Below are 64,089 nucleotides of genomic sequence, written 5' to 3' on the forward strand. Positions count from 1 at the left end.
AGGAACTCTTCGGGGTCTGAATGCTTCAAGTTCTAGCAGTGATATATTTCAAGAGACATTTTTGAGTTTCTGCTCTGTTTCAGCATCAGTAAATGTATTTGGATTTATTTTTTCCTTAAAGGGGTCAAAATGTCACCTTCCCATGCTTTTCGGTATAACCCTAAGGTCCGGGTTTAAAGAAAAATACATTTTTTTAAAAACCTTTATATTATTACACAGCACGATGATTTAGGTAAGTCAGAGAAGGATTAAGCTTTTTATAAAAATACCAAGAAGCAATTAGCAAAACAAGTGCTCGGGGGGTCAAAATGAGCCCTTCCGTAGTTCTAGTGTTAAAATCTTCCAAATATTTCAATTGATTTGATGACTTATTTTCTGAAATGTTCATACGTCGAAACAAAGCTAAAGGCTTTGTTTTTTCATGCAAAAAGGGTACTGTGAAGAGCGAAAACACTAAACAACTTTCAAGCATTTAGATTTAAGTGAAAATTTGGTTATCAGAGGTGTCTGAAACTTTGAAATAGACTTTCAAACGTTTTTTTCTTCGTCCATCGTTGGCAAAAGGATCCTGGTATCCACCAAGACCACAAATCCCCTCGCAATGTCTGCACATCAGAAACGTTTTCATGCAATCGGCTGCACAGATCACACATCCAGGGGTGTAAATGAACCCTGTAGTGTTTCTTCCACTCAAGATAACTATTATACAGTGTAGAGTTACTTGCGATATGTTCCAAATAACTCGCCAAATCCTTAGGATCCGGAAATTCTGTAGCATCGATGAAAGAATGAGGTGGTGCAATTTGAGTGTAGTTGGCTCCTCCGAAAACGACTGGCACTATATCATACTGCAAAATGTTAAAAAATTTCTCCGTCACATAGTCCTTACATATTGAATTTTCAAAAGAAAGATAAAACTTGTACTTATGAAGAAGCCTGTAGCACGTTTCAGACTGTGGTGGGTAGCACTTCCGACGGCGACTGCATTTCCCGTATACGTCAACAGGAAAGTATTTTTTCAGTTCTCTGACGTAAGACTCTCTCCTACTCTCTGTCCTGCAGTTGCTTACCATCCAAATAGCTCGTTCTTGCTTCCTGATGGCATTGACATTCGAAATATGGGTTGTGCAAGAATCGTTATAGGGCAAAACCTCTCCGTATTTCACTTGTATGTCAGAATCAGAACGGTACGTCATAGTCCAATTGAACAAAGATCGAATTATGTTCCACCTTAAAAGAACATATCTTGGTGGTTCCATGCAGTAAAGAATCCAGATTTGGTCTTTCCTACCACGATGAGGTATGTTCGTGAAATTAATGTCTCTTGCATGGAACAGAACAGCATCAGCTTGGGGGAGGACTGATTTGTCGGACGTCACGTAGCAATCTTTAATCTGGCAGTCGAAATTGTGGAATGTCTTCTTCCCTTTCTGGAAAAAGTAATAATCAGCGGAAAATTCCTCACTGAAATACGTAGTCCACAATAAAACAGTTTTAACTCGTCGTTTTTTCGTTACTTGTTCTTTGTCGACTTTTACTCGTACGGTTCGGATCTGTCCCGGAACATTTAAGTACCTCCATCTTTGACGTGCAGAATCGATACATATTTTGTGAGAAGAATGAATTACGTCTGTAAAAATATCTGATGTTAATGTAAGCAGGCAAAGAGTTGAAAGAAGAGCTAACCCTAACTTTATGACTCTGTTTCCAAGAACTAAAATGAAAATTCGCTTATTTTGGCGACACAAGGAAATCCCACAAAATAATTTCTTATGTGACATGTTCTGAATTACAGGTGCTTTTCTTTCCTAAAAAAATGAAAAAGAGAAGTTTCTATTACATCTTAGAAAACAAAAATAATTGCACTATAGAAAGCTCAGTTAATTACAAAAAAAAAAAAAAAAATGCGTTGTAAAGACACGCTAGAAGTGAAACTTTTATCTTTTCCATTTTTAACATTCTGAACTGTCACTTCACTCGCATGTTTTCCCTCACAACACGGTTTTATTCTTTCTGCGCCTGACTTAGGCTTATTTACAACAAAATTGTATATTTTAATGAAGGCAATTGACTATAAACAACGACAAAACTAACCAATACTCGAAATCCACTTTTTAATTGTTGCCAAAAGCAATGAAAATCTTTCGTAATTGAAAAGCTAATTTTGTTGATAATAGTTAAACTAATTTCAAGGTTGAACTTGAGCAACGTGAATTACGCTTTCAAACTGATGACTTGGATTGAATCAAAGATATCTTATAAGACCTGCATTATTTGAAAAGTTTAAAATGCTAAAAATCCACAAAAATATTCCTGCCAAAGTTCAGCCTTCAAATTAATTTGTTAAATTTAATAGCAACACTACTTCATAATTACTATTATTTTTCATTGTTTTGGGCAACAATTAAAAAAACAACTTCGTCACTTCTATCACATAAAAAGGTTGTGCATCAGAATTTCAAAGTCCTCACATAAAAATTTTCTCTTCAAAAATACTTTTAAAGCCGCTTATTTTCTATAGAATGAATTTCTAAAAGCTGTATACTTGTAACACACAAACAGGGTGACCATAATTGAGCTGTATGAAATAAAAATTAAAAGTTTCGAAAATTGGAGTTCAAAAATTTTATATAAATATTAAAAGTTTAGTTTTTGCTTTGTTCGATATCTTGCTGTCAATAGCTGTGATATGATGCGAAAAATTGCGCCAGCCGGCATTTCACGGAATGACCAATGACTACAGAAAAATCTCATAAGCGTTCATGCATCTTTTAAATATTTGAACTAAATTGGGACTACTTCATACATGGACACCGAATTAAATGTGGGAATGAAAGCTTACACTTTTTCAGAAAATGACCAATGGCTACAGAAAAGTCTCATAAGCGTTCATGCATCTTTTAAATATTTGAACTAAATTGGGACTACTTCATACATGGACACCGAATTAAATGTGGGAATGAAAGCTTACACTTTTTCAGAAAATGACCAATGGCTACAGAAAAGTCTCATAAGCGTTCATGCATCTTTTAAATATTTGAACTAAATTGGGACTACTTCATACATGGACACCGAATTAAATGTGGGAATGAAAGCTTACACTTTTTCAGAGAATGACCAATGGCTACAGAAAAGTCTCATAAGCGTTCATGCATCTTTCAAATATTTGAACTAAATTGGGACTATTTCATACATGGACACCGAATTAAATGTGGAAATGAAAGCTTACACTTTTTCAGAAAATGACCAATGGCTACAGAAAAGTCTCATAAGCGTTCATGCATCTTTTAAATATTTGAACTAAATTGGGACTACTTCATACATAGACACCGAATTAAATGTGGGAATGAAAGCTTACACTTTTTCAGAGAATGACCAATGGCTACAGAAAAGTCTCATAAGCGTTCATGCATCTTTCAAATATTTGAACTAAATTGGGACTATTTCATACATGGACACCGAATTAAATGTGGAAATGAAAGCTTACACTTTTTCAGAGAATGACCAATGGCTACAGAAAAGTCTCATAAGCGTTCATGCATCTTTTAAATATTTGAACTAAATTGGGACTACTTCATACATGGACACCGGATTAAATGTGGGAATGAAAGCTTACACTTTTTCAGAGAATGACCAATGGCTACAGAAAAGTCTCATAAGCGTTCATACATCTTTTATAAATATTTGAACTAAATTGGGTCTACTTCATACATGGATACCGAATTAAATGTGGGAATGAAAGCTTACACTTTTTCAGAGAATGACCAATGGCTACAGAAAAGTCTCATAAGCGTTCATGCATCTTTTAAATATTTGAACTAAATTGGGACTACTTCATACATGGACACCGAATTAAATGTGGGAATGAAAGCTTACACTTTTTCAGAGAATGACCAATGGCTACAGAAAAGTCTCATAAGCGTTCATGCATCTTTCAAATATTTGAACTAATTTGGGACTATTTCATACATGGACACCGAATTAAATGTGGAAATGAAAGCTTACACTTTTTCAGAGAATGACCAATGGCTACAGAAAAGTCTCATAAGCGTTCATGCATCTTTTAAATATTTGAATTGAATTGGGACTACTTCATACATGGATACCGAATTTAATATAGAAATGAAAGCTGGTACACTGTTTCAGAGAATGACCAATGACCACAGAAAAGTCTCATAAGAGTTGCATTGCAAACTACAAAGACTTATTTCATTGAAATATTCCATTATGTGTCACATTCCAATCGCGTATATCTCAAAAACGGGAAAGTTACAAAAAATTGGACTCCAGCCATCGGATTCAGCGCTTTTGATTAATATATAATAAGTTTAAAGTTTCTTTTTCTAGCAAAAGCAAGTTCATACCGTCCACTCGTCCGCGATGGTTTTGGAAGTGATTTTCAATTAACGTATTTCTTTAATATGCCTCACAAAAGCTAGCCGAATAATTTGAGATTAGGAGAATACGGCACGCAAGCGATTCCCATTCCAGTGGTCTCTGGGTGCTTCCAGAGTCGCCGAAAGTCAAACCAGAACGTTTGCTATTTGGTCGCCGGAATCCCCTCCCGAATGAAATTTGTCCAACTTATATTACTCAGACTCCCAGCCGCACCCCCTTAAGTAACGCGCCTTAAGTGTTACCCCATAGCGATCATGGACACTCCAAAGTGTTGTTTTAGATTTTAAAAATTTCTGTCGATCTTATGGGTTTGTGACCTCCCCTGCATGAACCACACCTTTTTGAATTTAGGGTCACTTTGGATGATAGAGATGGGATTCTTTTTTTCCCCCCTCAATTCTAGCAAACTTTTTATTGTGTAGTGTTTCTTGAGTCAGTTGTCTTCATCTTGTCTTCGGACAAAATATTTTCTATGACTCACAATCAGTGGCGTAGCTAGGGAGAGGCGGAGGGGGCGGTCCGTCTCGGGCGGCACTTTTGGAGGGCGGCAATTTCACACTTTGATGCGAAAAAAATTAACGTGTTTTCCCAATAAGGAAATCATGCTTTTGATCTATTACTGGAGGGGAAAAAAAAAGTCTTTGAATTGTAAGGTACGACTATGATAATGAAATTTCTCTCATACAAAACATGTGTTTTTCTTGTTTACATCTCAACACTATTGTTTGTTTTTTCTCTTCCTTCGCCTGAAGCTACAGACTGAGGGAGGTGGTAGTGAAAAGTCAAGGGACCATGTTTTTTTTTTTTTTTTTTGCTGTTAAGGTTAACTGCTATTACGGAAGAAATAATAAATTTCATAACTTTTCGTTATATGATGAAACTACCACTTGGTTTCATGATTTTAAATAAGTTCCAAGGAAACTATAGTGCCTAGAAAGAGTAGTGTGCCGATCGACGGGGAAAAAGTGAGGTCAGATCTGAGGAAAAACCAGATGGCGCTGCGCTCGAGTAGTACGTTATGCTCCTCAATCAGACTCGTTTTAAATCAGCGATTGCAAGCTCATTTCGCAGTTTAAAAGCCCCGTTTTTCGGATTGAACTTATTTCTGCGCAAAAGACAAATTCTGTAATAAGTGCTATTTGTTACATGGGTGTTCATTTATTTTTTGAAGAATATAAAATTACCTTATGCTAATTTATCTTCAATGAAAATAGTAGACTATAAGGGGCCATTCATTAAATATGTAAGGGTCCCGTGGGGGAGGCGGATTGGAAAAGCCTCTACGTACCTTTGGGGGGGGGGGGGGTCAAACTCATTCTTACGTAATATTTTCCAAGTCGATATTTCACATTAGAAATAGCGCGGTCAACAAGTGATTTGGCAGAGATTATGTTCCATTTGCGTATGGAAGGTAAGAAACGTGTTAGGCTAAGACGTTTTTTTATTTGTTTTACAAAGAATGAATAGTGTAAAATATAATAAAAGAGTCGCATTATGTATGGCATGTTTTATTTTTAATTAATATTACATCAAAAAAAAAATGTCGAAAAAACATTCAGTTTAGATTCTAACTTTTCAGTAACTATTTCTTTACGCAAAAAGTTAAATTTAATAATGTGAATTTAATAACGATTCCAGTGATGTAACGATTCCAAGATTTATTATTTTATCATTTTGAAAAACGAAATGGAATCTTACGTAAGAATAGGGGGGGGGGGGGGGGTGAAAAATCTTACGTACCCTTACATGGGGGAGGGGGATCAAAAATTGCTAAAATCATCCTTACGTAATTAATGAATGGCCCCTAAGTATTCAATAACTGCGCGTCTCTTATTTCTCTTTCCTAATCTTGGGGTTTTTCGAAAAATCCCATACGGCAGCCCGAAGGAAATTGTAAACAAAGGCGAAAAAGCGGATAACTCGCAGTTTTTAGAGAATGGTACAATGGTACAACCTCGTTTATCTGTCCCCTGTTTATCCGGATCTCCGGATCAAACATCAAGAGTTGAAAAAAAAAATCATATTTATTTAAATAAATAATTAAAAATTATGATTGCAAGAATGGAACTGCAAAAACGCCAAATATTCGGATTTCGTTTCGAATGAAACGTACAACTAGAACGTACAATAAAGTACACTTACTAGTTTATCTATGGTACTATGGTGCACTTCGAGCGTCATTCCAACAGCACTGCAGTTGAACCTTTTATCATCAAGTACTATTTGTGAGAAACCGTACTACAGTGAAACCCGTGTCTTACAATACTGTAACGGATTCGGTGCGACTTCCACTTTCTTGAAATGAAGACACAGTTCTTGATAAAAACACAGGAAATTTATTTACACTATGTACAGGAAAGATCTTCAACAACTGCTAAATTATTCATCAGCAATTAAGCAATTATCACACAACACCGTAAACTCAACGTTTACACACGTATTTACTTCCAAATACGAAAACAACACAGCGAAATGCCTCGCTATAAACAGATCAAAAATCTTCTCAGTTCGAAATATCAATCGAAACTCACTCTTTATCCAGCGTAACCGTTTATATAAACACCGAAAAGAAATCTCTCAAATATTCCACACGCTTCTAGAAAAAAAAGTAGACCGTTATCAAATTTTATCAATGAACAAAAAGGAAATAAGGGGGTCATATACTTTAGCCATATGAAAAGGGGGTTGTATATTCATTACGGGAAACTATTTACAGGTTACGTTACTACAATAATTACTATTTACAGGATTTGTAACATTGCCCCCTTCCTAAGGACTGCACGTCCCGGGCAGTACAATCCCCAGAAAGGGTGCCAAACTTCTATCACATGTTCACAAATACACACATTAAATAATAACCAATAATGCATAGGAAACACAATAATAACAAGAAATATTACTAAACATTAAAAGCAAAAATTATCTACAACTTTTATGTTATCAACCATGGTTGTTTACGTAATACTCATGAACTATGGCCATAGTATGGGGCTAACCGATCATAATGTACAACCCTAGGTTTTGCATTAGGTGATTTTTGGATCCTCACTACGACGTCATTTAGTCGGTTAAGGACTTTGTAGGGTCCATCCCAATGCGACTGCAATTTGGGTGACAGACCTTTCCGTCGGATGGGATTCCATAACCAAACCTTGTCGCCTTCGTTGAATTCATGTCCAGTAGACCTTGTGTCGTATCGGGTCTTCATCTTCTCCGCCGCGATGTTGATTCGCTCTCGTGCGAAGTTATGAACGTCTTCCAACCGGGCCTGGAGATCCTGGATGTACTCCTCAGGCGATGCAGGCGCATCCGGAGGACGACCGAAGACGAGATCACAAGGTAGCCGAAGCTCTCGTCCGAAGAGCATCTGAGATGGGGCATATCCGGTAGTCTCGTGGACAGCACTGCGGTAGGCCAGCAGGAACAAAGGCAGCTTCTTGTCCCAATCCTGTTGATTTCTGGAGACCATAAGCGAGAGATTATTTAGGATTGTGCGGTTAAATCTCTCCACCATGCCGTCCGATTGTGGGTGTAGTGGTGTTGTCCTAGTTTTCTCAATTCCGAGAATTTGACATAGGCCCTTAAAAACAGCAGAGATGAAATTCCTCCCTTGGTCGGAATGAATCTGCAAAGGTGTTCCATATCTCGAGATCCAATGTTGAACTAGAGTCTCTGCTACGGTGGTAGCCTCTTGATCTGGAATGGGATATGCTTCCGGCCATTTGGTGAAATAGTCGATGGAAACAAGAATGTATTTGTTCCCATCAGCAGTTCTTGGTAGAGGACCCAGGATGTCGATCCCAATGCGTTCGAAAGGAGCTCCAACGTTGTACAGATGTAGCTTCCCTCTGCTTCTCTTCTTCGGTCCTTTACGAGCAGCTCAGGCGTCACAAGAATGGCACCACTTCTCCACGTCATCCTTCGCCTTGCTCCAGAAGAAGCGCTCCCGAACTTTATTGAGGGTTTTCAAGACACCAAAATGTCCTCCAGTCGCAGTACTATGTATTTCTTTCAGAACATCTGAAATCCTTGATCGGAGAAGTAGTAACTGCCACCTAGATGTTTTGCCGTCGTCAGATTCCCATTTTCGGTGTAGCACGCCGTTCCGTAAATGGAGCGAGTTCCATAAAGCCCAGTATCTTTTTGTTGCAGGACTGAAGATGGAAACGTCCTGCCAGCTAGGTCGCCGACTGTCACTTTCCATGAACTCCAAAATTGGTTTTATGTCGGGGTCTTCAAGTTGATCTTTTCGAACTTGGTCGTCACTCCATGGATCAGGTTCTGATGATATTGGAGTCACCTAATAGGCGGTAGGGCTAGTCGTTCCATACTGTTTCTCGATTCGGGAACAATAGTGGCAGTTCTCAGGACAGGGTCTCCTTGATAAAGCGTCAGCATTACCGTGAGATAACCCTTTTCGATGCTTGATCTCCATGTCATATTCCTGGAGCCGCTGTATCCATCTGGCTATCTGGCCTTCCGGATTTTTGAAGTTCAAAAGCCAAGTTAATGAGGCATGATCTGTCCGAAGCAGAAATTTTCGGCCGTAGAGGTAATGATGGAAGTGTTCTACAGCTTTCACTATGGCCAGTAACTCCTTTCTGGTGACGCAGTAATTTCGCTCCGACTTTGATAAGCATTTGCTCCAGTAAGCGATGACATGTTCATTTCCGTCAATTTCTTGGGATAAAACAGCTCCGATGCCCTCGTTGCTCGCATCAGTGTCCAGGATGAAGGATTTTTCAGGCTGAGGATAGGCGAGGATAGGCGTTGATGTTAAAGCCTCCTTCAGTCGTAGAAATGCATCTTCGCATTCTTTGGACCATTCAAACGTTTGCTTGCTCTCCGTCAGCTTATGCAAAGGGCGTGCAATGTTGGAAAAACCCTTTACAAACTTCCTGTAGTACGTGCAGAGCCCCAGGAAACTTCGCAGCTGATGGATGTTTTCGGGACGACTCCAACTCTTGACCGCAGATACCTTTTCTGGATCGGTTTGTACACCTTCAGAAGAGATGATGTGACCAAGGTAGTTCACTTCCCGGCGGAACAAATTACATTTGGACGGGCTTAACTTCAGATTGGCTTCCTTAAGCTTTTGCAGCACCTTCCTAAGATTTGCCAGATGTTCTTCGAAACTGCGTCCCACGATGATGATATCGTCTAAGTAGACCAGACAGGATTCGTAAGAGAGTCCTCTTAACACTGTCTCCATAAGACGCTCGAACGTAGCTGGTGCATTGCAGAGGCCGAAGGGCATCACTTTAAACTGCCATAAGCCTTGTCCAGTTGTAAACGCTGTTTTTTCTCGGTCATCAGGGTGTATCTCAACCTGCCAGTAGCCGCTCTTCAAGTCCAGGGTCGAAAACCACTTGTGTCCGGAAAGAGTGTCCAAGGTGTCGTCTATCCGTGGAAGAGGGTAACTGTCTTTCTTGGTGATTTCATTCAGCCGTCGGTAATCGACACAAAATCTGGTGGAGCCATCTTTCTTTCGGACCAAGACGATGGGAGAGGCCCAAGGACTGGATGACGGTTCGATTACATCATTCTCCTTCATCTCTTTCAGGAGGGTTTCAACCTCTTCCTTCTTAGCGAACGGTAGTCGTCTTGGATGCTGTTTAATAGGGGGGTGTTCTCCAGTGTAGATCCTATGCTGCGTTAAATTCGTCCGGCCCACATCCTCCGATGTAGATGAAAACAGATGCTTGAAGTCATCCACCAATTGTTCCGCAGCAGTTCTTTGATCCTTCGATAAGGGTGCACTCCCAATTAACTTCGATGTCAAGGACTCGGAAGACACAGTCTCGGGGGAATTGATTCTTCTAATGATGCAGTTTACTGGAGTACAAGTTGCCAACACTTCACCTTTTCGGATATTCCTTGGCCTTTCACTCACGTTGGCGACTCTCACAGGAATTACATCCTTAGAAAGGTCCACAAGCGTAGATGCTACCAGCACTCCTTTTAGGTTATTGCTTAGGTTAGGGTATTCAATGAGTCCAAATCGAAAACTATTGCTTTCTTCAAGGGAGCCAGGTATTAATGATTCTGACCTTGAGGGAATCGATAAATCTGTTTGGGCTACTATTTGATGAGCGGATTTTACATCACTTTCTGCAGGGAAAACGGCTATGTCTTCTCTCATCGAGTGCAGCTCATTAGTCTTGAAGTCGAGAGTGAAGTCATATTTCTTCAAAAAGTCCAATCCGAGAATGAAGGGGTCCGTGATATTAGCGACGAATGCCGTATGATGGTAGGTGGCATTCCCAAACACTATTTCCAAGTCCACTTTACCGTCAATCTCGATCTTGTCACCTGTCACAGTCTGGAGACTTACGCGCGGCGATGTCCACAGCAGTTTCAATCCAAATTCACGAGCCACATCTGTCCTAATGATTGTCACATTGGCTCCAGTGTCGACAATCAGTCTGCAGGGGTTCCCATTTACATGTGCGTAAATGAAAAGTCCATCACTGCCACTACTAGAAGAGGAAATCTGCAGAGCTCTAGTGGTGGTGATTTCCTTCCCTCGCGTAGCTTGGCGAGCCGGACAACTCCTTCGCAGGTGTCCTTCACTACCGCATTTCCAGCACTTCTGCTCTTATTTCTTTTGGGCTGTTATGCTGCTCAGATGTCTTGTCAAGTCACCGAGTTGTCTCTCAAGTTCAGCGAGGTGGGACGACCTGGAATCAGACTCATCAGCTTCCTGAGTCCGGATTAGATGGCGATCCACACGGGTTGCTTCTTGGGCGGCCTCGTATCTCATCGCATACACAACAGCAGGTCTTTGACATCCGCCATCCGTAGAGCTTTCTGGATTTCCGGATCTCGAACCCCGTCGATGTAGTAGTTGAGTGCCAGGTTGTCCCGAACATCCGCAGGACAGTCTCAAAAAGCAAGATGAGACAGTCTCTCGACGTCCGCCGCTAGCTCTTGCAGGGTTTCCCCGGTTTTCTGGAAACGGGACTTCAACTGGAGTCGGCTGAAATCTTTCTGGCACTTCTCACCGAAGCGAAGCTCCAACGCAGCTGTGAGGGCGGCGAAATCCAGGCGCTGGCTGTCCGGAAGGGTCTGAAGAATGTCCGCTGCGTCACCTCTCAGGGATGCTGCAAGATGGCAGGCCTTGGTAGCAGAGTCCCATCCGTTCGCTTCCGCCACTATCATGAATTGAGTTTTGTAAACCTGCCACGAAGTTTTCCCATCAAATGTGGCAAGTTTAATGGACGGTCGAGCAACCGATGAGGGAGCGCCAAACTGTACAGAACTGCTTTCCGCGGTCGCCAATCTCCTTTCCATGTTTTTAATTTTCTCATCCACATGATTTTCAACTGTTGCGATACGGTTTTCTACTGTTTCAAGTTTTTCATCAAAAGCATCAACTCGATGCTCTATCTCATTAAATTTATTTTCCATCACAGTCTTTACCGAAGTAAGGTCGTTTTTAATTTTCTCTTGGTTAGAAGCTAAATCATTTTTCAGTACCATTAAATCACTTTTCAATTGTTCTTGATTAGCCGCAATGTCATTTTTTAATTGTTCTTGATTTGCAGTAAAACTTGCAGTCAAATCACTTTTTAATTGTTCTTGATTAGCCGCCATATTTTCAGTCAAGTCGCTTTTCACAGCATTAATTGCTTCCAGAAGTTGTTTTAATTGGTCATCCATTGCGCGAGTAATCACCATAAAAACAAAGTCTATAAATTCAAACAGTCTTTATGAAAAAATGTCCAAAGTCACACTTACTCCAAGAAAGTCCAGAAGAAGCCCCACGTTGGGCGCCAAATTGTACCGGATTCGGTGCGACTTCCACTTTCTTGAAATGAAGACACAGTTCTTGATAAAAACACAGGAAATTTATTTACACTATGTACAGGAAAGATCTTCAACAACTGCTAAATTATTCATCAGCAATTAAGCAATTATCACACAACACCGTAAACTCAACGTTTACACACGTATTTACTTCCAAATACGAAAACAACACAGCGAAATGCCTCGCTATAAACAGATCAAAAATCTTCTCAGTTCGAAATATCAATCGAAACTCACTCTTTATCCAGCGTAACCGTTTATATAAACACCGAAAAGAAATCTCTCAAATATTCCACACGCTTCTAGAAAAAAAAGTAGACCGTTATCAAATTTTATCAATGAACAAAAAGGAAATAAGGGGGTCATATACTTTAGCCATATGAAAAGGGGGTTGTATATTCATTACGGGAAACTATTTACAGGTTACGTTACTACAATAATTACTATTTACAGGATTTGTAACAATACTTATCAACGTCAAACTGCTAGTTTGCTTATTTTTATAACGTTCTTTAGAACCTGTCAGCAAACGGTTTTGTTGTCGATAATTATCGAAATAGAAGTGTTTTTGAATCTGACGTTATCATTGTCAAAAAAAAGTATCTATGTATTTTTATCTTTTATCTCATATGTAAAATAGCGAAAGAAATGTATCCTTAAAAACTAAAAACAAATGGGGAACCTCCTCGTCCCTCTCCTTTGTCTAACATTGCTTATGATAGCTTTAAAATGTTCTTTTAAAAGGAAGCGCAGCTTCTGAATCTCCCTACTCTTAATCAGGAAACAACATGACAGTGCTACAATTAAAAAATCTAAATAAGTAGCGATCAAAAGAACATTGTGATACATGTTTTTGGAGGCAAAAAATATTTTCCCGTTGTCAATATATAAGATTTTAAAGCCTATGGGAATTTTAAGAAAAGCGAGTCTCGTTGTTACAAATTTAGCGAGTTTCGATGGGGACAGACATCTTTCTCACGCTCTGTAGATATGGATGTCCTGCCACATGCAGACGAGGCAATCGTCTGTGAGAAATTGGTACCTTCAATCCCTCGCCAAGTGTTTATATTTGCCACTTTTCTTAAAATTTCGGGAGACTTTAATACCTTTTATCTCGATAACGGGGGACGATAACAAAAATAATTATCAATTTCGTACAAGATTCTAAAAGGCTAAAATTATTATTATTTTTTTTTTTAAATATAACTTACGTGCTCGTTGATTCCGTTTGTCCGAAAGTCGAATGGTCGGTCGCTAACAGTTACCAGGCGTAGCGTTGCTGGAGATTTCCAACCTAATCTCCAGACCTATAAACTGTAGAGGTGGTGCTACCATATACCGTGCCCAAGTCGGGCTCCTTCTCATTTAGGGACCTCATTGACTCAGGAGTCGCTCCATTCTGCTTTAAACTCATGCTGGCTACATGAATGGGGCTTGAGTCTCCCAAGTGGCATTAAAAACAACAACAAACTGCGCCCTAAGCCATCTCGATTGATAATACATTTGCCTTAAAATATAAATATCAAATTTTCAGTCGATTGTGTAAAATTTTGTTTGGAAAACATCCTTGTCTTTGTGTCTACTTCAATAACGATCTTTTTATCGTCAATATTATTTTCCACATAATTTTCATTTTTACAAAAACTACAATATTTGGAGATTTTTTAAATTTCATACAAACCCAATATTCGTTAGGCAAATTAATATGAACAATTTCATTTATAATAGATTTCTACGCGGTTATTTCAGTTTCATCTGCCGAAAGATCAAGTTTTATTTTTTTCAAACAAGGAACACTTTTCTTAACTGCATAATTTCTGATGGACCTTTTCTTTGGTAATTTTTTAGTAAAGTATGTTGGCAGACTTGGGAAAATTGTCGGAATTGCCTCATCTTTCAAAAAAGTTTTTCCCCGACGAATCAAAACTTCCTCACCATTTATAATATGCTTAAAATGCGTTTCAATAAAATGTTTTTCGAAATGCAGAGCATAAATTAAGCAATATTTATCAAAAACTTTATCTAACCTGGGAATTAACGTTCCACTTTAGTTTTTCTTCATCTGCTGGAGCTTTAAAAAGCGTAACTTTTTCCTTGCATGTTTTGTTTTGTACCCACTTTTGCACCCTGGTACGAAACAAGATGAAGCTTTATTTCTTCCAATGTTCAACTTTGATGCCTCTATTAAAAGCCTTAAACGCTGTTTCATGAAATATTCACGAAATAAAGGTAAAAAAGAGAAACACGGAACTAAATTGTAACAAAATCCCGCGTCTACTAATGTAAACACCGCGAAATTGAACGTACATCTCGACCGCACTGCCATCTAGCGGTTTTCATACAATTTGTCTTCAAGAATCGTGGGGAAAAAAGCGCCGGTCGGCACACTACTCTTTCTAGGCACTATAAAGGAAACCACCGTATTTAAAAAAGAAAACACTTTTTTTTAAAAAAGGAAAGTGACAACAAGAGTAAAAGGGGAGGGGTCTCAAATGGTTGGCGATTTCTTGCTCATTTTCAGGATAGCATTATCTGTTTCAACAATTGCTTTTATTGGTTATTGATTACAAAATTTTCAAAAGACAAAATGAATTTTATGTTCATTTTATAAAAAAAATATTACTACTCGAATAATAATTGCTTGTACTACTGCTGTTTTACAAAACATCGGTAGAGGACGCTGAAGTCAACTAGCGCGCGTAAGAGAGACTATAAACTTTTAGTCATGTGTTTTCTCTTATGTCTGTGTAAGCACGTTGAGACCGCTTGGTCTTGATTTAAATCGAATCATGTAGCCTTAAATCTTCATTAAACTCGAAAAGAAACTAAATTCGTGTAATCATTCTCGAAGTCAATTCTATGTGCCAAATGCTTCCTTTCCAGGCCGGTACAGAATGTCTCAAACGGGAATAAATTCAGGTAAGCGCAAATCTTGATTCAATCTCATTTCAATCAGTTTCTTTGATCTGAATAATTGTTTAATTCGAATCTTACATAATTATAATACAACTGCATTATATCAACTAATTCCTTTATACAATGAGTTTCACATTTAGTCATTCATTTTAAGGAAATGTTCTTAATTAATAAAATAAATCTCTGGGCAAAGCCTTTCACATTTCGACCTCTATTGGTGAAAAAGAGAATTATCCAAATTTGGTCTCGAAACATTTCCACGGGATAACACCCAACCCATCCCTTTACATCTCATTTTTTAGCCCAATATTGGTTATGAGTTTTTATAACTTCAATACCAACAAATTGCTTAGGACGGTGAAACCCTGACCCTTCCTGTATAATGATCAAAGACAATCTAAAGTGTGTATTTAGGACATCAACTTCGAACTGTAGACTTACCATCTCATCCAGTGTCTCCAAAAATATCTTAAAGTTGGGTTTTTGAAACTTAAACTTCAGGAAAATTCTAAGGTAGGGCCCAGCTGTGCACGAAATCCCCGAAAGTCATCACAGTTGGCTCCGAATTTCGTTTTTAGACATTTCTGAGGGAAGACCGCAAATTCTTTTTTTCTTAGTAGTGAAGAGCTTAAAATGAGCAACGCTTTCAAAAAAGATTTCGGGGGATTCGGGTGAGAACCTCCCCCCCCCCCTCCGAACTCTTTCTCATAACGTTGTCCGTGAAACAGCGGCTGAAGTAGTGTTTTTAGGACGTCATTTTCAAAAAGTTTTAAGGGGACATGTAAAAACCATCTGACTTACCAACATTTTTGGAAACTTATGCTTTCCCTCTTCTCTTTAACGTCATCAAAGACAGACTAAAATTGATTTCAAGTTTGAAAATATTTCGGGAGGAAAATCCGGTCTTTGTTGGAGCTAAGTGAGACCCTTACACCACAAGATACAGCCTACAATTACGAGTTTTTCAATTTTGTTGAAAAGCTTTCCTTACAGTGCCCCCGAACCTTTCCCAGTATCTTCACGTGTCCAAAGATAACCTAAAATTGCTTTTTTAACACTTTAGTTTCGAAAAATTTCCTTGAAGTCTCGACCCCCTAACGTCATCAAGGAAAGCAGAAAACTTGTTTTAATTTTGAAGGGAAAAAAATGGAGGGGGAGCTCTAATCATCTTTTCTACAAGGGTCATTCTACAAAAAACGCGCATTTTTAGGTCCAGGATGGTTAGTTTCAAAAATATTTATTTTTAAGCACTTTTTATGAGATTTAGAAAGGTATAACAAATTTTGAAAATGATCAATACACATTAATGATGTTATAAAAATTTTTAATGTTTTTTTCACTGAACGGAGGGATACTATGTCTCTGTTATATGTCCTAACACATTTCTTCTCATGTACTTTTTCATTTATTTACTCAATACAAAAAAGACAACAGATTTAATAATGAAATTTAAATCATTTGATATTTTTTAATAGGTTAAAAGAATTATGTTGTAAAATAAAAAAAATATACAGCATTCATAATCTTTTGAATCACTGTCACAGTATTTCTTGTATCCTCCGTTCAGAATTTAATTAAGTAATACAATTTCCTATAGACGGCAGTACCGGCAGCTCATTACAGAGGTTTAAAATCACAAAATAGCCCTTTTCAACTCTGGGTCTTCATAGTGAAGCTAAAGAACTTAGTGTGAAAGAATTGCAGCATTATTCTCTTTGAAGTCAATTAGTTCCTTAAATTCGTGTATTCTCCGTTCTTGAGTTAAAAAGGAAAGAATTGTTTGCGTAAAAAAATTTTTTTTATAGTTAAAATTGAATCGCTTTTTTTAAGTAAATTCTAAATAACATGTTGCGTTAACCCTAAATCAACCCAATGATCATAGCAAAACATAAGTATTTGTATCCTCCGGTTTCTATAGCCTCCGTTACAGTATAGATGTAATGGAGGATATACAATCAGAAATGGAGCATACTACTTTCTATAAAAATCCATTTTAAGAAAGAGGTGTACATTTTAATCAGTTCAAATAGTGTTCCTCATACAAGATGCAATGTTTATTTAAATAAAAAGTTTAAAGATAACATTTAAAATATACATTTACTATCCGTTACCCTCCGTTCACATCCAAAATTCGAACTACAAAAGAAAGTTACGAAATAACCAATAAAGAATGTGAATATCTATGTGAGATTAAAAAGGTTCCTAAAAGGAACAATATAAAGTAACTTAAAAAAAAAGATTTTTTTCCCATGAATTTCAACTTCAAAAACCTACGTTTCTAGTATAATGACCCACAAGCGTTTCTAAAAGTTGCTTAAAATTCCGAATTTTGACTTAACTTTTGGAATAATTCGGTGGGGCTCTGAATTACTTTTTCTTCTGAAGGAATAATAAGATGAAAAAAAAAAGTTTATTTTCTTGTTTATTAAATATTATTAAAATACTTTTGACTCTTAAATGTGTCAATTATTTCCCGTCAAAAAGGGCGGCAAATTGAGGAACCGCCCCGGGCGGCAGAAAGTGTAGCTACGCCACTAACTCACAATCAGGCGGCAATTGCCCGAATAGCAAAGCTTGACGAACGATATGAGTGTAGAACCGGAAGAAAGATTAAAATTAAAACTATAACCTATAGATATTAAAAAAAAGGAAAGAAAGGAAATCTCATCGTGCCACGAGTTAAATTGTCAAATTTTAATTGAAACTCCCTTATCGTTCAAAAGTAATCAAGTTTTTTTTTTTTCACATAGCTCAATAAATGACACTCTGTATTAACATGCTTTCAGCCTCAGAATACGACATTAAAATTCTAGTACAGTCAGGCGCGGATCTGAGGGGGGGGGGGGGCAATGGGGGCAATTGCCCCCCCTGAACAAATCAAGGGGCCGCCAGTAGGAAGGGGGTGCCGAAGGCGCCCTCTTCCTACTGGCGCCTAAGCAACATACTACTGGCGCCTAAGCAACATACATTCATATTTAAGCAACATACATCCATATTTAAGCAACATACATCTTAAACACTCAGAAATAATTCTTCTAAAAAATTATCTAGATGACAACCATTTTTCACAACATAGTCTAAACTCTGTGATAAGTCTCCTCCCCACCTGCGCGTGGGGCGTATACCTAAGGGGCGCAACATGTGCCAATTATGAGCTTTCCTTTTAAGTTTTAGGGAAGTTTTGGAATTCGGTGCAAATGAAAGAAAGATATTTGGAAAATTTATTTGTTTCATTCCCCAGTTCTCAACCTAGGTGGAGTGGGGCGCGTCTGCGTCCGCCTAGGGGCGCAATATCCGCAACATAAGAGTTTTCTTTCTAAAATTTAGTGGGAAAGTTTTTGAATTGGGTAAAAAAGAAAGATAGATATTTAGAAAATGGACTTGTCGTATTCAGCAGTTCTCAACTTGTGTGGAGTGGGGCGCGTCCACATCCCCTTAGGGGGGCGCAATATCCGTAACATAGTTGTCTCTCTAAAATTTAGAGAATTTTTGAATTTGGGTTAAAATAAAAAAGAAATATATTTTGAAGATTTATTTCTCTCATCCACCAGTTCTCAACCTGTGTGGAGAGGGGCGCATCAATTGCTTTTGCTAATTGCTTAAATTGCTTTACCTAATGAATAAAACGGTAATTTTTGACTACAGTGGGTCCTGAAAAAGGGTTTGGCCAAGAGCCCCTCGACAGCTTAATCGGGCCCTGCGCACCCGCGTCCGCCTGGTATTGGGGGGGGGGAGGGGGCGCAATACCCGCAACATAAGAGTCTTCTCTCTAAAATTTAAGAGGGAAAGTTTTTGAGTTGGGTAAAAAAGAAAGATATATATTTAGAAAATGTACTTGTCTTATTCAGCAGTTCTCAACGTGTGTGGAGTTGGGCGCGTCCATCTCCCCCTAGGGGGCGCAATATCCGTAATTTATGAGTCCTCTCTCTAAAATTTAGCGGGAAGTTTTTGAATTTGGGTTTAAAAAAAAAGAAACATATTTGGAAAATTTATTTCTCTCATCCACCAGTTCTCAACCTGTGTGGAGTGGGGCGCATCCGCGTCCACCTGGGATGGGAGGGAGGGGGGAGGGCGCAATATTCGCAACATATGAGTTTTTTCCCTAATATTTAGAGAGAAAGGGTTTTGAATTGAGCATTAAAGAAAGGTAGATATTTTGAAAATATATTTGTCTCATTCAGCAGCTCTCAACGTGTGTAGAGTGGGGCGAGTCCACGTCTCCCTCCGGGGGTGCAATATCCGCAACTTATGAGTCTTCTCTCAAAAATTTATAGGGAAAGTTTTTGAATTGGGTAAAAAAGAAAGAAACATAATTGGAAAATTTATTTCTCTCATCCTGCAGTTCTCAACCTGTGTGGAGTGGGGCGCATCCGCGTCCGCCTTGGGGGCGCAATTTCAGCGACTTATGAACTTTTTGGACTTACTTCAGCTGATGTATTTTGAATTCGATAAGGGAAAACATCGATGAGTGTTGCATAAATTCTGTTTCGTGTGAAACGTAAGATAATAATTGCAAATATTATTTTCTTGCACTATATTTTATAAAGTCATCAATATCTTTTCGAGTTACTTTGTTGTTAGGGAACTATGCACTCCCTGGGGGCGCAAAACCTGCAATTTATGAGTTTTCCTTCTTCATTTACGGGGAATGTTATGGAATTTAGTATAAAAGAAAGAGAGCTAGTCGGAAACTTAATTTGTCTCATATGCCGGTTTTATACTTGTCGGGAGTCGGACACGTCCGCGCTTCTTAGGGGTGCAATACTTACAAAATTAGTGCGTTTCCCCGAAATTTAGGGGGAAGTTTTGGAATCGGGTGCATTGCACACCATCAAGGTTCAATTCCATAATCTGCAGAGAATAATGTTTTACTTCCTTTTGCAAAAAAGGAAGAATTGTATTCGCGAAAAATTTTCACTCAAAATTCGGCCTTAATTTCCATTTTGCTCACCCCCGAATTAATGTTGAGTTTTTTTTTTCAACCCGACCACACGCGGATAAGTGCGTAAGAACGTATAGACACCCGAAATATCTATTTTGGCATTCCCCGAGTTAATTACAACGACTTTTCTCGTGACGTCCGTATGTACGTATGAACGTATGTGCGTATGTATGCCGAATAACTCAAGAACGGTATGTCCTAGAAAGTTGAAATTTGGTGCGTAGACTCCTAGTGGGGTCTAGTTGTGCACCTCCCTTTTTGGTTGCATTTGGATCTTCCAAAGAGTATCTTTTACACCTTTTTGGGGGGAAATCAATGTTAATTTCAATGCAAACTCAAGTGGTGTAATAATTTATGCAAACACTTGGCATTATATCGCCAAGTTTTGTCGCCAACTTGGCGATAAATTTGGCGATTTTTTTTTTTTAAATCTGGTTTTAATTTGGCCATTCATGGTGATATTAGAGAGTTAACTATTGAATCAAATTAAAATTGCCAATAATGGGGAAATAACTTTAAATTGGAGTAAAAGGAAGTCATGTGATGCACACAACAGCTCGTTTTTAAATAACTTTATACTTCAACCACTTTAGCTCTGAACCTAAAGCTGCATATATCTAAATTAGATAGTTTTCCCAAATTGCACCATGTTCAAATCAACATTGCATCAGTGTGGCCCCTTTTAGTGACACATTAGGGCATTTTGGCAGAACTTTTGCTTTATTTTTTTATCTTGTGAAACCATATTAGTATGTTGGTGAAATAGTTGTGAGATGAATCTTAGTTTTTACAGAAGTAATTTAATATCGAAATAACAACATTATCGAATTTTGCTTTGCAACAAAATTTCAAAGGATTGTTTCACATAAACACTTTATTATTTGTAGTTCTGCTGCAGTGGTATCGGACTGAAGCTCCGAAGTGCACCGTGATGTTTGTTATATTACCATACTTCATTCTACAATCTATGCAGAAATTGTACATTTACACACAATAAAAAGGGACTGTTTGCCGTATTAACAGTTCAGCCATCATACTTTAAAATTATTATGTATGTGAATGGAAAACGCTTCAAAAACTAGAAATTTGATCCAGATTAATCAGAGTTTCGAATAAACGGGGGACGGATAAGCAAGGTTCTACTGCATTTGTTTCGACTTCGTAAGGCTTGTACTGCTCGAATTCGACAGCATTGAGAAAAGTACTTAAAACAAAGAAAAAAATATTAATACCCAAAAACCATTACACTAGTTATGCGTAAATTAATGCATACATTGAGTTATAAAATATCCGAGTATAATTAGATAAGTATTTTTACTTCAACTAAAAAGCGCTCAAGGATAGATTAAGGACATTAAAAATGAAACGTTGAATGTCGAAAAACCACTGCTTAAATTAAATATAACTTTTTCAAGCAGAAGACGATTAAATATGTTACTCCAAAGATAAAAATAGAAACATTTAGAATTTATAAAACTAATTAACGAAAATATATCACGTACTCTGCAGTTAAGTAATTACATTATTAAAATAAGTAGTATAACTAAAAAATAGATGAACTTTTAAAAGCATAAACACATGGCTCAGGTAACTTACCATACATACTGCAGCAAATTGATTCAGATTATGTTATGCCATACAACAAAATAGTTCATTTGGGCGTGTTTTCAATTTTTACGAAGCTGTGGGAATGGGTGTGTCCACAGGAAAAATGAGAAAGGGAAACACTTCTTTCGTTAGTTTCATTATACGTTTTGAGCATGCGCAATGCACAAATTTCAGTTACGGAAGGTATGCAGACTACAATAGAGAAATAGCCATTATTTATCCACATTTATTTTATTTATTTATTTTTCAGAATAAAAAAGAAAAGATTTTTTTGTTCAATGACATGAAAAGAAATTTAACCTTTTGATATATTTTCCGGTTTTGGTTATTCAATTTGAAAGTCGAGAGATGTTTGTTTGGAAAATGCAATCCTATTGTAACGTCCAAACTTTAGATCAACGCTAAAACGATACAGCCCTGCGTAAAGTTCACTATGTAAAAAAAAAAAAAAGTTTTTCGCAATCACGAGCGTGTGTGTGTTTGTGTAGGCGCATGTGTGTGTGTTTGTGTAAGCGCATGTGTGTGTGTGCATGTGTATGTGTGTATGTATGCATGTGTATGCGCGTTGTGTATGCAGTGCTGTGTGCGTACGGGCGCGTGTGTAGGCGTTTGTGTGTGTGTGTGTATGTAGGCATATGTGTTTGTGTCTGTGTGCAGGCATGAATGTGTGTATGTGTGTGTGTGTAGGAGTGTGTGTTTGTGTGTGTAGGCGTGTGTGTGTATGGCGTGTGTGTAGGATATGGACGCAACCTGGAGACTGTTTTCGCTATAGAAGCAGCATCGTGAGGAGCCGGTCGACGGTGCTACTGCAAAGGGTGGAGGGGGGAAAATAAAATCATAGGAACGCCAAAAACAGTCAAATAAAAGCAATAAGCAATCGTGATTGCTTAAAAAAAAAAAAAAAATGGAAATTTGTTCTTGTCTTATTAGTGCTAATTTCTGTATTTAGTCTTTTTTTTATTGCCAACTTAGTGTGAGCATTAGGGGTGACCGTGTGTAGTACATACACATTTTCCCCCGAATTTTTGCTTTTAATGTTACGTACCAATATAAAATTTTATGTAATACTATTCCTATTTTCGTGTCAAATAATGATTTCAATACTCTTGTTAACATACTTTGTTTTCATGTAAATGTTTCAAAACTTTTTCCGAAGTGTATAAACTATACCCAACCTGGATCGAGTTGATACACCGATGAATAAAATATTATTCTGACGTAATACGTGACGAAATGAAATTTTGAATAGCTGTTTTTGAACATGACTCTCTCAAAATATTTGAAGACTTAATTCAAGTTAGATAATAAACGTAGAGTTAATTTAAAGTTAATACAAACATAAATGTGGCTATCTTCTCCAAAATACTTTCTTTCAAATATTTCAGGTGGAATTTCCTTCGTTTGAGTTATTTTGGTCATTTTAAAACGTTTCTGAAAAAAAAAAAAAAAACACACGCATTTGAAATTTGTGAGCTGAATTATTCTATCGTACCAACACCCACACGTGATGTATCAACTAGACCCAAACAACGCCACTGCGCTTACTCAAAAACAGTGAAAAAAAAAAAAAAACTGCTTCGAATATACGCAACTTCTCTTAGGTAAAATCATACCTCCTAATCATGGGACACATTAGTATCTTTTACTTAATTTATACTGTGTATAATTACTTAAACACCTTTTTGACCGTTGAAAGCAAACTATAAGAAGTTACTTTCGGGCACAAAAAACAATTTTTTAGGAATACCTCTCTCTCTTACAGGAACTAGTATGTTGTGGCCATCACGAAACTTTCTTCTATATCTTTCTTGTGAATTCTGATCAATCCCTATGCTTGAAAAGAATGCAATATTCCCAGCAAAAAAAAAAAAAAAAAAAAAAAAAAAACTTGACGACCGTCCGAATTCCTGAATTCCCGCAAAAGCAAAGCAAAGAACGACTTGAAAGTTATTTTAAAAGCCTTGCTTGAATTAATTAGATGTTTTATTTGTTAACAAACATAAAATGGCAACAGTTATTAATTTTAAATCATTGCGATAACATTTCCGATTATCTCCCGAAAATTGAAATCACGTGAAATAAGCAGACGAGAATATTGTAATTTATCTTTCTTATTGTTGCATTTATAAAGCTATTTTTATTAACACAAAAAAAAAAAAAAAAAAAAAAAATCAGACCCCCATGGAGCGATTGGCGCCAAAATTGAAACAACGCCTATTTACAAATAGATTCACATTTATTCCAAATTTCATCCAGAACGTAGCATTACTTCTTGAGAAATGGCACTCACAATGAAAAAAAAAGAACATTCGATTGCGCCACCCCCTTTTCAGTTTTTGACACCAAAATAAAATCAGCTCTTATACCCACTAAGGTCTACTTGCCGATAAATTTTTCTTTCATTCCGTTCATTATTTCTTGAGATACAGCAGTCACAATTGACGACAAAAAACGTTCTATAGCTCAACCCCCGTTTGAGTTATTGCCACCAAAATTGAATCAGCACCTGTTCCTGTTAATGGCAACATATGGTCCAAATTTTGTTTGATTCCGCCAGTTACTTCCTGAGGAATAGCAAGCACGCGTAACTCAAAAAACGTCCCATTGCTCCACCCCCCTTGGAGGAATTCGCGCCAAAAACCAATGGGCACAAGTTCACATAGGGGCACATATGTGTACCAAATTTCGTTCGATTTCGTGCGGTAGTTTTTGCTGTAGAGCGGCCACAAAAAACTGGTCACACACAGACGTGACACACACACATACACACATACATACACACACACATACATACACACACACACAGACAGACAGACATTTTCCAAAAATAGTCGAAATGGACTCAGCACACCTCAAAACGTTCGAATCCGTCAAAATTCGAAATTCGAAAATTTGCACGAATCCAATACTTTCTTCTATATATTAGATATAGAAGAAAGTAAAAAACGAGCTGATGTCTGCATCACATGACTTTCTTTCTCTAAATATCACCAACAATGACCAAATTAAAACCAGATTAACAAAAAAAAAATTAACTTGAACTCTGAAATTTTGAATTCGAATTATGTTTTTCGCAATCACGAGTGGCGACAGGGCCCTACTCATTGAGGGCTATTTGTTTCTAGAAACAGCTCCTGTCCCCCCAAGCCTCCCCCTCCCCCTGGGTGGTTACGTGTGTATAGTTGTGTGTGCGGGCGTGTGTGTATGTGTAGGCGTGCGTGCGTGTATGTGTAGGCGTGCGTGCGTGCATGTGTAGGCTTGTGTCTGTGCGTAGACCTATGTGTATGCACGTAGGCGTGTGTGTATGTGTGTAAAGGCTTGTGTGTAAGAGCGTGTGTGTGTGTATGAGCGCGTGTGTGTAGGACATGGACGCCATCGACCAGGAGAAACGGATTCCAGGAGGCAGTGTTCGATGCCGCGCCTGCAGAGGCCGGTGGTACTGGTGACCCTGGTTCAAGCTGAAAAAGGAATCACAACATCAAGGACGGTCAAATGAAAGCAATAAGCAATCGTGGTTGCTCAAAAAAAAAAAAAAAAAAAAAAACTTTTTAAATTTATCGCCAAGTTGGCGACAAAACTTGGCGACCAATATACCTACTGTCAAAAATGATACGCTCAATTTTAACGATTCGGCTATCCTCGAGCACTATTTCGTTATTTTCGGCGATGCTTTCGTCACCGAATTACGTGATATTTGACGAAACCAGAAATCTCAAATTTTTCACGAAATTATTTCGTCCCGATTTCGTCACATTGCAGTGCATTCTGGGAGTTTTCGTTTCAGTCTTGTACTTGCTCATTAAATTATCTTACGACAATTATCATAAAGGATTCATAAAAAAGGTTATTATTTATTGAAATTTGTATGTGCAATGTGCCTTCTATTATGTATTTTTACATTTTTGTTTAGTGTTGTGTTTATTGTTGTATTTAAAACACATTAAAATTGAAAACGAACGGTTCGATTAGGTTTAGAATTCTGTGTGTTGACTTTTGAGTCACTTCCACGTTAGGCTTAGCTAGCGTTATTTTTTTATTTGCAAAAGAAAATGTTGGTTTGTTAACATTTGTTTTCAAAAGCGTACTTTCTTTATTTCGTTAAAAAATTACAGCAATGACTAAAGAATTTGTACGAGTTTAAACTTACAAAAACAAAAAAAAAAAAAAAAAAACTCCACCGTAGCTAAACTAACACAGATGATAAATACAGCGCTTTTATAAAAGGCATAGAACTTTGAAGCTTTTAATTTCAACGCGGAATATATGGTTATTAGTACAGTCAACGAACACATTGTAGCATGCATGGAATATGCGATAATTTTTGACTTCAGAATATTGTTAGGGGTAGTTAGTAAGTAAGCATACTAAAAGTCCCCGACCCTGGGGGGTGAGCTAAAGGTGGGAGGGAGGGGGGAAGAAAATTTTGGGTTTTTCGAGAAAATGTCGGAAACGGTGGAAAAAAAAAATTAAATAAAAATTCAAGCTAAATAAACTTACTATGAAACTGTTTCTACACATATTTGTCAAATTTCCAATTATTTTCTGGGTATATGTTAAAAAAAGTCGATGATTTTCGGAAAAGTCTTTTCTTTTTGTCAAACATTTGCTCCTAGTGCCTCCCAGGATCAGTATTCATGAAAATTGTCAAAGACAAAGTTTAAGAGCTTTAAATTTCTTTCAATTTGATATGCTACTTTGTTATATTTTATTCAACCAATCAAAAGTTACAGAAGTTCAAACACGCACTTTCATGGCAAAAAATGGAACATTTGCCATTTACAAATTTCAAACAGACTCGAAAGGATCGCGCTCTTCCTCCTTCTTCAATGAATTCGACAATCCTGATGGACAATAAAGAAGTATTTGTGGGTTACTACAACACATATTATGTTTAAGGTGGGGGAGGGGCGTGAAATTGCGACATTGTGACAAGGGGGAAGGAAAAAGTAAGAAGTGTGACATCAAGAATTTTTTAATACGAATATATAACAAGAAGTTCCGTCTAGAACCATACGAGCCTACTTTCCCGTATACCCATACTACTTTCTAGTACCTGATCAATATTCTCAAAAATAGCTAAAATCGCAAATTGTTTCAAACATATTTTTGCTAATTTCTAAGAATAAAGTATTCCTCACACGTCTAAAAAAATTAGATGCGTAAAAAAAAAAAAAAAAAAAAAAAAAAAAAAAACAGCACCTTTTAAACAAAGCAGCTAATACACTTTTCTCCCTTAAAAAAATTCTTTAACAGCTTTCAAAACGAAAAAATACTAATTAAAATTAATAAACTTATTAAAATAAATGCATCATATCAAAAAAAAAAATCGTTTCTTTTTCCCCTGTTGCCAAAAATAATTTTTTAAATGAATTAATGCACTTACCAAAATAAATAAAAAAAATTAAAAAATAATAAAAACAATAAAATGTCATTTTAAAGAATAACTTTCCATTGTCAAAAAAAAAAAAAAAAAAAAAATCGTCTGCGCAAATCGTTATGTAGAAACATAAATGACTTCGAGTTTATTCGCCGAAAACTGAATACCTAAATTAAAACTTTAGCGTGAAAATAAAAACAAATCATATCAACAATAATTATTTCACAGTTAAAACCATAGCTGCGGAGTCGGAGTCGATCTCATTTCTGGATAAAGGAGTCGGAGACGAATATCCAAGAATCGGAGTCGGTCAATTGTCCTCCGTGTATAAATTTTTGCCAAAGCTACGAAGTCGGAGTCGAAGTCGGGGAGTCGGAGTCAGGTGCCTCTAAATTCTCGGAGTCGGAGTCTGGAGTTTGTGTGTGTGTGGCGTCAAGAGCTATTTCCAACAAAATTTGTTTGAAACAAATCCGCCTTCAAGTACGGAATCTACATTGACTTTCAGTTTCCCCGTAGGCGCTAATGTTGTTTTTTTGAACTGTTCAAAATTGAACAAAAAATAGTTCAAATCAAAAAGTGAAATATGGGAATGAAATTCTCGCCGAGATCTTTCGAACAAAAAAAAGTTTGTTCGAATCGGACTATTCATTCAAAAGTTATTGGGGGGGGGGGGGGGACAGACAGACAGACCGACAGACCGACCGACAGACATTTTTCCCCATCTCAATACCCTACTTTCCAATTTTTAATTTTTCGATATTTATTTAATTATTTTATTTATTTTTGATTTTTGTTTTTGTTTTTCGCGACATTTTTAAGATGCATTAAGCCTTCTTTCTTGCTTTTTTCTCCTTTTTCTGACTTTTACTGGGAAAGTAGGCTAAAAAGTAGCTTGTAAAACGAATTTTGTGACAAAGGAGAGGAGGGGGGAGGTAAAGGGTTAAAAATGTTGAAAAAAAGTTTGACATTATTTATGGACAGCCCTTTACCAAGGAATAGGGCGAAGATTTGCAAAATAAACGTATATGCAGAATGAATTGGTGGATTGAGGACGTGCAGAAAGTCATTACTATACATACTGTTTAAGGAAATTGATAACGACATTGATTTAATTAAATTTGAATTTGTTGTTACTGAGTATACCTATAGTCTACAAAACTGTTAGGTAAAAAGAGACGACTGCATAAACTATATGGACATCAACGTCAGTTAGAAAATTGAAACGACGGTCAAACAAGAAGGTTTCTGTCCAACTTTCATAATAACAGTCAGCTGAAAAATCCACTAATGATGAAGCTTTTGAAAAACGAGACACATACGCTTCGAGTTTTAGGTAATGTTGACGCTGATATTGCGAAGACGGATTCAGATGGCAAAATTCTTCGGTAGCAATCATTCGAGAGGAAGTACTCGTGGTTGTTCTCTTGATAGCCAAATCCCCAACTGATCACAACATTCTGCCAGAAATCTAAAATCTTACAACATGTATCTAAGGTAAATCAACAGTTCTTCTTTCCCTGAATCCATTGAGGCAGCTGGGGTCATATGTATCTCTCATGGTATGGTGTTCTAGCGACAGAAAAGTCCCTCAATGAATTCCGTTATAGATTATTTATCAAAGTAGCTGCTAACATCAAGACTGATCTCTAACTCTGCTGTACCACCAAGTTAACCTGTAGCTAGGAACTTAGTGGTGAAGTACCGGATTGGGGGTTTGAGAAAGGAGAAATGACCAACTCGTGCTGAAACTCTCGGAATCGGATGTTGCTCCTGACGGAATCTTGAAGATGATTTTGACAGTTTGCTTTTCTACAAGTGACCCGGAGGTTACTTGTAGTAAAATCATCGTTAGACTACTCTGTCGCAAGCTTGCATTGCAAGGGCAGTTGCAACAACGGAATCAATATATTTATCCAGGACGAAGGGGAAGACGATGACATCAACACATTACCAATTTCTAAGAACAACTTTTTGTCTGCTGGGGACATGACCCTTCCGCCTCAGAATAGAACCAAGATGTCACCTTAAAGATGAAATTTTCATTTTCTAATTACTTGTCAGTCCTTATTCCATATAAACACTTTCAAAATATGATTAGCGATAATGTAGTAAGAACTATAATTACAAAAAGGTGCTGCCGGTCAGCTACATTTACCTTATTTCTATTATTAAAATTTTCATTATACTGCTATAGCTTAACATATTCATTTCAATAAGAGTAACGAAATTGAGTACATGCTAGAACTTCATAGTTTTTGATTGCTTGTCAGCTGGGTGTTGCTGTGATTGGGCATAGGCTTCGTATTTCTTTGGTATCAGGTTTGAATCTGCAGTTTAAGTGTTCCGTCGGTGGATTTTCAAGACACATAAAGTTGTCAGGGTCCTTGTCACATGTTTGCTGCACAAGATCCCTTGAGCGCCTGCTTGGCACAGACACTCTGCGACAAAAGAAGGAGATAATTTTTTCCCCGAAAAGTATTGGTTTACAAGAACGTGTACTGAAAATAACACTGTAAATGTGACATATATGTATGAAAACGATTTCACAATAAATTTAGTTAACTTTTACTTTTATTCGGAACACATTTTTCCTGCCGTTTCTGAGATATAATCGAAAACCACAAAATTTGGGTCCCCCTTCCCACCTTTAACTCCCCTCCCCACCCCCAGGGTCGAGGACTTTCATTATATTTACTTATTAATTACTTCTAACAAATTTCTTAATGAGGAAGTGCTGGCTTTCTCCACTTCCTCAGTTCATTTTCGTTAAATAATGCAATGGGTATGGAGCTAATTCATACTGCATATACGTAGTTCTGCATATCTTGGTAAGGGGCTGTCCATAAATTATGTTACACTTTTTCTCAACATTTTTGACCCCCTCCCCAATTGTCACAAAGTACTTTTCATAAACTAATTTTCATAAACATATTCGCATTAAAAAATGCTTAATGTCACACTTTTTTACTCTTTCCCTCCCCCTTATCACAAAGTCACAATTTTACGACCCCCCCCCAACCCTTAAATATCATTTGTGTTGTAGTAATCCACAAATACTTTTTTATTGTCAATCAGGATTGTCTAATTCATTGAAGAAAGAGGAAGTGCGCGATCCTTTCAAGTCAGTTTGAACTTTGTGAATGGCAATTGTTTCATTTTTGCCATGAAAGTGCGTGTTTGAAATTCTGTAACTTTTGATTGGTTAAATAAAATATAGCAAAGTAGCATATCAAATTGAAGGAAATTTAAAGTTCTAAAACTTTGTCTTTGACAATTTTCATGAATACTGATCCTGGGAGGCACTAGGAGCAAATGTTTGACAAAAAGAAAAGATTTTTCCGAAAATCATCAACTTTTTTTAACATATACCCAGAAAATAATTGGAAATTTGACAAATATGTGTAGAAACAGTTTCATAGTAAGTTTATTTAGCTTCAATTTTTATTTAATTTTTTTTCCCCACCGTTTCCGACATTTTCTCGAAAACCCCAAAATTTTCTTCCCCCCTCCCTCCCACCTTTAGCTCACCCCCCAGGGTGGGGGACTTTTAGTATGCTTACTTACTAACTATCCCTAACAATATTCTGAAGTCAAAAATTATCGCATATTCCATGCACGCTACACCCCTGTTTTGAGCACTCATTGACTGGATTAGTAAGGCTTGGTAAGTAAATGTTGGATTATTGAGCCCATAAATGACGGGACTGTAGGAGTGACTATACGCATTAAAGTGGGAAACTACGATAGTAAGATTCTGAAGTTAGGATTTGATCACACACACACAAATCTTATAAAATACAGTCGAACCTCGTTACAACGAACTTAAAGGGACCATTAAAATCGATTGTTCTAAAACGTGCTTCGCTTTCCGAAAAACAATAAAAAATAAGACATGGATTGCAAAAAATTTCATTTCGGCAGTTATTCTTTTTAAACGTGTTCGAATTAACGAGGTTCGACTGTATTCGCAAAAATAAAAAACTAATGTGCTCAAAAGGGAAAAAAAAGGAAATAAATTCCTCAAGATTTACGAAATTAACTTCGTCAAATATGACGAAATTAAAAATATTTCGTTACATTTGACGAAATTCGCATCCTCAAACGAGTGACCATATCCTTGGAAGCGGTTTCGTCAAAAACGAAGAAATTTTCTTCAAATTTGAAAGTCCATTTCTGAGAGTGCTGGCGATATATCGCCTAGTGTCCGCCAAATGATAACACCACTTGAGTTTACATCGAAATTAACAATGATTTCCCCCCAAAAAGGGACAAAAGACCCTTTTAGAAACACCCGAATGCAACCAAAAGAGGAGGTGCACAACTAGACCCCACTAGGAGTCTACGTACAAAATTTCAACTTTCTAGGACATACCGTTCTTGAGTTATGCGACATACATACGCACATTCACACATACGCACATACGTACATATAGACATCACGAGATAACTCGTTGTAATTAAATTTGGAATCGTCAAAATGGATATTTTGCGTGTCTACATGTTCTTAGGCACTTTTCCACGTGTGGTCGAGTCGAAACAAAAAATTCAACATTCATTCGGGGGTGAGTAAAATGGAAATTAAGGTCGATTTTTGAGTGAAATTTTTTTCGCGAATACAATACTTCCTTTTTTGTAAAAGGAAGTAAAAAGCTATTACTATAAGTCAGTGGTTCCCAGGGGTGCCCACAGGGGGGGATTATCGCGCAAGTTGCGCCATCAAAATTTTTGGGGGGGATTTTTTTTTTCCAGATTTTTTTTTTTTTTTTTAGAACACGGAATTTTTGATTTTTAGAAGGAAAAAAATGTTTAAACTTATTCAACAAGAGATAGGGGAGGGAGGGCCCAAAGTGGGTAGGCCTTCGTTTGCCCCCCCCCCCCTCCCATGGTGTGTTAGCGGCGACGAATACGTATGTCGTGTTTACCCGAACACCGCCGAGTTATCAGTTCGCAAGCGGCATGGCACAACCAGGCTTAAAATTAAAAAAAAAAAATGATACATTGGAAAAAAAATGAAGTTTTGTAACTTGTGATTAGTCGAAGACCAGCTTATTTTTTATTGTCAATATTCTGACACTATCCACCTACAAAAACTACGATGGTCATTCCGTTTTTTTAGTTATTAAAACTACGTAGTTATTAAACTACGATGGTCATTCCGTTCTTTTTAATTATTAATTTAAGGTTATAATTATTGAAATAAAAACGTGCCTTTGGGCAAAGCGGGTATAGGATTTAATCATATATTTATTTAAAATTTCTTGACTCGTGTGCTGACTTAGATTTTCTCTTTCAATAGGATAAGTATAACTTTAAAAAGTTATTCTTTAGGTTAGCAATTAATTAGTCTATTAATTAACTCAGTTATTTCTTTATGTTTTATAAACAAATGTACTGACTTTAAATTGGATAAGTACCACTATTTTATATATTTTTTTATATAATGGCAGGTAGCTTAACTATTTTAATCATTTATAACTTCATATTGATCATTTCACATTCATCTGATTGGAAAATGTACCAAACCACAATTAGTTAAGCTTACCTACTTTGGGCTCAACGGTAGGTTCAAAGCGGGTTTTTCACATATTTGTTAAGTTTGATAATAAATAAGTATTGGGTTTTAAATAATACAAAAATAACTTTTTTTTTAAAGTTCAAGAACCCTGCTAGGAAATAAAACCGAAATTGTTGCAATTAAAATTCAAAAACTACAATTTTTGAGCGTTATTCGAAAACCTGCCCGCTTTGGGTCACCCTCCCCTACGTGCATAAATATTACATTTGTGACGTACTCATTCCAAAATTTATTAGCCGTGTCTCTTTTTCAATAAAGGGATCATCAAAGACGGGATGGAGTGTCAGTTGCAAATCAGGATCAGACGATTTGATTTCTTTTTAATATATTATAAACTAGCTGCATCACATGGCTTTGCAAGATTTACCTCGAAAATAAAAAGTAAGTCAAGTGATGTGTGTTTAATAATCAGGCTTGAAAAAAAAATATATATATATATATATATATCTGAAAAATTTCCCGACAGATTGTGGAAAAATAACCAAAAAGGAAAAATTTTAAATCCCCCGATTACAGGAAAAGCCTCAAAACAAAAGCAAGAATTTTATTTATTCACAGTCGAGAAAAAAATGGCAATAGATCTTTCTTTTCAGTGATTTTATTGACGATAATTAAAACTGAGCTCGCAGTAGACAATAAGTTTCCGATTTTATTTTGGTGTTCCTTTACCTAAAAATGTGTACAACTTTTCTCCTGTTGACTTTACAGCCTTATTGATGGTTTTGAAATCCAAGAGAAGTAGATCTACTTCAGAGGTATTTTTGCGGGCTTTCAAATGAGACTAAAATTAGAACCGATCGGATAATTATTTCGGGTAGAAGAGTCTTTTAATGCCATTTAAGGTCCTAAAACTAAAATTGGAACTGTTCGGTACTTCTTTACATCCATGCTTCTTTGCCGCTTGAAAATCCCTCTACGTTCCTTCTCGGGTGCCCAAGTATGTCCCTGACAAATTTGGTCGAGATCCGACATAAACTCGATTTGTATGGGGAACATGCATAGATATATGCACATATATTCTTTGTTTTATTTATATAGATTTTCTGGAAGTAACACAGTTTTGTATGAGAAATACGTGTAACAATGATGAGAAAGAGGTCAAAAATGGCTAAAATAAAGTTTTTAAATTGTTTTCCCCCCTGTTATTTATTTATTGTTTGTAAGAATTTTGACCAGTATGCTCTAGCCTTTCATGGATTCATTTGCACCAAAACAATCGTTTAAAACTAATTTTGAAGTTTTCGAATACGGTAAAACCTGTTAAGTTGACCACCAGTCTAAGTTGACCGCTATTTTCAGGCACAGAATCAGATCTACATCATATAATTCAACCTTTATAAGTTGACCACTGTTTAAGTTGACCACTAAAGTAGTGCACCGCAAGTAGTCAACTTATACAGGTTTCACTGTAAAATATTTTTTAGGCCATCACTTGAAAATTAATGCACTTTCTTCATAAATTAGCTTAAGTTTATGTAGAATTTTTCATTTCACTTTACTCTCGTTTTTTCTACCATTTTCAAATTGACTGTTCTTTCAATTTATCATTAGATGATTTTTATAAAACTTTCAACTTTGACGTTAGGTTCCACTGTTGGAAGTAGATCGTTTTGTTCTTCAGGTATTTTAATTATTTTTCTAAAATCATTTTTATTTTCTTCTGTATCTGATATGTTACAGAAGGAAGTATTAGATTCGGGAAAATTTTCGAGTTCTGAATTTCGATATGTGCTGAATAGCTGAATCAATTATGAGGATTTCCGAAAAATATCTGTTATAGTGAATTTGTGTGTGACCCATCTTTTTTGGATATGCGACTGCAATTTCGGTAAACTTCCATTTGAGCTCCTCCACTCTTACGCTCAAAAAACGCCCTCTTTGCCATTATTTTAATCTAAAACTGAGTTTCCAGAACTGCAATTTTGAAAAATTTATGGGAAGAGCCCCTGAACCTTTCCTCTTCTTAACAGGATCAAAGACTATCTGCAATTGCCTTTTTGGAGTTTCAATTTCGAAAAATTGCCGGGGGAGTGCCACCGAACTTCTCCTTCCACTAACATTACCAAAGATCTATCAAAATTGCGTTTCTTAATCAACAGCATTTAAGTGGAACATTTAAGTGGAGCGCCCCTCTCCCTTCCCCCACTCTCATCAAAATCATTAAAGATTGTCTTAAATTTGGTTTTCAGACTGCAATCTCGAAAAAAAATTCTGGGGAGTGCTTCCGAAAACTCCTTTCCTTAACGTCACGAAGGGCGGCTACAAGTTGCATTTTAGAGCTTCAAATTCCGAAAAATGCCTGTCCCCTAACCATAGATAGCCTGAAATCGCCGTTTTTATGAACTACTATTTTGAAAACGTTTCGGGGGAGAGTCCCCGAACCAACCTCTTTTACATAACAGAAGAGTATCTACAAGTACTTTTTTGATATTTCAATTTCGAAAAAAAATACCGGGGAGGGACCACTGAATCGTTCCAATCGATGCCACCAAACCTTCCCAATTAATGTCTAAAACTGTGTTTTTATAACTACAATTTCAAAAATTTTCCGGGGGAGAACCCCCCGGACCCCCCTATCTGACTGAATATTATACTTCCGACAAGGTTCAACTTGCTTACATCCAGTAATGACTTTATCCCAAACCAGAAGGGTGAATCCACTCTCTATAATTTTTTTTTTTTTATTTACGTTTCAAAAAAAAAAAAAAAATCTAAACTTTTTTACTCAAGGGTCATATTGTAAGTTTTATGAGGTGAGACGTGTCAACAATCCAACGGTATTTCGGTTCAGATGGCAGTAGTTAGCGTTACCCCCCTCCTCCCCGCGTTAGTTTTCCTGGGAATTAGAAACGCGAAAGAGTGTTAACTTTCTTTAAAATTATTCGAAAGTGAGAAAAGTTTTTTTTTTTTTTTGGGGGGGGGGGGATTTTGCGCCATTGAGCTTGGGGGGGATGGGCACCCCTGGTGGTTCCCAACTTTTTTCTGTCCAAAGGCTGTACCTCATATTAAAAATCATTCCCGCGGTCCAGAGCACAGATAAAATTTCAAAATATTTCATTCTCTTCTAAATAACATCGGAAAATATGGAATAGAAAAGAAAATCACAAATCAATAATTCTTTTTATCATTACTTGATTTTTCAGCATTTAATAAAAAAAAATAAAATATTTTGTGAAAATGATTGAAAAATTTGTGTTACAAAATATCAAAATGCATTATCCATAAATACTTTCTGACAACGTGTAGCATAACGTTACATTCAAAGCCCGCTAAAAAAGATAGCGAAAAGGCAAATAATGATATGATGTCACATAATCCAAGATCTTATCTCACTAACAAAAATTTGCATTCGAAATATTGTAGCGAAAGGAAGCGAAAAAGATTAGAAACATGAAACAGATGTGTTGTATTTAAATGCAAATGATTAAGGTGTGAGTGCAAACACCTGATAGTCTGCTTGGCAGAAGGAGGATCACTAAGCGAAGAACGTTTTTTCAGTGCGGTCACAATGTTCTTTCTCCTGGTATTATCTTGTTTGCTCGTGAGCGATTTAGCATGTAAGAGTGGAGTGAATGTCTTATATTAATGTGTACTTGTTTTAGAGACGCCTTGAACATAAAATTTTGGGAAGGCAGTAATTCTCAATTTGCCGAATGGAGTTCCAAATTTTTTCGCCAAATGATGTTAATTTTGCCGAATGATGATAATTTTGCCGAATGGCGATGACTTTTGCCGAATCATCAGACAAAAATTTCCGAATAAGGACATTTTTGGAGGTCACAGTGACCTCCCGTGACCTCCCATCGGGGCTTTCCTGTTTTGCTTATGTTTTCATGCAAACATAAACACACACACCACACCATGTGTATATTTATGTAAGTCAGTGGTGCTCAACCTACGACTCGTGGGCAAGATGTGGCCCGTTGTTATGTTCAGTGGTGTTCCCATAGGGTATACTCCATATACGCCGTATACTCTCAAACTTTTGTTAGACATATAACGTATACCCTCAAGTTTCAAAAGTTTTCATATAATGACGTATTACGTATATGATCGTATGCACATATTGTGCGTAATGGATTACTGGGAGTATACCCTCAGGAAAATTGATGGAAACATGACTGTTATGTTCAATGTTACATCGTTCATTTGAAAATTTTCCTACGAAAAAGTCGTTACTTTTAAGTTAAATAAAACCACCAAAAAAATGAATTTGATTTTGTTTACGATATGGGCAGTAGTATATTTTTTTCCTTTCTTTCCTTTTTAGTTTTCTTCAAAATAGACTAATTTTGTCTTGTAGTTATTGTTTTGATTGTTGAAAAGGTATGATTGAAATAACATGCAACTTAAACGGAACGAGAGAGATGTATCTAGTGTTTAACTTTGACATTTGTGCAAGGCAAAGTACGCTCGTTTAGATCAACGGGGTCGTTTCCAAAATTTTAAAAGCATTTTTTTCTGAAAGAGCAATCTTAAAAACATAGGATATGACCATTTTTTAATGACTTTGTTTGCGTTTAATATTTTTAATAAATTACTTAAATCGGAGCGCTTTATTTCACATTTCTTGCCGATGACATCACAAATGATGAAATGCCATTCAGTGTTGCCATTCACAGTGCAAAATATTTAATTCGCATCTTTACTCACGTGTATTGGCAACGATAGGGTTGATAGCAAGCGCAGAGCGCAATTTTCATTTGCTGCTTGATTATCATAACGTGGAAAAGTAGTAGAAAGATGCGGCAAAATGCATCATTTGTGACGTCATCAAGACCACGCCTTGTTTGAAAAATCGGACATTTAAAAAAAATAATTAAAAAAAACTGTTGGGAAAATGAATGTATGTTCTGGGTCCATGTTATTTTTTTTTGCTAATTCTATCCATTTCAATGACTAAAAGAAGTACTTTTGACTGAAGGAAACCACCCCATTCGAACGTCTTATTCTTTCACTTTAATGAAAATTGTCTTCTCTGTTTCAATTTGTAATTACATTATTTTTAGCTTCTGAGAAGCCGGTGCAATGCGATGACGTACAGGAATTCGATGCATCGCAGAAAGGGGAAATTACTAGCCCTTTTTATGAAAAGGGTAACTACACAGAAAATTTGTCGTGCGAGTACAAGATAAAGGCACCTAAATCTTTTGTAAGTATTGAATCATGAATTCGTAGCAATGTTGAATTCAGAAACAAACCTCTGAAATCCCGATTGTTTGCTTTACTGGAAATTAAATTTGCTGTTCACTACTTTGCTTTTATCCGAAATGTAATATTTTGAAATCTATGTTTCGAATTATAAATTGTATAAATATGTTTTGATCCAACTAAACTTTTGGTCTAAACTAAATTATATTAAAAAAAAAAAATAAAAAAAGAAAGAAGGAAAAGTTTCGTCCAGACATTAACCAAAATTTATTTTGAGGCACTTCATATACTATTTAAACTTTTGGTCTAAACTAAATTATATTTTTAAAAAAATATAAAAAAGAAAGGAAAAGTTTCGTCCAGACATTAACCAGAATTTATTTTAAGGCGCTTCATATACTATTTAAACTTTTGGTGTAAACTAAATTATATTTTTAAAGAAATAAAAAACGAAAGAAGGAAAAGTTTCGTCCAGACATTAACCAGAATTTATTTTAAGGCACTTCATATACTATTTAAACTTTTGGTCTAAACTAAATTATGTTTCCAAAATAAATAAATAAATAAATAAATAAATAAAAATAAAAAAAATAATTAAAAAAAATAATTAAAAAAAATAATTAAATAAATAAAAGTGTCGTCCAGACATTAACCGGAATTTAGTTTAAGGCACTTTGTACATAACTGTTTAATATTACCCCGATTTCTGGTACTTACATATTATTCCCCAAAGTGTAATCACCCAAAGTATAATGAGTTCTAGTTTGTTTTACCTTATTCCAAACTTATGTCAAATTTTGAGGTTATGACAAACTTCTGAAGTATAAAATCAGTAAACAATCAATCATTTTGCTTACGAACAGCTATGCTGTCATAATGTGAGTTAGTACTATTTTTCCCTTCATACAACTACGGTAAAACCTGTAAAGTTGATCCCCCTTGTAAGTTGACCGTTATTCTCAGGTACAGAATTAGTCCTGGATCATGTACATCAACCTCTATGAGTTGACCACTTGTCTTAGTTGAACTTTAAAGTTATGCACCGCATGTGGTCGACTTACACAGGTTTCACTGCATATGGGCTTCGGATTTACAGAATAAATTGCCACTGGAATTTGATGTTTCACCGTAAATAAGATATCGCCGCCTCAGAGCAACAGTAAGATATCTAATCCCAGTAATAACACTAAGATATCCTACTGTTGCTGTGAGGCGACAATATGTGTGAAATTGCCGTCTATGCTAACACACTCAATCTATTAAAATAGTAAGAGAGAGATTATTCAATAAGTGTTAGAAGCTCCAATAAAATATATTATTAAATGAAAAACCTGACTACATGCAATTTTTTCCAATGTAGAGAATAAAAATAACTTTTAAAGATCTGGACATAGACCCTTCTAGCAGTTGCTCCAACGATAACCTTGCCGTCTATGGAAAAGATAAAGAATCCATAATTGGTATCTTCTGTGGTCGTGAGATACCGAGGCCCATCTTATCACACGAAGATGAAAACGAGATTCGACTTATCTTTCAATCTGATCACATGATTGGTGGACGAGGGTTCAAATTAGAATACGAGTCTGGACGTGATATTGGTGAGTTAAAAAACAAACTCAGTTATGTTTTCTTTAATTATTAAATACTTAATGATCTAAAATGACAATCTTTCTGTTTGTGGAAAAGACAAAGAACCCACAATTAGCTGCCTCGCCTACGTGAGATGCTTCGGGCCAATCTTATCATATGACGTCACTAATCATTTTATTATTCCGTTTTTGTTTTCATAATTTAAAATAATTATTTACGTGAATGTATTTTTTTTTTAAACTCTACAAATTTGATTCGGATAAACCGCAGATCCAGATAAACGGGATCCGGATATACGAGATATGTATAACCAAGTATAATTTACAGAATTTAAATACAATATATAGAGCAGAAAATGCACAAATTTGAAATTGTATTTATCTTTTTGAATCACCCTGTATGTGTATATGTAAGAAATGTTATGCCAACTAGTTTCTTTTCCAGATGGTAAATCCTAGCTGCTTTAGTGTATACACACAAAGGCTTAATTTTTTAAAGTCTTTAAGCCCTACCTTTTTTAAGGAGCTCACAAGAGCTCAGATCCTATACTTTTCAATTTTAAGTGAATTATTATACATTAGATAGAATTCAGACTATTATGTTTTTCAAAAGTGAAATACTGAAACTGGAGCTAGAGTAATCGCTTCTAAAAAAGATAATTTGTTTCACCTTTTTCTAAAATCGGAGGAGCCGTTGAACATTTTGCAGTGGTTGACTTACTATTCTTCCAATAAACAAACTACAAATTAGATTCCCTCCCCCTTTTCTTTCCTTTTTTTTTCAGAAATAAAATTTTATTTTAACTACAGACGAAGAAATAGTGATGTGCCAAATGTAATCAGAGTTACCTTGCATTTTCGTATTTGTAAAAACATATTTCATTGGTTTGCTAAAACATATACTTTTAAACACATATATTTTTTTCCCCTGAAATTCTCTTCGTCTAAAGTTTACTTTGAGAAATACAACTAAAATATATTGTTTTTGACTGGGACTCAATGTTTGCTGTACCTTTCATTTTAAAACAGAATACTTTTCAAGATGTTTTTCTTGGTTTTTATTTCAGAACTTTGCGGAGGTGACGAGGGAATTTGTAGGAACAGAAATTGTTTTGTTGCTTCTAAAAGATGTGATGGCGTCGATGATTGCGGAGACGGATCAGATGAAGAAGACTGTGGTAAGGAAAAATATATCAAGTTAATTATTTTCATTTCAAAAACAATACTAAGGATTTTCTACTTACAAATTTTCATTATGCTTTTAAGAGTTGGGTCGCCAGTTTGTTGCACTTTGACAGATGCCGATTTGGGACATTATACTATAAGAACTAATATTTTCAACCACCTAGAACAACCGTTTTGACTCACGGACTATTATTTTGATCGAAATACAAAAATCACGGATATTTCATGGATAAAAAAAGTTTTATTTTTATATGTATTTAAATATATATATATATAAAGATACTGAATATGTTCATCTTTGGATGTACGGCACATATCTACTCAATAGTTATTATCAAAGCATAGAATATCAAGCGACTTTTGTTCCTCAGTCACCATTTTCACAAAAACTGAAATGTTGGTCGAAGAAAGAACGATAGCACCAGGGCTGTGAAGTCGGAGCCAAAAGTCGAAGGTTTGAAATAATAAGAGTCGGAGTCGATCATTTTCCCTCAAGGTCTGCAACTCTGCCAGTACTTGCACAGTTGTGGAGTCGGAGTTGCAGTCAGAGTGATTTCGGGATGAAATAGTCGCAGCCGGAGTCGGTCGTTTTCCCTCCGTTTCCATATCCCTGGATGGATAGCACTACCTGATGACAACTGTTCAGAAACTTGACATCTTTCCCTATCTACTTCTCAATAACCTCTCCTTTCTAACTTTTCAGTTGTAATGTATGATTTGATGGTTGAAAATGGTTTGAAATAATGTACTTGCATTTTTTTTTTTAAAAGGGGAACTCGTCGCCTTGCCATCTGAAGAATGTGGAGAAACTCCTATAAAACCTAACACCGTATACGGAGCTGTGGATCGTATGGTAGGAGGCGAAGTGGCGGTTCCAAACAGCTGGCCATGGCAAGTGTCCATTCAGAGGAACTACATCGAACCGAATGGCCATTTTTGTGGAGGGACACTGATTAGTCCTCAATGGGTGCTGAGCGCTGCACATTGCTTTCTTGAGTGAGTATATTGCAAAACTAATAAATCATTTCGTTCAAAAGCTCCAGTTTTAAATAGAAACGAGGAAACAAATTTGCCCAATTCATTCATAAAGAGTTATCAGCAGGGGCGCCCCCCGATGGGAGATCACTGTGACCAGGGGGTGCCCACTTGGGGGGGGGGGAGGTCATGGCGCAGACTGTGTGTTTTAGAGGGATTGTTCTGAAGGGTATTTTTTTTCTTTTTTGGAGGGAGGGGGGCGCTTTTGGAAGGGGGTCTTTGCGATATTTAGGGGGAAGGGTGCACCCTTGCTCTTAGGGGTGGGCACCCCTGCTGTAGCCTCCCAAAAATTTCCTTATTCGGCAAATTTCGTCGGACGATTCGGCAAATTTATCGTTTGGCAACATTTGCAGTTCTATTCGGAAAAATTATCATCATTCGGCGAAGTACGGAGTTCTTTTCGGTAAAATTTAGAGTTCCATTCGGCAAATTGAGAATTTCAGTACTCCCAAAAATTCTAATTTCGGAGTTATCAGCCGCCAGGATTTTGCTTGATAGTCCACATTTCAAGCTCTCGTCTGAACTAATGTCGGGATTTAAAGATGATAATCCAAAGATATAATTTTTTTTATCGAGTCGCATAATTTTTCCTCTGTGCGCTCCTGCTTGCATCAGTTTCTAGTTAAAAAGCTATAAAAATAGCTAGCTTGTGCATAACTGCCCCCCATCCCCTTTTGGTAATTTCAATGCCTTAAATTGTAACCATGCTGCGAATATTTGTAGCACCACTTCCAAAAGCAAGGTTTAATATATGATTTATTTAATGATTACAACTGTTACCGATTGTTTCAATTTTCTGTTCTCACTCTTTTATACGTCAATACGTTATAATACTAGTTACTAATCATGCTCATGATTTATGATAATTATGTTACTACATAATGGATGCAATGTACTGTCAAAAATAAAGAATTCTTTAATTATTTCAGTAATCCACATCCGCCAACGGTAAGAATAAACTTAGGAGCTCATCATAAATTTCAAAAATCGAAGTATGAACAGATTCGTACCGCTACGAAGATAATTTCTTTTCCAGACCTAGAAGGTGAAGAAGTAAGTAAGGCGAATATTTATATTTTACTTTTGCCAGCAAATTTACTTTTTGTGCGAATGGAACCATTTTGGCGATATATCGCCAAGGTAAAGAAAAATTCGTTGATGAAAATGAGATGCCAAAGTCGGTGTGAGTTTATCAATATTTAGCGAAATTCCCAATGAATCAACGTTGAAATTATCGTATTTGCACTCTGTAAGAGTCGAAAAGACTCTGTATCTGGTAGCAACACAATATGGGTGCAATTATTTAAAACGTTTTTCAAAGTAAATAACAAATCTATTAAAATTGTGGCAACGGCCTAAACTCGGAGAAACAGCGTATGCAAATCTGGCAAAGTTTATTTAAAAGTCTCCAGCTGAGTTGGCTAGCTCGCGGTATCTGGATTGATGTGTTGTGTAAATGTTAGATTATTCCGAGATGGAACTGATTAATTTATACTTATTTCTTTTAATGGTAATGTGTTTTGTTGCAATTTACAATAAATGTTTGCTTTTAACAACTGGATTACCCGTCTCTACATTGGTGACCCGAACACGCAGTTATCAGTTGGTAGCGAAATGATTTCAAGAAAGAATGTGTCGCAGCAATTCGCCGGAAGGTAATTTATTTCGACGAAAAACTTCAATTTTTTTCAACTGTCTTGCTTTTTTGTGCATGTGTCCTTTGAGGTTCTTGAGTGTAGCATTGTACCTAAGCTATTAGTTGTTCATGTTACAAATTCAGTAAATATTTGTTTCATGTTAGTATGGAAACAAAAGAGAATTTAAATTTGACTCAAAAGGAAGTAAGTGCTGAAAACTTAAGTTACAATAGGGTTTCTGTAAAAGTACCTAATTTTTGGCCTAATAATGCGAAGTTATTTTTTGTACAACTTGAAGCTAGTTTTAGGTTAGCTGGCGTTACGGTTGAACAAACGCAATTCGATCATTTGGTTGCGTCGCTAGATGCAGAAACTTTGTCTCATGCTACCGATATTTTATGTCAGCCGCCAGAAAAATCATACACCGCACTTAAACAAAGATTGTTAGCGGAGTTCGAATTTTCTCAGAGTCGTAAAGTAAAGACATTAATTGAAGACTTAGAATTAGGTGACAAATCTCCATCTATGTTATTACGAAAAATGAAGGAATTAAGTGAGAGTCATGTAGATGATGATTTTTTAAAAAATATTTGGCTTCGTAGGTTACCGGTACCAGTGCAAACAATTTTAGCGGTCAGTTCTGAAAATTTAGAAAAGTTAGCGGAAATGGCAGACAAGATTTGCGAATATACTGGGTTGGTTGTAAACTCAATTGATAAGCAAACTTTTAAATACCAAGCTGCTAGTACCGAAATTCAGTTGGAACAATTGCAACTGAAAGTAGACGAACTTACTAAAATTGTAAAAACGCGCAGTCGCTCAAGGTCTCCAAATCGATCTCAGGGCCGTAAACAATTTAATTTGAGAGCTGAAAAGCGGAATAATTGGTTATGTTGGTATCATTTTAAATTTAAAGACAAAGCTACCAAATGTGTAAAACCATGCGCTTTTGAAGCGAAATTTTCAAATTTTTCAAAATCGTCGGAAGTTTCTATGACTTTTACTAAAACAGGATTTAGTCGCAGACTGTATATCACTGATATTTTAACTCAAACGAGCTATCTAATTGACACAGGTAGTGATGTTTCTTGTTACCCAAAATCCTTTTTGAATTTAGACAGCGGAAAAAAAGAATTCACTTTGTACGCCGCAAATGGATCTGGGATTGATACTTACGGTACTAAGTTATTAAATTTAGATTTCGGGTTAGGACGCAGATTGAGATGGCCGTTTATCATAGCTGACGTTACAAAGCCTATAATAGGGGCGGACTTTTTGCAGCATTTTGAATTGCTAGTCGATTTAAAGAAAAGGCGTATTTTAGATCCGGTGACTAAATTTAGTGCAAGCGGTCGATCGATATTTTGCGAGGTTCCGAATGTGAAAACAATTTATGGGAATTCTGAATATCAAGAATTGTTAAAGAAATATATTGAGATTACACAACTTAATGTTCTTTCACAAAAGGTAATGAAACATAATACTGTTCATTTCATTCCGACTGAGGGACCCCCTGTTTCAGCTAAAGCGCGTCGGTTACACCCAACGCAACTTCAAATATAGCTAAACAGGAATTTGAATATATGCTTGACAAAGGGATTTGTAGACCGTCAAAAAGTAATTGGGCTAGTCCTTTGCATATGGTCCCAAAAGGCGAGTATGACTGGAGACCAACTGGCGATTACAGAGCACTAAATCGTATAACAGTTCAGGACAAATATCCAATTCCTCACATTCAAGATTGTGTTAGCATTTTACACGGGAAGAAAATATTCTCGAAAGTTGACTTAATAAGGGCGTATCACCAGATTCCTGTGAACCCCCCTGATATTCCGAAAACGGCTATAATAACACCTTTTGGGTTATATGAATTTCCGTTTCTAAACTTCGGGTTATGTTCAGCAGCACAAACATTTCAACGCTTTTTGGATGAGGTTTTGAGAGGGTTGAATTTCTGTTTTCCATACCTGGATGACATTTTAATCGCGAGTGAAAATCACCAGCAGCATAAAAAGCATTTAGAAGAAATTTTTAAACGTTTCCTTAACTACGGGATCGTTATAAACGAATCAAAATGTGAATTTGGGAAAGAAACTATAATTTTTTTAGGACATATGATAAACAGTAAGGGCTGTATGCCAGATCCAAAAAAGGTGAAGGCTGTGGTAGAGTTCCCCAAACCCAAAACTATTTCTGAACTTAGACGTTTTTTGGGTATGGTAAACTATTATCATCGCTTTATTCCAGATATCGCCGTGATTTTAGCGCCACTTCATAAGTTTTTAATTAAAGCAAAAAAACGAGATAAGAGGGAAATTCCGTGGGATACTGCTTCAGAAACAAGCTTTGAAAAAATTAAAAGTGCTTTAGCGGAAGCGACTTTGCTTTATCACCCTTCTACTAATGCAGAACTTGCTTTAACAACTGATTGCAGTGATTTTGCGATGGGTGGTGTATTGCATGAATTATCCCCCGAAGGTCCCAAGCCTTTAGGTTTTTTTTTTCAAAGAAACTATCGGCTACTCAATGTAAATATTCAACTTATAATAGAGAATTGTTGGCAGCATATAGTGCAATTCAGTATTTTCGATACATGTTAGAGGCAAGAAAATTTATTTTGTATGTAGACCACAAACCTCTAACTTTCGCATTTCGGCGGAAACATGAAAAATCCTCCCCCCGAACTATCCGTCAGTTGGATTTCATATCTCAATTTACTACGGATATCAGATATTTACCTGGTAAGGGAAATTTGGTTGCAGACAGCCTATCGCGAATATCGGAGATCACATTTTCATCTCTAGATGATATAGAAATGTGGGAAAAATCGCAATCTGAGGATGAAGAACTTCAGGACGTTTTAGAGGGACGAATTAAGTACAGTGGTAAATTAGCTAAAGTTCCTATGCCTGGTACCGATAAATCTCTATATTGTGATACATCAGGAAATTATAATAGATTCTTTGTTCCGCAAATTCTAAGGCGTAAAATTTTTGATACAATGCACGGTTTGTCTCACCCCGGCATACGTGCTACAAAACGTCTTATCGATAGCAAATATGTCTGGCCAAATATAAACAAAGATAACTGCTTGGTGCAGAGCTTGTGTTCCGTGTCAGCAGACTAAAGTACATTTGCATACTAAATCCCCGTTAGTTCAATTTTTAGTTCCGGATGAGAGATTTTCTCATTCATTTAGACATAATAGGTCCACTAACACAAGTTCAAAATTTTAAGTATTGCTTGACTATAGTGGATAGATTTACGCGGTGGCCTGAAGTTGTGCCAATTACTGATATAACAGCAGAAACGGTAGCTCGTGCTTTCGTATAGTCATGGGTTTCTCGATTTGGTACTCCGCAAAGGATAACATGTGACAGGGGCAGACAGTTTGAATCTGAACTTTTTACGAGTCTATCAAAGATGCTTGGCATAAAATTAGCAAGGACATCGCCGTACAGACCCCAAAGTAACGGTCTGGTGGAAAGACTGCACCGACCATTGAAGCAAGCTTTGATGTGTTACAAATCCGATTGGGTTGAAGCACTTCCATTAGTGCTGTTGGGACTCAGATCTACGTTACGTGAAGACCTTGGCGCGTCTGCGGCACAGCTGACTTATGGGTCAACTCTACGGTTACCTGGACACTTGTATGAAGAAAAAACTTTATCTAATATGCCTGACTACGTTGCACGTCTTCAAAGACTGATTAGCTCGCTAAGTCCATCTACCCCTATTTGGCATGGTCAACAACGGATTTATATCCCTAAAGATCTGCAAAACTGTACACATGTTTTTGTGCGCTTAGATGCTGTAAAAAAATCATTGCAGCCGCCCTACGAAGGGCCTTATGAGGTCCTAAAGAGAATGGACAAGAACTTTTTGATTTCGGTGAACGACAAGGAAAAGATCGTGCACATCGATCGCTTAAAACCAGCATTTTTAATTGCTGGAGATTCCAATCCAAGGACTCCTGGAGTTACAACAAGGTTTGGCCGCAAAGTACGTTTTCGTCTCCCAATGGTCTTGTGAGACTGGTGAGGGAGTCTGTGGCAACGGCCTAAGCTCAGAGAAACAGGGTATGCAAATCTGGCAAAGTTTATTCAAAAGTCTCCAGCTGAGTTGGCTAGCTCGCGGTATCTGGATTGATGTGTTGTGTAAATGTTAGATTATTCCGAGATGGAACTGATTAATTTATATTTATTTCTTTTAATGGTAATGTGTTTTGTTGCAATTTACAATAAATGTTCGCTTTTAACAACTGGATTACCCGTCTCTACAAAATAAAGGATTTCTGCTACGCTATATTATGCTTCATTTCACATGCTCATTCGAAACAAATTTGAGGCTTAAAGTTTAAAAAGCTGACATAAAACAATACTTCTCGCATGTAGAGACGTCTAGACTGCTTGATAATTTCAAGAGAATACAAAATTATAATTTACCGAAATAAAAAGAACAAAAGTAAATGAATAAATAAATAAGAGAAAAAACAACAACAACACAAGACTGAAATTAAAAGCCAAGTATCAAAAAATTAAAAAACTAAGTGTAAAACGTGAATAAAAAGTACATTTTTTTTAAAAAATAGTTTAAGTTGTAAAGTTTCAAGTGTCTTCCTCCCCCCCTCTTTTTTTGCTGAAGTTACCATTTGTACCTCACATTTTTTTCTGGTTAATGTAATATCCTTCTACCCTAAACATGTAGCTTCACCCTGGCAAGTTCTTTGTTAAATTTCTGTAAGATGGTTTAGGCAGCAAAATAAATAAATAATAAATAAAAATAAATAAATAAAGTTTATTAACACATTCAAATAAGTGAAGATACAAAGTCATCAAAAGTATGCGCCTAAAAATCGACTATGAAAAGATAAGAGCGTCAAAAATGTATTACTAAAGCAAATGCTATGGAATATCTTTATATAAAATGCGTCTTCAGAGAGAGATATAGAGATAAAAGAGAGATGGAAATAAAGATAGAGAGAGAAGAGAGAGATAGAGAGAAGTATGTTAATCTATATACGTAAATGGCTACTTCTTTATGTAAGGATGCCCGGGGTGAACTTCAAAACTACTGGACCGATATTAATTATTTTTTCACCACAGATAGCTACATTATCAAGAAACAACATAGGCTATAATTTATTTCTAAAATTCTTAGTTTAAAAAAGTTATGGCGGAAAACAGTAAATTTCATGTAATTTCCCCATTAAATGACTCAGGCAACGCAGGGTATTTTTGCTAGTGCATTCACAAATAAAGATACAATGTCGTTAAAAGTATTTACCTAAAAACCGACTATGAAAAGTTAAAAGGTACTTAAAACTGTAATACAAAAGCAAATGCTATGACATATCTTCACATAAAATGTGTCTTGAAATTTCTAGAATTTAATTGGCATATTTAAAAACTGTTTAGTTGAAGAGTGCAACGCTGGATCATGACTTGGCTTTAATAAAGTTAAATGCTCCAGTAGCATTTACGGATGGTGTTCAGCCAGCTTGTTTGCCATACAAAGGATGGGAAGCTAAACCCGGATGGACTTGCTATACAACTGGATGGGGTGAAACCAGAGGTATTTATTGATACATAAAAAAATTGAATTAAAAAAAAATCTTTAGAGCAGGAATCCATTTGTTTTAAAATGCTAAAAAAGTGGAGTGAAAGAAGCAAGATGAGATGTATTCTTGTATATTTATTAACTCTTCTAACTCTTTTTACTAAGGATCGGGTCATTGGGATGAACTGAAGCAGTCCGATCAAGTTATTCAACACGTAGACAACTGTACGCATAATGAGGAAACACAGATCTGTGTTGACAAACCGAACAATGCTCCTTGTCAAGTAAGTCTTACTAATTTGTTTCGGGTATAAAATAAAAATGTAATCTACCTTTATTTTCGCAACCGTTAGTCCTAGATGCATACTTCCAATTGCAAAAAATGTTCAAAATCAGATGCAGAGTTAAGATATTGAAAGATTGAAGTAAAAATAAAAATAAATCAAAAAATACAAAATTTAACTTTTTATACGGGCCCCAGGTCCTCTAACTTATATTTAGGGAAATAATCTCAATTGAAAAATAATTCCAACATAAAAAGTTTGAAATTAGTACGATCAATATTCATCGAGATATTGATCGTACGATCGTCGATGAAACGCAGCGTTTTGTGACTTACATCACTTTACACTCGCCGTCAATAACACCTTTTGGGGGGGGGGGGAATATAGCGTTTAACAAGTGTTTAAAATTATGTGTTCATAGAGTGTGGTTTTTCAAATTGTTCGAGGTTTTGTAGTTTGTTTTTGCGTATCACGACATAACATTTACATTTATTTTTGAATAACGATGAAAAATACAAATACCTTGTTTTTCTTACTTTGACGACCTGTCATTTCTGAAAGGGCGATAAGTTCCAATCTCATCATCTGTATGGTCCCTTAAAACTTTAAACTGGAATATCTTCTTGAGTTTTGGTCGTACAAATGTCAAATTTTTTGTGTCAGTAATAGTTTTCAATGGAGATTATTTCTCTAAATATTAGCTAGGAGACCTAGGGTCCGTATAAGAAGTTAAATTTTGTAATTTTTGACTCATTTTTATTTTTGCTTCAAACTTTCAATACCTTAACTCTGCATCTGATTTTGAACATTTTTGCAATTGGAAGTATACATCTAGGACTAACGGTTGCGAAAATAAAGGTCTTTGCAGGTTTAAACGGAACACCCTGAATAATCATAAGCAGCTTCATTTAAAGTGCAGTTATTGTTCTTATGCTCGTTGCTCTTGTCATTAATGCACTCGAGCAAAACGACAATGAACCAAAAAAGTTTTCGTCGTTTCAAGATTTTGTTTTATCTGATCAAACTTTGAACTAAAAAATTCCTGATGTAAATTGCACAAATTGTACAAAAACTTTATTTGGAACTGTCTAAGTAAACTTTTTTTTAGGAAGAATGATTTACTATTCAGCCATGGGTGCTATCGTTTATATATCGTCGCTTTAGAGCAACAGTAGGATATCTTAGTGTTATTCCTGGGATTAGATGTCTTAGTGTTGCTTTGAGGCGACGATAGGAAAAGACGCACAGCAGGTTTATAGGTGGAAACGAGCGAAGCGAACGAAGTACGCACATCAATACATCTCTTCTTCGATATTTTTCTTCTTCCATTAAAAGCATTTCTTTTTGCATTAAAAGACCACATACCAAGCTTTTAGGGGAAACGTGGTTGGATAGAACTGGGAACAAATTTGAACCTTGGTTCATTTTAGAATCCAACGTGGGCGTACAAAATCTTAGTGATCCCAAGCTCAAATCACGGAGACCCCCCAAAAGCAAGAGTTCCCCCCCAAAAAATGACAAAAATAGCCCTTAAAACAACCCCCCTAAAAATTTCAATGGCGCAGTCTGTGCCAGGAACGCCCCCCCCCCAGGTGGGCACCCCTGACTTAATTCATTTGCACCGGTGTGACGTCGTTACACTTACATTTTGCATATATACATTTTATTCCCAGAACTTTAAACGTTGGCTTTTAATTGTGATATACTCGAATGTAGGGAAACGTCATGTATCATAATACGAAGTATCAATTTTCCACTTTCCAAAGAAAGTCACATTTGAAAAATAATGGTCTCTACGTGTACAAAACATTACCCGCAACACGTACAAGTTTTCCCAAAATAATGATTTGTACATTCCAGAAACGCGTACACATAATTATTTTTTTAAATTCGTTTACAAAGCACCTCTAAGGAGGAAGTCCGATTTAGCTCAGACAGCACACAATAGATAAAGCACGATCTGTCAACATTTCGAAAGTCAGATCCAAACCAGATGCCGGATAACTCCTGGTCCAGCACCCCTAGAGGTATTGATTCATTTGGAGGACTTTATGATCACGAATTATTTAACGTGACCCAGTCTTCATCAGCAATTACGGAGGATCTTCGATCGGCTGGCATCGAACCCTGAAACCCTCCAGTTACGAGCCCAATACCTATGAAGTGCATATTTTGTGCAATACTTTACAACAGCACTTAATTTTAAGAGGAAAAGTAGCGATTGTAAGCTTATTTCAAAATAAACCAGTCGTTTTGGGTTTTTTTAATATTGTTAAACAAAGAATAAAAGAAATATTTTTATTAAAAGTTTTAAATTAGATAATATATGTGCCCTAAGAATCATTTGTAGTAAAAATGAAATCGTTTGTTGCTAATTGTTTAGGGGAAAATAAAGCCCTTAAAATCTCAGCAATTTTTAAAATTAAAGCAGACCACCTAGCTTGTCACTAAATTGACCTTCTTAGATACTAAACCAAATGAAAAAATAGTTTTACTCAAAACTTTTCTTGCATTTCTTAGCGCGGTTTCTCCCAGCAGGGGGGAGGTTTGCAACTCATAACGTGGCGGAATTTTCTCCTAGTTGATTTGGTCATAACGGCTGTACTTTTTAAATATTTCCCCATAATATAATTAACAATATGGCCTAAAATCAAAGTTTCCGGTTAAGAATGTTTTAATCGCAAAAACCCACTTTGCTGTGCCTCTAAATATTTATTTTTATTTTTCAATCTCGATTCAGTTGATTTTTTTTTTTTTTCAATTTTATTTTGTTTCTAAATTTTTCACGACACTTTAAATCTTTCTTTCTTTTTTCAAATTATTATTCTTATCATTTTTTAAGAAAACCTTTTATGAAAAAGTAGGCAAAAAAAAAATATATATATATATATATTTTCTAAAACAAATTTGTGATAAATTCTCACCTTGCAGTTTATATATTCTACGTAATTTGTTTTTAGGCGTTATTTCGTGATATTTACTTCTGTGTTCATTTTAGGGGGACAGTGGTGGGCCTTTAGTTTGCAGATTAGCCGGCAAGTGGCATCTTTTGGGTGTAACCAGCTTCGGAACCACAAGTGACCACACAGGGGATGTCTGCGGTGAGCCAGATTCAAAAGCAGTGTACGCTAAAGTGGCAGACAAAGGTGAATGGGTACGAGAAATAATCAATAAGTACGCTTAAAAATACTACACGTACAAGAGAATGCATCGGAATAAAACATCTTTCTTTCCCGAATCTTGCCTCTTTATTTTCAAAGTGTGTGTTTTCGTTTGTTTAAACCTAAAACCATTTTACATTGGACTCGATCTGAACATTCTCTAACGGGAACACCCCGATATTCTGAATGCACTTTAATGGTCCCGGTGAAACTCCATAGGCTGACCTCTATGTATTCTGAAAGCCCTATAATATGAACATCCCAGTATTATGAACGCTATTTTTTTTAACCTCGCATTCTTATTATCTCTTTATATACGGAGCATGTTTACAATCGATACTTGGGAATTCCTATAAAACAAATTAGAAACCCTGAACATTCACAATTTTATCACAGTGGTTGAAGGGCATTAAAGGGAAGATGAGGAGAGGACGAAGAAAAGTTCTCTTCCTGGAGATTGCTGCATCACATAGAATCATTCAACTGAGCAATATGAGCCTGGAGTTTCTGCCACTGAACTATATTTCAGGAATCCAACCATTGTACCAAGAAAGACCTTTGAAGTACTATTTCCTTCAAGCAATATGCGACTGAGAGTCACCCAGAAATATTTTCACTTAAATAATAATTGGATGGTTACACAAACCTTGAATGAGAGTACACAGATTAAAATAACATTTTTTTTCCAGGTAACATACCGATAGCTGCATTTTAATATTTTATTGTTGAATGTTATATAAAACTTTATTGAATTAAAATAGAATGAAAAATATGCAAGAGTTTAGGTCCTACTATGAGTTGAATTAGATATTTCACTAACCACCAATCCAAAAATCAGCATCTCCACCTCAATAATTGGTGTTGCTCGCTTGGCAAAGAACTGAACATAGTCCGTTATCGCAAATAGAATACATTTTCATGCATTTTGAGTCTCCATATACAATGAGCATTGAGCACAACTAGTAATCTGAACACTTGCTCGGTCCCATGAGTGTTCTGATGAGAGAGAGAGTTCATTATATGTATTGTCTTTTAAATATTTAAATAAAATTCTTCATGTACCGACTGCTTCCGATTTATCTTAAAACCGATGAACCAAGCAATTGGTAGGTGCGGAGGTTCTCTGAGGAAACATATAAGGCAGTGAGAAGCAAAGGTATGTAAGTGGATATTTTCAAGTTTTGAGAAAAACGCGTTTAAAGATCCTGGGTAGGCCTTCATTGAAATATTTTTCTAAATCATGCTGTATAACAGAACCTACCAAGGTTACTAGTACTATCTCTTGTCCCAAGACAGATGAGAGGTTCACCTACCATTTATGCTCGTTATCTTAAATTTTTAATTTTGCCACTTGCATCCCTTTGCTTCCCACTGCCTCATATGTTATCTTTAGCACCTGAGAAACGATCAAAAGTAGTTTGAAATGGATTCCTAACCTATTGGTAACATGCTACTAAATTGTGTTCAACGGAAATAAATAATGAAAAAATAAAAATAATAATAAACAAGTAAGAGTAATCATATTAAAACTCTTAAGGAACATGTGTAAATGATTTTTAATATTTACAAAAACACTTTTATTTCTTGTTCTTCAGTCTCGTAAGTTTTAACACAGTCTACATTCCGGAATATTTCGGGATTTTTTTTGATTTAAATTTTTGCTTCACTCTTCCTAAAGGCAGCACTAACTTTTCTCACATGTTTATTGCTTTTAGGAGTAGAAAGTTTACGTTATTTTATATTTCATATATTCTGATCAAGAGTTTCTGTCTCATCACGAATAAACTGTCAAATGTTTACGTCTGTCTTTCAGTTTTATTCTTACAATAGCGTCGATTTTATGCTGTAATTCACAATCAGGTTTCTAAGATTCACAACGACAAATGATGTCGTTGTTGTCTTGTGCCAGCCAGGCCATTTGGGGTGCGTTGCTTCACTTTTCCATCTGTACTGTAATTTGGTGTGAAGTCCGACTTCCACAGTACACACCTGCCATAAGGACCCATTTATAGGGTAATCAACCATTCACAGCATAACAACACATTCACACAAAGGAAGGACAAGGACAGGAGAGAGAAAGTACGTCCATGCCCGAGCTGGGAATCGAACCCGGGACCTCCCCATCGCAGTCAGACTCCTCTGATCACTAGACAGGCCGGGTAGCAACGATAAACGATCTTGCCTCGCTTTGAAGCAGTAGCTATGTATGCGCTGTACCCTTGTTTCGAAAATGGCAGAAAAGAGTTTTGAATTTACGAGCAAACCCGTCTTTTTTTGAGGATGGGGGGGGGGAGGGCAATGAGCCCCGTGATTTCGGGAATTTAATGTTAAGTGTGCCTATAATTAAACGACCCTACTTTAAAGTTGTCTAGCTATTGCTCAGAAATTAATAACATTCTCTCACATCATTATGAAGGAATTTGTTTGAACGAATAATAAAGTAATTCAAAGTTTCACAGCCAGAGGGTGTACTTTTACGTGTTACACATCTATAATACATTTAAGATGATTTTAAAACAAATCTTGAATGAAAACATGTTTAACCGGACGGATATTATTTTCGCCTACCTTCTAGTATTGTGAGACTGCATAATTACCGTTTGTCGCAGTATGCACCTGTCGCTGTATTTAAGGTAAGCGAACATCCTAAATATTTTTTTCTTCAATATTCAAAGCACCTTTCTAAAACTTTACACGGTTATTAAATATGACATAAATAACACATTTTGACTTCTTATTTGTTGAAAAACATTTTTTCGATAGTTTTTTTTTTTTTTTTTTAATAAAAAAGTCATATAAAAAGATTCGAATTTACTTAAAATAAGAATGAATTAGGAAAATAAATGAAAATCGAGATTGAAACGGGAAATAGGATTTTCAAATGTAAAAAGGAAATAGCATATAGAATAGTTTTCTAAAATCATCAATTTCCAATGCATATTAATTTTATTATATTCCATTAAATTTGCAATTCATTTGATGATAAAAGATTATATTTCCTCAAACACATGCTTCGATATCTTTTTTTCTCAATGTGGCTGATAAAACTACCAGTTGGGAAGATAGAGATTCCGTTCCTTTTTTTATGAATATGAGAAAATTTCAAATCTTAGAATTTTTAGGGCCTAATATGAATTTTTTGAGCAGTGTACTGGTATGTGGCTTTTTGTTTTCTTTGAAAGGTGAGTTTAATTATTTTTCATCTAGTCTCATACATTTGCAAAAGTGAGACTTTTTTGAGCGTATATTTGTACTTCATTCTCGGAACTTTGGAATTTTTTAATCTCCATGCATTTTCGAATAAAAGGAATCATCTTATATCGTAATATGAAACATCAACTTTCTATAAAGTTTTCTTCGATTTGAAAAAGAATGATTTGTACGCGCTGCGGATAAAAAAAACTTAAGTTTAAAATTCCGGGAATGAAGTGAAAATATGTGCGTAAAAATGTCACACCCGTGCAAATATACTGAGCATTCTAATGTTTCAAAATTAGAAGTCAAAGTTTAAAATTGCGAGAATTAAGTGCAAATATATGCGTAAAAATGTCATACCCGTGCAAATAGACTGAGCACTCTAATATATCAAAATTAGAAGTGAAAGTTAGAAATTCCGGCAATAAAGTGCAAATTATATTATTATAGACTGATCATTTTAATACATCAAAATTAGAAGTCAAATTTTAAAAATCTGGGAATCTGCGTAAAAATGTCACACCTGTGCAAATAGATTGAGCATTCTAATACATTAGGGGAAACTAGGAAAATTTGACCACAGGCGTGCTCGGGGCGAGGGAGAGAAGGGACACCTGTTAGCCCGGGCTTGAGCCTGAAGGGGGCCCAAAACTGATAAAATGTAAACGTTGTGGAAAAGTGTTGTGTATATGATTTTTTTATTAACATACCCAATCATTTTGGACATTTTTAAACACCTTTTAAACTGTTTTAGATTATTTTTTAACTATATCACCGTTTCTTACATAAAGAGCTGAATTTTCACCGTATTTTAAAAAAAGCTGAATTATTCAACATAAAATACTCTTACGATGCACAAAATCAATGTTCAATGGGAGAGAGCTAGACATAAAAATAAAACAGCACGGTACGTACCGTATGTACACTGCTTGACAATTGCTAAGGAACAATTACATTTTTTGGAATAGTTAAGAATAGATAATGATTAAAGAAACAGAACGAAATATATAGTTAGTAGGGAGGATGTTCCTTTATTATAAGTACAAAATAACAGATATTACTACATTAATAAAGTAAAAACTTAAAAATAAAAAAATAATCCTACTTAGATGATTTTCATACAACGCCAAAAAAATGATCTAGGTCAGAATGATGGTGACATGAGTACCTTAATATGATGTATGATTACCAGGGACACTGATGCACAATTTACATCTGTTTTCCATACTCCCCACTAATTATTGAGGAGTGCTTGGGGAATGTTTTCCCCACTCCTCTCTCAATGCGGATTTGAGTTCTTGTACTGTTCTGGGAGGAACGGTTCTTCGCGCAACACGTCTGCCAAGAGCCTCACAGGCAAGTTCAATGGGATTTAAGTCGGGAAAGTAAGCAGGCCACTGCATATAGAGAATGTTTTCACTTTGCAGTGTGTCTGACGCTTTAATGCTCCAGCGTGGCCGTGTATCGTCGTCCGTAAAGAGAAAATCTGGACCGAAAGCCCCCATAAAAAGACGAACATGGTCCAGCATAACATCTCTGCAATACATTCGCGACGTATTACTTTCTTATTCAAAAATGTGAAACTGTGTTCTGCCATTGTGCATGATGCCTGCCCATACCATGACGCCTGGACCGTACCGATCACGTTCGCAAACAAATTTTTGTGCATAACGTGTTCCACGCTCTCTCCACAATAGTTGGTGACCAGAATTGCTTGTCACACTGAAACGAGATTCGTCAGAGAACATCACTCTAGACCAATTTTGATGATCCCACCAACTTGTTCTTTAGACCAGCGTAATCTCTCTCGACGATGGCGTGGTTGAACTTGGATGCAACGTACGGGCTTCCGTGCATACAAACCGACGTTATTTGCTCGTCGTGAGATGGTTCTTGCAGAAACGTGCGTACCAGTAGCGGTTGTTAGATTTTCAGCTATCTGTCCAACAGTGAAATTTCTGTCCCTTTTTGCCACGAGGACTACATAACGATCCTCTGAAGGTGTGGTGCTCCTACCACGACCCCCGGCATGCTTTTGCAAAACATTTCCACCTTCAGCGGCCGTCTTTAATCGGGAGAGGGCACTTTTTGATACACCCATTGCAGCAGCCACAGTGGTGACACTTTGACCTGCTTCCAGGCGTCCAACCGCTCGTCCACGATCGTAGATACTCAAATGATGTCTTGCTGACATTTTACTCTTAAGTATTTCAAGAAATAAACAGAATTTCAGAGAAAAACCTTTTTTAACATATAGCACTATTTTTGTTAAAAACGAAACAGCGTGAATTTACATACGAATTTTGAGCGTGTATGCACTGTCTTTTATACAGATAACGAGTCTTGATCTACCACGCCATCTGAACTTGAATTTATTTCCATTGGCCAGGTGGTTGAGGTACAAATTTGCATAAATCACTTGTTCCTTAGCAATTGTCAAGCAGTGTAGTAATAATAAAGCACTGCACTGTAAGAGTACCATACATTAGGTACAATAAGTTACATTTATAATTTAAAAATTGATGATGATGATTTATGCTGCGCAATCTGATCGTCATTCTAATATATTTTTAAATATAGTAGCTTCGCATTTACTTTTATAACATTTACATCCATGGTAACACCCGCCTTTCAGGGTCTCTATAATCTACAATACAAGATCAGATCCCAATTTCATATTGTTTGCATTCTACTTGTTTGCGTTTTTCTTAAACACTACTTTGCGAGCTTCATATTAAAAGTAAGATCTGGACTTGTCGAGCTACCTTCGACCCATTTTCTAGTTGTTCAAGCGTATCAAGAATCCTTACCTTTTCTTAAATTGTCGCAAACTTTCGCTTTTTCTCTCCATCTTCAAACTTTAGATGAAGCACCGTTCCTAGATGCCACAATTTTTCATCACCTTTCACATTTAGAATAAATGAAAAATGAGGAGTGGTGATATCTGATATATACGTACACACTTATAAAGCTATATGTTTATAGAACGGTGTCTGAGAACTTGAGCAGACAGTGATGCTGAAAGGATGAAAGTACATTCATGAAGTCAATGTTAAGTAGTCAATAACAAAGTCAAAACTTAGCATTACGATTAATTTCCAAATATTTTCGTGTTGAGAGCAAGAAATTCGCTTTAGCTCCAAAATTTGTTGCTCCTGAAAAACTCGCGTTATAACCATTTCGCGTAAGTCGGATCGCGTTGTAGCGGGAGTGAGTCGACTGTATGTAGAAAAGTGGGAAAAAACAATATGGCGGGGAGCTTGTAACAGTCATTCGTGACATGCCCCAAAATTTCTGTGCACGCCCCTGGGTTTAACTCATAGGGAACCTTGACCCAAGAGGATTTTTTCTGTGAAAAGGATAGTTAGTGAAAATTTTCGTCATGTTATTGGTTGACCACCTGGGTTCTGACCTGTGAGGTTCTGACCTGAGGTGGCCAGTCGGTGGATTTTCGAGATGTAGAATATCATCAGCGCCCATTTCGTATGATTATGCGGCATGCAAAAGATCCTTTGGGTATTCATTTGGCTTTGAATTCCCTGGGTAAAATTAAACTCCTAGTGCAATTTCACTTCGAAGAGAGCCCAGGTGCCTCCATCTGGTGGAAACTGGGCGTCGAAAACTACTTGCGTCATGCCTCAGCGCTTTAATGGTGGTACATGAAAGACTGATGCCTTGCCGGGAAGCGCACTAGGTCTCATAAAGGCTAAATGGCATCTTACACAGGAAATCTAGTCAAAACATTTCCTATTTTTCCAATTGTCATTTACGTTATATTTTAAAGGAACTTATTGCATTGAACTTCAGTTGGGGTAGGGGGGAGGGGGATTGAGTTTCACTCTCATGACAGTTTCTATTCAGCATTTGTTTAGGACCACTTATCCCGTAAGTTGAAATAAACTGATTAGTACTACATGGGGTAAAGTGGTTGTAGTTAAAAAATAGGTAGTTTAAAGTATTACAAGTAACCAAACTGCCCTAGAGCAGGCAAACGGCAGTATTTTCAGAAATGAGTTATCGAGATATTTGAAAAAACTCGTTCTGGATGCAATACTAACAATAGAGAAATATATATTCAGTAAATTACCGCCCATTAGCCAGGGCTAAAGCAGAAATACATGAAATACACCGCCAGCTCAGTAATTTCCAGCCGAGGACTGCAGTTTCGTGCTTATAAGTAGAGAAATGTTGAAATATGACGTTTTTTTCAAGCTTTTTTTTTTTTTTTAGCGGAAACCAGGTAAGAAATTTTGTACAATGAAGCTAACGCATAATAGACCACCGAGAAAAATGAAGTTTTCAAAAATGAGTACATTTATGCTTTCAAATTTTCTTTAAACCTTGTGTTTCAAATATGAGTACCCATGTTTTCAAATAGTATGCTGCATTATTTCATACTCAAAAATGAGTACATAATACTCAGTTTCGAAATTATTATATTCAAAAATGAGCAAATACCTCAAAAATGAGCACACATGTTGATTTGAGTATTTTATGAGTATTTGAATGTTTTAAGTTTGAATACTTCGTAGTCGGAGCCATTTTGACACGCGATATGTTCAAATTGGAGTACCTTTTCGTCATTTTTGAAATTGTTGGTTTTAGAGTGATGACAAAAATGCAAAAAAGAAAAAAAAAGAAAATTTGCAGATACTGCCTTTTAGCTGCCCACGACAGCATATATCAGATCAGTTAAAGTTCTAACGAAGAAAGAAATTTATTTGCAAAATTACAAATTTATAATAGGAAAAAGTGAGTCCTGATTTTTTGAGTGTATCTCAATCTTTCAAGCTACTGTGTAGTAGATGATATGGTCTTTTATAAAGGTTTATGTTAGTACTTTTGTATGGTACGTACATACAGAGTGGTCCGAAAGTGCCCCCCCCCCTTTATTTTCAACAAAAGGTTAGCTATGATTGAATGTTCATACACAGTTACTTTGAAATCTTAAGATTCATAAATACTGGCATAACACCATCCTTGTTGTAACACAGCTTAGGTTAGTTATGACTAAATATTTGTCATACACAGTTACTTAGAAATCTCAAGATTCATAAACACTGGCATAACACCATCCTCGTTGTCACACAGCTGAATTCAACACCATGAAGATGTTTTGTGGAATTCAGTGGCGCAGCCAGAAAGAAATTTTGGGTTCAAAACCTCCTCCCAGAACTCTTAGTTTTGACACATATTGTCAATCTTAATAGAGTAGTTTAAATGCATATAAGGGTGGGTAGTTATGACCAAAACATCCCACCCAGAAGATAATTTCTGGCCGCTCTACTGGCAGAGTTTTGGGGATACGGAGATGTTTCGCCGTGAAACATCCGTGAGAAAAAAAATCAGCTGTTTTAGTTGCAAACGGTGTTCTACCGATGTTTGTGACTCTTAAAGACTTCAAGGTAACTATGTATAGCAAAAATTCAGCCATTACTGACATATTGTTGGAAATAAAGAGGGGAGGGGGTACGCCCATTTTTGGACCACTGTATTCTTTTTCACATGTCGCACTTCGGCAAGGAAAGTGACATAACTCAAAAAACAGCATTAGAGAAATTTAAGGTTTTTCGCAATGGTAATTTAAGTGATTTTGTCCCAGATATTACAATACGGGCAAAAAAAAAAAAAGATGGGATTTTTACTGGTTAGTTTTGTTGTCTAAATCAATAGCATATACTTTTAGTTCGAAAAAGTTTCTTATTGCACTTTGAAAGTTATTGAATTTCAATGATTTATCGCTGTTGATTCTATGGTTCTTATACTCTTTTAGCAATTGCAAAAAAGGGGAAAAAAACTTATGATGTATATGAAAAAGATAAATAATCATGTCGAAGTTTATATTTGTCATCTCCCCCAAAATATTTAAAGACCGAATTAAATTTCTAATTAAAATCTTTGATAATGCGAATAAAGACCTATCAACATTGAATTGGATGAATATACGCTATTTGAGTTCCAATCGTGCACAGAAGTTTTTTAGGCAAAACTGATTGTATTATTGTTATCGTACGTTTAATTAATGAGGAATATCCTTATACATTATTTCTGTAGCCTTTTTTTTTTTTGTCCGTACGCGAGATCTTCCTCAATTTTTGATCGATTTCTTTGATTTACATCTCATTTTAAAGCTTATCTTGCAGGCTAATGACGAAAAATAGACCCACAAACTAAAAATTGTTTTTTTTCTGTTAAAAACACATGTTTTTTTTTAAAGCACCGGACTGAGGTTTTCGGATAAATTTATAAGTTTAACTTACGCTACATCCGACAGAACTGAATAGCTCGCTCGGCAGAGCGTACGAATGGTACCCAGAAGAACGAGTGTTCGGGCCCGGCCCGGGCGATCTGCATCCAAAAAGTTAGTCGAATATTACGCATTACATAAAAACAATGAATTATATAAGTGAGGTAATAAAATAAATGAGATATATACGCTCCTTGCTGTTACGAAAACTTGATGCAACGTATAGCTGTATCGATTCTTAACTGTAATATTTTTTTTTAAAGCTTTGGCTCCGGTCAGAAAGCTAAAGCATAATGTAAGCGAAAATATAAGTATCAGGTTTAAGATTTCAGACTATAATGGAATAGTTTTTTTGTTCAGAAAAAAATAAATAAATCGTATACTGAAATGTGGATTGTTCTAATAACAGTTTTTGACCCTTCGTACTAAAAAAAAAAATTCTACCACAAACTGAAATTACGATTTTCATTTAGTTAAACTATGATTATTTATTAAAATACGAAGTAAAGCATTAAAATTACGAACTACTTAATGGGTAAAATATCATTTTTTTCCCTTTTTTCGGCAAAAAACAAATAGCCAGTCACATTTTTACTACTTTCGAAAAGCTACGCTTAAAAACGAACTTAGTTCAAATGATTTTGTATTTTAACCGTTCGGTTAAATAATGAACACGTGCTGCCATCTAAACCATAACGGTTCAAGCAGCCTGCGATAACAAATTGTATAAATTTTGAAAAATAAAAACACTTCTCTTCAATATCTTATCGTATATATTATTTCTGTGGATTATTTTTCTGTCGGTATGTGAGATCTTTCTTTTTTCTAGAAGAAATTCTCCCCTCATTTTAAAGCTGAAGATTGTTTCGATAACTACAAAGTAAAAACTATTGAATACTAGCGTATTCAATCTGAAGACGAACTGTATAGAAATGCGCTACTTCACTCTACTTCGTAATTTATAATGAATGAAATGATGACTTCCCCTCCCCATTTAATGAAAGACATTAACATGTTCTATTTCTGAAATAAAAGACAAAACTTTTTGAGCAAATTGAATGCGTAATATCAGAATTGATAAGAAAATCCTAAAATATTAGAAACATAATTTAGAAAGTTCTAAATAATTGGACAACTTGATAACATGTTGATTTGAGGGCCTGCCCTCAGAGACCGATTTACACACTTGGGTGCCCCGGGGCACTGACAAATATGGTGCCCCCCCCCAAAATGAAGGAAATTTTTGGATATTATTTTGATAGAAAGAAAACTCTAAAATTAATTCCTGATTTTCATGTAAGAAATTTTTTTACAGTCGCAGATGGAGAAACTATGATGGTTAAGGTAAATCATAATGTGCTTTCTGCGTTCCTCTGTTTTCTTGTAGTAAATTCTTCTATAATGTCCTTATAACCACGTTTTGCGGTCAAACTACCTTCTATTGATAATAGAGCTAATGAAGATAATTTACTATCAGAAATGAGAGTACGCAAAGGACACTTAGTTCTCTTCAATAGCGAAAATGATCGTTCTCCACTACAATTGGAGATTGGCAAAGTCAAAAACAATTTCAGAGCTGTATCTACGTTGGCAAAAGTATCCATTTACCAAGTTTATGTATTTTTTTTAACTTTTCGGTCATTAAACTTTCTTTTCCGATGATTGAACTAATATGAATAAATTCATCAGGAAAAAATTCCTCCAAATCACAGGTATAATATTTTTGAAGATCTTTTGCACTTTCTCGAATATTTTGCTTGTCGCATTCAAACAAGCAAGAAAATTTCCTTAATATGCCATCATAGGCTGACATTCTGAATTTTAGTTTTGTAACCAAATTATAACAGATTACATAAATACAGGAAACCTTGAGACTTTGCTTAGAGTCTAATATGACTTCTTCACATTGTCCATCATAAAACTGTTTTGGAGTTTTTTTCTGTCTTTTTGCTCAAAAAAAAAAAAAAAAAAAAAAAAAAAAAAATGGCGACAGAAATTTGGCGCCCCTTTCCTTTGGTGCCCCGGGCCTGGGTCCCGAATGCCCCGCCGTAAATCAGTCCCTGCCCGCCCTTAAAAGCAGAAGAGAGTGTCTCCTACCATTTGTACGACTTATCTCAATTTTTAAAAAAAATATTTTGCCATTTACACCCTTTTGCTTCTAGGTGCTTTATATCATTTTATAATTTCAGAAATCAGAGCAAACGAGGATGATTTTCAATGCCCAGAAGAATATCATTACGAGGTTGACAAGAGTGTAAAAATAACAAGCCCATTTTATGGCAAAGAAAAGGAGTACAGATCAGGCTTACAGTGCCGTTATAGAATAACAGCGCCTGAAGGATATGTAAGTAATTATTCTCAAAATAAATATTCACCATTAAATAATAATAATAATAATAAGGATCATTATAGTAATAACAT

General features: G+C 36.1%; 2 protein-coding genes across 2 annotated transcripts; one reads left to right on the forward strand and one right to left on the reverse strand.

Moving 5' to 3' along the window:
* Positions 1-451: 451 nt before the first annotated feature.
* On the reverse strand, positions 452-21,760 carry LOC129224212 (alpha-(1,3)-fucosyltransferase C-like). The gene is made up of 2 exons (XM_054858633.1): positions 21,662-21,760; positions 452-1,808 (listed from the first exon to the last, which is right to left on the reverse strand). Exons 1-2 carry the CDS (start codon positions 21,662-21,664, stop codon positions 498-500), a joined length of 1,314 nt encoding a protein of 437 aa, XP_054714608.1. The 5' UTR covers positions 21,665-21,760; the 3' UTR covers positions 452-497.
* Positions 21,761-36,070: 14,310 nt separating this feature from the next.
* On the forward strand, positions 36,071-52,295 carry LOC129224499 (plasminogen-like). The gene is made up of 9 exons (XM_054858961.1): positions 36,071-36,182; positions 37,635-37,777; positions 39,137-39,374; positions 40,433-40,543; positions 41,321-41,546; positions 42,515-42,638; positions 48,640-48,796; positions 48,947-49,065; positions 52,064-52,295. The coding sequence occupies exons 1-9, from the start codon at positions 36,134-36,136 to the stop codon at positions 52,247-52,249; spliced, it is 1,353 nt and encodes a 450-aa protein (XP_054714936.1). The 5' UTR covers positions 36,071-36,133; the 3' UTR covers positions 52,250-52,295.
* The last annotated feature ends 11,794 nt before the right edge of the window (positions 52,296-64,089 follow it).

The sequence above is a fragment of the Uloborus diversus genome, chromosome 6 (genome assembly GCF_026930045.1).
Source record: "Uloborus diversus isolate 005 chromosome 6, Udiv.v.3.1, whole genome shotgun sequence".
Classification (NCBI taxonomy): domain Eukaryota; kingdom Metazoa; phylum Arthropoda; class Arachnida; order Araneae; family Uloboridae; genus Uloborus; species Uloborus diversus.

What these genes read in the sequence shown, in the direction of transcription:
- LOC129224499 (XM_054858961.1), top strand. Translation starts at nt 36,134, where the DNA reads ATGTTCTTTCTCCTGGTATTATCTTGTTTGCTCGTGAGCGATTTAGCA. An exon ending in TAAAGGCACCTAAATCTTTT is followed by an intron (nt 37,778 to 39,136) that starts GTAAGTATTGAA and finishes TTTCCAATGTAG; the next exon opens with AGAATAAAAATAACTTTTAA. An exon ending in ATCAGATGAAGAAGACTGTG is followed by an intron (nt 40,544 to 41,320) that starts GTAAGGAAAAAT and finishes TTTTTTTAAAAG; the next exon opens with GGGAACTCGTCGCCTTGCCA.